The sequence below is a fragment of the Protopterus annectens genome, chromosome 1.part1, assembly GCF_019279795.1.
Source record: "Protopterus annectens isolate FY-2018-M chromosome 1.part1, PAN1.0, whole genome shotgun sequence".
Classification (NCBI taxonomy): Eukaryota; Metazoa; Chordata; order Ceratodontiformes; family Protopteridae; genus Protopterus; species Protopterus annectens.
In genome coordinates, this window is record NC_056726.1 from 153610395 (window position 1) to 153682483 (window position 72089).

Sequence of the window (72089 nt, forward strand, 5' to 3'; positions counted from 1 at the left end):
ATGTGTCTCCTTTGTAGAAGACGCTTTACTTACAGCAGATGAACATTCTTTTCCATTCCCAATAAGGCAAGTCGAACGACGAACTTGGTCACCAATGAACAACGTGAAGAAAAGGAAGAACTTAGAAGACACACACGAATTCCAGAGGAAAGTTCTACGTCCAATACAGAAGGATTAACCATAAACATTTCCAGGTACGCTTTGACTGATTATGAGAAAGCGTTATTAGACAAAGGTTTATCTTTTATACCTTCAAGACATGCTGATGTTACTGACATTATAATTGATATTAAGATGTTTGTAAGAAATTTGGGTTTGAAGTTAATGTTTGAGAATGATGAAAGAACTGTAGAGAATGTTTTTAGAAAACCTTCTGTTTTTGTACCACAAGCAAATTCAATACTAGAAGCTTTTGAAAAAGCATGTGAAAGGGATCTTTTAGAGTATTATATGAAAGTGAATGAAAAACCTGAGTTCTATAATTTAAGTCATAGTGAGAATGAAGCCTTAAAAAAGTTACAAGTTAATAAGGAAATAGTCATAAGACAAGCAGACAAGGGAGGCTCTGTTGTAGTATTAGATAGATGTATGTATACAGATGAAATGAATAATTTGTTAGGGGAAATTGATACATATCAAGTTTTAAATAACGTGTCATTAGATAAGATAATTAAAAGTATACACGAGATGTTATATGATTTATTTCTTTGTAATGTTATAGATAATGAACTGTAACCCCCCTTTTAGACCTATAGTTTCTGGAAAGGGTTGGGCCACAGAACCATTATCCATTTATTTAGAGAAAAAGTTTAGACCAGTAGTAAATGAAATTAGTTCCATAATAAAAGATACAGAAGATTTTTTATATAGTTATGCTGACTATATCCATTCCAAAAACAATAAGGAAGATGACATTCTAGTAACCTTGGATGTAGCCTCACTTTTCACGTGCATACCTAACCAGGTGGGCATGGAATATGTTAGGCTCTTACTGATAGAAAAAAATGTCCCCAGAGATCTCACAATGAGATATATGATGTTACTGGAGATAATTTTGGAGAATAATGTTTTTGTATATGAAAACAAATATTTTCTACAAAAGAAAGGTGTAGCAATGGGGACACCATGTGCAAACTCCTATGCGAATTTAGTTATGGCATACTGGGAGGGCACATATGTATTAAGAGACGCTCCGTTCAAGGAAAATATAAAATTGTACAAACGTTTTGTGGATGACGTTTTCTTTATTTGGAATGGTACTGTGGAACAACTAAATGACTTCATTTTATATATAAATGGCACGACAGATTTTTTAAGGTTTGAATATACCTTTTCATCTTATCAAATAGAGTTTTTAGATGTATACATTAAAAAGGAGGGTAAAGAAATAAGTACAGATCTATATAGGAAGTCTTGTTGGAGGAATAATTTATTTCACTACAATAGTATGCATCCAAGACATATTTACCCCAACATAGTGAAAAGTCAATCCCTGAGGATATCCAAGTTAGTGACTGATGATAATAGGCATGATGAACAACAAAATATGTTGAGAAACAGCTTTATGGAGAGAGGTCATGACAGACAAGATGTAAATACCATTATCTCAGAGAACATCGGATATAGAAAGGATAAAGGGAAACCCTTTTTGTTTAGAAGTAATAGAAGTGAACGAATGGTTAGTAAGAAAGAATCTAAAAACACAACAAGTAGGTTAATTATACCATACACAAACAAAAATAGTAGAATAAAAGAGATTATAAATAATAATTGGAGAATGCTAATGGTAGATGATAAAATAAGAGAATTAGCAGGAGATAGACCAAATGTTACATATAAGAATATGAAGTCTCTGAAAAGATTACTTTGCTATGAAGACAATAGAAAAGAGTTGGTATATTCACAAAGGAAGTGTACTTTTGCATGTCGACATTGTAACCAAAGCAGCTACATGCTTAATGGGAATGAGTTTGTACACCCTGACAATGGAAGAAAGTTCACATTTGACAGATATGCTGATTGTAGATCTAGAGACTTGATCTACCTAGCTCAATGTCAACAGTGTGCATCATTTTATGTGGGAAAGACAAACAGGACTCTAAGAGAAAGGGTTAGAGAACATGTATATGCCATAAATAAAGAAAATGAAAACAATGCTCTGGCTAAACACGTTATTACAGTAGGGTCTAGACATAGTTTTAAGTTTATGGCATTGGAAGTGATTTTGAAAACAGAAAGGTTGGGTAACATTAGAAATTACACAGAAGAAAGAGAAAATAAATGAATAATTAGGTTACAAGCCAGTAGAGGACATGGCTTAAATGAGAAAAGTTCACTAAAGCCCTTTTTAATAGCAAAACCATATAAACATTGAATTATTCTTAGGTGTTATTTATGGAATACAACTTGATTATTTATGTTGTGCAGATATGTGCATATACATATATGTCTTTTTACAATTTTCATTATTTTTCATTATTTTCATATTATGTTGCACTATATAATGTATAATGTTTTCTTAAATGTTTTTATTTTTATATGTATTTTTAAGAAATGTTTTTTGCATATATATACATATACATCTGAGGAGCCCAATTTCAATACATGCATTTTTACATGTATATATATTCTTTTCTTTGTATACACAAATGTAAATAAGAGGATGAGTATATATGTTTTGGAATGTAGTTTTATAATACATTTTTATATTATATTTATAGATAGGGATTTTGTGAGTATAGTTTTTTTTATATATAGAATTCATAGAATGTACATTTCATGCAGTTCTTATATGTAATTTCACATATGCGCTTATATTTATTTATACTAATGGAATTAATTAATTATTTATTTCATAGTTTTATCATTAGTTATTTATAAATATGAAATTCATATGACATACATATTTTTCACATTATTAATTTTAAAATACATGTATTTTTAGTATGAAACATAATATATTTTCAATGTAATGTTATAAAAGAATATATATTGAAATAGTATTGGAACACTTTTAGATGTTTAGAATATTTACTTATGTAAAAGAAGTTTTTTGCTATATAAGGCTGCAAGAGCTTCCATTAGACACATGCCCATATAATAGTTAAAGACATAATTGATTTGCAATTAATTCAATTGATTGCTTAATAGTTTGCTTGTGGAGATTGGCTGATGAGTACAAAGAATAGTATTTAAATGTAGCGAGGATATGTGTGGTATAAAGTCTGAAGAAACGTTCATTGCAACGTGAAAGCGCTTACTGTTTTAATTTGTTTTTCTACAATTAAGAGTTGCCGCTAAGCTGTGGAGTACTTCTCTTGTTTTTCAATGCAACCCATAGTATACTCCAACATTGGTACTACAGGGATATGCATCTCATGCACATGCCACACGCGTAGTAGGGCATCAATCAAGCATACGTTGCCTGTACATATCCCAGATGGATACCAGCCATCTGCAGATCTGTACAGAGACTGACAGTCATCAGCTTGGCAGGTAGCTATGCAGTAGCATGAGTGCATTGATAAACCAGTAAGGGGTATATTACCGTGACACAGCTCACATACCAGGGATACAATAGGGAGGCCACGGTGTCCAGCCATGCTTGCAGGTGTGCCTGTTGTCAGTACTACATTAAGCAATCTGCTCTTGCCTAGGTTAGCACTGTCAACTATAGTACCGCCATGATACACGACATGCCAGTGTGACAGCATGTACCTTGGGCTGCTACACCTGTATATAACACATTCACATGGATAACAGAGCTGTATAGGCCTCATATATGTCTGTGTCCCACACATGAAACTAACACCCCTTGCTACTGTAATGACAGCACATAGGTGCATGTATTGTACATGGCATAACATACACTTATTGCAGGTTATCAGACTGGGTTGTGTGTCCTGGTTTCCAGGGCTAAGCTATGCTTAGCACGTATCAACATTGCTGCAATATAACAGCTAAGCTTATTTGCACACTGGTAAGCACTGCCTAGACTGTGCAAATGCCTGTACATTTACCCATAGCTCATCACCACTTAGCTTTGCGCAAACTCACACAAACCAGCTTAAAACTGCTCAAAACTGCCTTAACCAATCTGTATCCAACAGCCATTGTTCTGCCCAGCAACAAAATAAACAACCCTTGCAGAACTTGAACTCAGGACCCTTTACACTGAAGTCACAGCACTTAACCACTATGCCATGACCACTGTGAAGAGTGCTGTTGTTTTACCGATATAACTGTCAATACACATATTGAGTAGTACTGAATATTTGCCTGTAGCTCCTAAATTGTGTAGTCCTTGTTATTAATATGACTGTTGTATCACATAAGTTGTTTCTTCATAATATGCACATAGCAGATACATACGGTGAGATACATGTGGAAGGGTATACACAACCTTGATGTTTACTCATGACAGGAATATGGTCGTATACATATAATAGGTCTATATATGTCTACATGTACATACATATGTATACTCATACATATATCTGTATACACATCTGTATAGTGCTACATATACATGGCCATATGTACATCTCTTTGTATGTATGTATGTATATATATATATATATATATATATATGTGTGTGTGTGTGTGTGTGTGTATATATATATATATATATATATATATATATATATATATATATATACAATGCTAGAAGTCTAAACCTCAAAATGCACTCACTCGAGGCACTCCTTAAAATGGAGAACATCGACATCTGTTCAGTGACAGTAACCTGGTTCAAAGCTCTGGAGAGCACCCCTGCATTACTAGGCTATAATTCATACCACACCTTTCGGCCACCTAACCTGGAACGAAGCACGAAAAGTGGAGGTGTGCCCATATTCATTAAGGATATCCACATCTCCAGGCTAGTTGCACAGCATAATGCATCTGAGATTTGCCAAGTGCAACTAACTGTGAGCAAGACCGGAATCCAAATTGTAGCTTGCTACAGACCCCACACCATGCCTCTGGATTCCCACTCCTCATTTCTTGATACACTGGAAAGTATTAGGGTACAACCTAACACCCTAATAATGGGCAATTTCAACTACCCCACCATTAACTGGGAAAACTACTGATGTACCAACTCTTTTGCTCAATGTTTTCTGGAATTCATAAATTCCAACGCCTTGGATCAACTTATTCACACCCCCACCAGGGGCAGCAATATCCTAGACCTGGTCATTACCAACATGGTCAACCAGTGTTCCACACCAGAGGTCAATTCCTCGTTGGTCAGATCCAACCACAAGCTAATCACCCTAGACATCCACATCCCGCCCCCACCCTCAATTAGGGAAACCACCGTACAAAACTTCTCCAAAGCCAACTTCACACTTCTTAAGACAGAAGTGGCAAACATCATGACACCCATGCAGACGGACAATAGAGGTACGACTGCTGAATCCTACACAAATGCACTTTATAACCACTTGCACGAGTGCATGGATCATGCTATCCCTAATAGAACCAAGATGCTATCCTCCAAAAAAAGGAAGCCAATCTGGTGGTTCTCTGCCATAAACAAACTACAACAGAAGAAAGAAACTGTTGCAAGAAAGAGTAAAATCCCATCACTGGAGGAACTCCCTGGTCAACCTCATTAAGAAGCTGAAATCCCTCATAAAATCCTCCAAAGCTAGTAACAAAAACAAAATTGTCACTGACTCTAAAGACAACCACAAAGCATTCTATAGCTATGTCAAGAATCTCAATGGCAACACTAAGATCTGCTCTGAGTTACGGCACAATGGCACTAAATATACAGAACCAACTGATATTGCCAGCATCCTGGCAGAAAGGTTCAGTGCTAACTTTACCCTCCTCTCCCCTCTTATAGGGCCTATCTCTATACCGGAAGAATGCAAAGTTCCTGTAATCACGGTTGCACAGGTAAAAAAACACTCTCCAAAGCCAAGAACACAGCCTCCATTGGACCTGACAATATCCCAGGCTGCGTTCTACATAAACTACATAATGAACTGGCACTCTACCTAAGTACCATGTTCAATCATAGCCTCACCTCAGGCTTTGTGCCCACTGAATGGTGCACCACGACAGTTATCCCACTCCACAAAGGTGGAGCCATGACAGACCCCGTGAACTACCCGATTAGCCTGATGAGCCTGGTCTGCAAGGCCATGGAATGTATCATCATGGAACTCATAAACAAAGACATTGGTAATCTCCAGACTCTGGACCTTACCCATTTCGGATTTGTAAAAGGCAGATCATGTCTCCTAAACCTTATTGACTTCTTTGAAGCAGTCACTAAAGCCATAGATGAGGGTAAGGTGGTTCACACAGCTTATCTAGATCTCGCCAAGGCTTTTGACACCATCCCCCACTCTGGAATTATAGATAAGCTCACTAAACTAGGTATAAATCCCTATGTCACAAGATGGGTTGCCAACTGGCTCATGGACAAAACCCACACTGTGAAAGTAGCAGACTCCAAATCTGACTTCAGACCAGTGACATGTGTAGTACCACAGGGTTCAGTCCTGGGTCCTCTCCTGTTTGGTATCTACTTCTCTGAAGTACAGGCTAACACAGAAGGTCTTTCGCTAACAAAGTTTGCAGATGACTGTAAACTAGGAGCCATAATCGAAACTCCTAACGATGTGGACATACTACAAAAGGGCCTCACTGAGACAGATGCCTGGTGTCAAAGCCATGGCCTGAAGCTCAATGCCAAAAAGTGTATTGTCATCCCCTTTGGTAAAAACTCTGTACCCATGAACTACCACATAGCTGGTAGTCCACTTAATGCCAAAATGTGATAAGAGACCTTGGGACACAGGTGGACAGTAGTCTCTCTTTTGATAATCACATCGCCACAGTGGTCAGGAAATCCTTCTATGTGGCTCACCTCATCACAAAAGGTTTCTCATCCAGAAAAAAGGAGGTCATTGTTCCCCTCTACTCATCACTCATTAGACCCATTATAGAGTACAATGCCTCTTTTGGTATGTACCTCACAAGACATCTACAATAACTGGAAAGACCACAGAAATACCTCAGAAAGAGGATTACTGGCCTCAAACAGATGCCCTATGCAGACCATCTCAAAAAACTCCAGCTTTACTCTGTTGCATATCGCCTACTCAGAGGCAATCTCTGCCTAACATACAAAGCTATGTCAAACCCAGAGCTGTTGGACATGCTCCACTTAAAGAAATCCCAATCCCTCTGAGCTACACGCTCTAGGGACCTAAACCTTGTCACCACAATAAACAGAACATGCTGGAGGGATAGATTCCTGTCCCAGAGACTTCCCATACTCTGGAACAGACTACCTATATATGTCAAACAGAGCTCTTCATTAGCAATCTTCAAGAAAAATCTTGATGTGTGGATGGGAAATAGGAAATACACCCCAGGAATCACTTCTGTTTCTCTGCTCGACAGTGGCACAGGAAATTAACTTTCTTGGGTGGCATACGCCAGGGAACCTTGTTGGCTAGGCTTACATAGGCCCTTGGGCCGATAGCCTAGTACCTACCTATGAACCTATGAACTACTTTACAGGTTCATCAGGCTTAGAAAACCATAATGACTCTCCCTGTCTCCGGAGTTATGTGGAAAAATGAGTGCTTGTGCAGTGCTCTTTTAAAAGGAAATGAATTACTGGAAGCACATGCCCCATTACTGCCACCTTCAAGTTTATGTTAGTTAAAGTACACTCCCTGGAAAATTGACTGTTTTGTGTATTAATAGGTTCATAGGTTCATACTAGGCTATCTGCCCTAGGGCATTTATAAGCCTAGCCAGAATGTGGTTGGCTTTCGCCACCCATTTTAAATTTATTTTGCTATGCCATTTTTCGAGGTTAGTATACTGTGCCTCTGTCTAACAGTGACACAGAAGTGATACCCGGGGTAAACCTACGATCTCCCATCCACTCATCAAGATTCCTCTTAAAGAGAGTCAATGAGGGACTCTGCCTAACCTGGACTGGGATTTTATTTGAGTGAAGGGAGCCTCTGGGTTATGAATCTGTCCCTCCAGCATGTCCTATTTATTTCAGTGCTGAGGTTCAAGTCTCTCAAGCGCGTGGCTCGATGGGATTTGGATTTTCTGAGGTGCAGCATGTCCATTAATTCCGGGTTGGACATGGCTTTATACGTCAGGCACAGATCGCCTCTGAACAGGCGGTATGCCACTGAGTAGAGCTGGAGTTTCTTTAACCGGGTAGCATATGGTATCTGTTTGAGCCCTTTGATCCTCTTGGTAAGGTACTTTTTGGGTCTTTCCAGTTGCTGCAGGTGTCTGGTAAGGTACATCCCAAAAGGGGCATTGTACTCAATTATGGGCCTGATGAGGGATGAGTAAAGAGGCACGATGACCTCCCCTGATCTAGATGTGAATCCCTTCATGAATAGGTGGGCTATATAAAAATGTTTTTCTAACCACTTTGGCCACGTGGTTGTCAAATGAGAGATTGCTATCAACTTGGGTCCCCAGGTCCCTAATTACTTCTTCTGTACTTAATGGATTACCACCTATGTGGTAATTTGTGGGCACTTTGTTTTTGCCAAAGGGGATGACTATACACTTTTTGGCATTTAGCTTGAGGCCATGGCTCTGGCACCAGTTGTCTGTTTCTATGAGGCCCTTTTGGAGGATGCTTGTGTCGGCTGGAGAGTCGATTATGGCGCCCAGTTTGCAGTCATCTGCGAGCTTGGTCAGCCACAGTCCTTCCGTGTTGGCCTGTACCTCCGAGAAATATATACCGAACAAGAGAGGTCCCAGAACTGAGCCTTGTGGGACACCACTTGTAACTGGTTTGGAGTCTGACATGACTCCAGCAATTCTAACCATGTGGGTTCTGTCCTTGAGCCAGTTTGCAATCCATCTAGTGACATAGGGGTTTATATTTAAGCTGGTGAGCTTATCTATAATGCCCGAGTGGGGTATTGTATTGAAGGCTTTTGCGAGGTCCAGGTAGGCTGTGTGGACCACCTTCCCCTCGTCAATGGCCTTGGTGACTGTTTCAAAGAAATCAACCAGGTTTAAGAGGAAGGATCTGCCCTTAACAAAGCCGAACTGGGTAGTTATGACAGTTATGTAGCAGAGCAGTTACAGTCTTTGCAGTATAAAAGAAATGTGTATGCCTTTTGTGGTTGCCGGTATGGTGTTGCAAGCAGAGCAGTTACTGTTTGCTTCATGTGTGGGTGCTGGGTGTGATGTGTTTTTTAAAGTTTTTTTTGTATTATTATGTTGGTTTATCTTTTTTTATGCTTAAATGCACTTTGGAGTTCGGGAGTTTCATTTATTAAAGTGTGTCGGTAAAGTTGTTTGGATTTCTTCCTTACAAGTTGTCACTGCTTGATACGTTAGCCACTGGACTTCTTTATGTAGTTATGTTGGATTTAAAATGTGCATGCTGGTTGTATTAGCCAATCAGCATGTACGTTTCTCGGCTTTTGCCAAGGTTCCATTGTATAATTGGTTTTACAAGGTGTGTATAGCATGCCACACCCAGTAATTACTATCTTTTTCATCTATATCAGAACTGTATTTTCCTTCCATCTTTCTCAGTAATTATACTTTTAGTTTCCACCCATATGTGGTCTAGAACATCAGTTTACATAAAGGTTTACCATCCCATCCTAACCATCCCAGAATATTTTACTTCAGTCATATACCCTTACATTCCTTCCCTTTGACCCCACCTTCAGTTTTTGTCAAAATCAAATATTTTTTTCTTGCAAATGAAAATATACAAGCTCCCTTTACTTGTATCTCCCCTTCACTTTTCCCCATAATGCTTGCCCTCCTCCCTTCCCATATTTAAATTATCCCCACTGGCATATTCAGTACAGAATATTCATTATAACAGCAATAGATGTGCTTCATCTTTATGCAGGACATATTTCTTTTCACCAGCTTTCATACCTTATTGGAAAAAAAAACAGACTGGTATCTTTAATGCCCTTTATGCTCAAGTCCTTAGATTATTCCATCTGTTATTGCTTGTTGTCAAATACAGGGAGGTAACACACACATGCGCACACGCACACACGCACACACGCACACACACACACACACACACACACACACACACACACACACACACACGCACACGCACTCACACGCACACACGTGCACACACAAACACACGCACACACACACACACACACACACACACACACACACACGCACACACGCACACACGTGCACACACAAACACACACACACACGCACGCGCACACACAAACACACGCACGCACACACACACACACACACACACACACACACACACACACACACACACACACACACACACACAGCCTTCAGTTATATTACACAAGAGCTTTTGACAATTGTCATAAGTTAATACAGCAATGGTAACCTGAAAGTGTAGTGCAGAGGAAAATAGTGTTGACTATGGCCAGATTAACTGAGTCTGAAAAGCTTGGACATTGGAAAGTAGAGGCAGACAGTAGGGGTAAGTGACTAGTGCCAGCCACCCTGTCCAAGGGGAATAAAATGATGGTCCAGTTGTCTGGTTCATCACATGCTAGCATTGGCTTCCAGACAAAGAAGTTGCAACCATTATCTATGGATTCCAGCTTGACCTACTAAGTCAGTGATGGTAGCCATGATTAGCACATGGGTGGGAGTACTCACATGCATGGGGAGGATATAGTAGACCCCTGTGTTAATACAGGTGTTCGTGTCTACTCCTAGAGGTAGGGGTAGAGTTAGGTCTACTTAGAAATGCCATCATTGTTTAGAGTACCATATGCAAACAAGGGTACACATACTTCAATCACTGGCTGGATGATGGCTCCCTCTGGTCTGTTCCTGCCTCTATTTTGGAGCTACCACAATTGGAGGGGGAAGGAATGGGCTCATGAATGGTATATGCAAGCTGATGGTTGGCATATAAGAAGTCAAAAAACATCACCAAAAATACAGTAATATTGGCATTCATTGCATATAAGTCTAAAAAAAGATAAATAGTCTGCTACAAGTGCAATTTATAAAAATCTTTCCCATGCCTAAGCTGCACACGTTCCTTAATTCCTTCAGTACTTTAATGTCTTGTACTTGCTTATTAGCTTCTCAGATTGTTAAATCCCTTTTATTTTCTGAATCTGCAGTAACAGTCCTCTCTTCAAGGCTTTCAGAGTGACCCTATGCTTTTCTCTGTTAACTCTTACAGGGTAGAGACTCTAGAGCTCTTCTACCATGTCTCTCCTTCACCTTTTCCAAATGCTATTCCATGCTTCTCTTCCATCCTTAGCTCATTTCAATGTTCATGTTTGTTACACTTCCCCATTTTTGCCCACCCCCCAGCCAGCAGTATAGCAATTCTAGTATCTATTATTCACTGAGCCTTCAAACTGCTACAGACACTAGGAATATTCCCCTTATACTGCGATTTTCAAATCATTTGATTCATGTATTTCCATATACTTTTATAAAAATACCCCATGTCTGTGAATTCTTGAAAAGGAACAGTTCACTGTAACATTTTCTTCCTATTGTTTATTATAACCATGCATTGCTAATATCTCTTTTCTGGCTTCTCTATTCATCTTTACTTTTATATAATGCAAATGTTTTACTCTATTATCCTGTGAAGTTTCTTTTGCTTAGAGAAGACAGTATTTAAAATTTCTTTTAAGCAGTGAATTACTTCTATTATGTATTGTACTATAAATCTAAAGCCTTTTTAATCCATCTTTTCCCAGTCCAGCACTCCCATTGCACTTGTGATTACTTAGAATTATCATAAATACTAATTTCTGCTTCAAATTTAGCACTACAGAACCCAAATTGCTCACTGTATTTTAATCTCACTGATAGTAAAGTTCCTTTGCAAGATGAAGCCATATCACCTTTATGCTTGTACTGCACAGTGCCCTTTATTCATTAAATTCACTCATCATATGCAATCATTTCACCTGGTTTCCACACACATACATTATTGTGTTCCATTTTAGCCTTATAATACATTAGTTGTTCACTTCATTTTAATGTCACAGACTGCAGAATCTGATATTGCCATTTTAAACTACAAAAAATGGACCCTTTGTCTTTAATCACAAAACATATAATCTCATTAAGTTTGCAACTAAGGCTTTTGTTAACATTATTAATTAAAAAATAAAATGTTTAACTTGTGCTGTCTGGACCTTTAATTATTCCACATCTAAATACACCTATACAAAGGCAACCTAATGTAATGTGTTTTTGTTTGAAAACATTGCAGGGTTAATAGCATTTAATAGACTGCCCCAACCCTTCTTTTAAGCACTGCAGCAGCTGTACCTCATTACTTTCTATTCACATTGTGACACAGGGAAAAATAAGCATCTTTATAATACATAGTACCATGATGATACCCCAGACCACAATGGACGCTTTCATAAAGTATGATGTAGTTTGCAAAGTTACACTTTCATACCAGAGTTGTGACCATATTTAATCACTTTTTCTGATTCTAAGCTTTTGCACATTGGTTTCACTAGTGAATACCTTTGCACTTAACTTTGCTCACAAGTCTTATTTATGAATATTGTGCTACAAGCACCATGTGCATTATTTTCTTTCTTAATGTTTTTCCTGTCTATAATCATAATTAAGAAGTTGCTAATGTCAACCAAGTTTTGACAGTGGTCTTTATTACTCCTCCAGCTAGGCTGACTTCAATTCTCTCTCTCATCAATGGAAAAATGATATATTTCAGTGCTAGGAGCTCCAAAATTCTTCTTGACATCACTTACCTATCTCTTGGTTTGCTTATTGCACAAAGAATCATTGCTTTATCTTTTTATCACTTTGCTGCTCTTCCTTTTCCCTCCATATGTCATGCCCACCCCACAGTTTGGTGCTGCTGAAATGAAGACTATTATTTATTGATCGCAGACCATGGTTCCTGTACTCCACTGTCAGTTTCCCACCAATTTGCCAGAACCACTCTGTCCTCCAAGTCTATGTTCCATTTGTTGCTATTTGGAAAAGCAGCAGGAAAGTATAGCTGATCATCAAGAGGCTATCTCTGCATAAACTATGCCATGTAGGTTTTACTGCTGGTAGGCCCCCTTTTGGTTCCATTTGTCTTTTGGATCAGATGATGCTTGCCAGAAACTGTCACATCTTATGTTTAAAGAAAAGTAAATGACTACCTTGTCCCTGCCATAGCATGGCGAAACAGAAAATTGCAGGGAGCAACATCCAGGATTGGGCCCTCATCTTCTGAAACAGCATCTATAGTACCAGTACATGAAAGCCATCATTGATGCCTGTCCAAAGAAAGTTGAATGCAATCTTTATTTCCTGTCTTCACACCTATACTCTTCTTTTTCTCCTTCTTCTTCTTCTTCTTCTAGCATTTTAAGGACTCACACTTTTGTTTTATGCTCCTGGAGCTTACATATTATCTCATGGGTTGGTGTCTTCTTCTTTCAGCAACCCTCACCCAACTCTATGCTTTCTATTCAGTTTGAGTTATTTCCCCTTGCACCACAATGCAGATTTGTTTTTCTGTAAACCACTTGTTTTTTAAATGTTACTTTGTAAAAGTTTCTCATTTCCTGTAAGTTGAATAATTTCTCTCCATGGTCTGTTTGCATGTCATCTATTTCTACATCTGTCCTTTTATTTCATCTTGTCTCCACTCTGTCTCACATGTTTCTAAATTCCTGCTGCATCTGCAATCATCTGAATATATCTTATGTTTCCTTCCATAATAAGTACTTGTATTTTTTTAATTAGCCTCTGTGGGCCTTTGGTTTATTTTCTTTCTTACTCATTTTTAATGTTCTGGTTTCACTTTTTATCACCAGGCATGAGAAAATAGACTATCCTACCATCCTTTTCAGGATCAAAAGGCCAATTCACAGCCCTATTAGCTTTTGTTTTTATTCTGTTTCCAGTGTATTAAAGTAGTGCTGTTACACAGCAAAATATAAAGTACATGAGAACTTACAAATATGGGTAATATTTTCACATTTGAAGTTCAACATTTAATATAGTGAGCTGCACATTATTAAGGGAGCATCAAGTGAAAAGGCAATGCAAGATAAAGTAAATAACACAGCCATTTTATATGTTTCTTATCCTGTAAATATTTTGACAGTTGCTTAACAATGCTTAATGAAATGTACATTTTCATTTTTTGTATATAGCCATAACCAAGCATGCTTCAAATTATTATGGAGCATTCTGCGAAATCTTACAGTGGAAAAGGATAGCAATGTTGGAAGCCAAGATGTAAAATTGATCCTGCAGTTAGCTCCCTAAATCTTCTCTATAAATAAGAAATCCCTGTACTGGAGAAAATCCAAGAAATATTAAATCCATCAGCAGTAGCTGTCAGAAGTGAGAGTGGTAGAAAGAGAGAGAGAGAGAGAGCAGACCCCTAAGACACTACAAAAATATGATAATCACTGTGTTCGCAGTTGCAGAGGAGATTCAGCATCTCCAGGTTTGGTTAACCTATCAAAAACAAGATTTAACCGAACTAAGACTTGGGCAAGAGGTGCAATAGACCAAAATAAATAAATAATGATGAAGAAAAGTAAGTAAACCTGCATGAAGAACAATAACTAATTACTGGTAAATTAAAGCTACACAAAGAGGAAAAATTATAGACAGTTCCAAATATCAGGCATTTATTAAGGCATACAGAGTGAGAATCTAACAAAAAAAAAAAAATGGGAGGGAAAATAGTGCCGACCTGCTAAGCTCCCAGCAGCTTAAAATGGGTAATTGGTAAATGGTATATAGTGAGCTGGAATGCTGAAAGATGAAGCAAAAGAAAGACAAGACACATAGTGTGTTTGTTCCACTCCTAAAGTGTGAAGGAATTGTTATTGTCAAAAGTGAATGTTATGAACTACTTTAGGATTTCTCTGAAGTGCTACACCTGTGTTTATGTGGAGGTGTGTTCTAGGCTCAGAATAATGAGGTGGACCTACTTTTTTTTATGAAAGAAGTCCCAAAGCATAACCGATGCTGAAGATTTTGTATGGATGGCTACTAGCAGAGCTTACCTCTTCAAATGATGCTCCTCATTGCACTTTGAGAAGGCAGGTGTAGTGGTATAAATAATTACTATTGTCATTGCCCAGGTATATATTTAAGGAATAATAAACCTTGAACAATCCTACAAAAGCAAGCGTGGAAGGAGTACCAGATGCAAGTTTTAACTAAGCGCTTTTGTTCTTATTTTCAGTAAAACCTCATCAAATTTAAAACCAAAAATACAAACTCAGTTTAAAAGGAGCACCAAACAGGTCACATGGCCATTCCTAACCAATAAAATATTGTTCATAAACTATTATATCCATCTTAAAGTTACAATATATATAAAAATAAGTGCAAATACTGTAATCCTTCACTAACTACTCTGAGGTGTTACTTTCTTATAAAAAGGTCTGATGTTGCGGCCATAACTCAAAATATATGGGGGGATTCAGTAAAGCCTACACAATAATTTTTTACCATGTGAGCAACATTTGCGCAAAGCACATAGAGGTGCAAAGAGCTTTAGATTCAGTAAACTCCGGGTAGTGGTGTGTAATCACGAGTAAACATGGAAACTTCCATGGCATGCAAATTACAGCATAAGTAGCTGAATTGTATGCTAATGAAGCAAATCAACACCATGGAGCAATTCAACAAGTTGTCAAGCAATAATCTATCCGTGCTTGTGTTGGCCAAGTTTGCGAATACAGCCACGCCAAGGAAGCTACACAGAAAAAAGAGCAAGTAAATGTTTGCACATTTGTACAGAACAGATCCTAACACACACATTAAGACATTGTCAGACATGTTGGATGCATGAAAATTATATTACCAATAGCAACGATTCCTTTTTAAGTGCCATGACATAAACACAGCTTTGCACCTCCAACCTCAAAATGAACAATGTACTTGCAACTAATGTAGACAGCTAAAAGTATAAACTCCATGAAACATAGAATCCAAAACCTGCATTCTTCTGTGCAGGTATATACCTCAGTAATGCCCTCCCTTAACTGTACAACATTAGGCTCCCCTTCAGTCTCCCTGCCTACAAGGTTACCAATCATGTAGATTCAGCGGTGTCAGCATGGTGAAGATGCAAATGAGGTCAAAACTCATTAGAATTGCTGAATCTCAAAACCTTGTAACTGTGTAGGGATGTTCACTTCATGTAGGCACTTTCACAGTGTTCATATTGAATGCATGGCAACAGTGAATGATGACAACAGGGGTGTATGTCAGGTTACACTTACCACCGCGGTGTACATGTAGGTCTGTGAAGTGTAAAAGTACATGTAAGCAATGTGTCATCCTCTTTGTTATTTGATAAAATGTATCGTATCTGTCCCCATTAAGTTAAATTTTATTTTTTAATATCCGTCCTTGTTTGCACAATGCAGTGCTTACCACAACCACAGGTAATGGAATAATGAATGGCAGATTTCTCATTACCTGTCACATAACTATTCCTGTGGCCACATGTGTATGTGTAGGGATAAAGTATAGAAGGTCCTGGGTTCTACGACAGGATCTGCAACTTTTCCTCCACTTTTTGAGCTGCATGTTTGCATGATATCACAGGCACGGACAAAAGTAATACAATCCGCTATGTTCACCATATCTCAGCAGTGGTGCATGCAGCATCAGTGTACATAATGCACTAATGGGCACCAGTTGAGTTGATATATTCAGTAAGGTAGCAGATGTTTTTCATAGGTACTAATTATACCACAAGCAGGTGATTTTCACTATGGTAGAGCTATTCAGCAAGCTATAAAACATCCATGTAGCCTACATTCTGTTTTTTCCTGCATACTTCAATGCCACGCAAGTAGAGACAAGGACGTTCTAGGCCTGAAATAAAATTGTCTCAACTGTGGCATTTGCAAGGTAGCTCCTGAACCTAGAATGTATTCTTTAATAAGTAATCTTATAAGTAAGCAATAATAAACTAAAGCACTACACCCTCTTATACTCCCTTTAAGTACTTGGCTCCCTATTGTTCTTTTTGATCAGTCAAAAAGTAGTTCCTTATACTATTCTGGCATGTCCAAAAGTCAGTTTTGGGTTTACTCTCCAGTCCAGCTGGTGAATCTGGGAATCTTGAGGCAATATTACAACTGCCTTATGTACACAGACCACCCTCTCCTCCTCCCAACAAGCTCAAATATATGTGAGAGATGCAACTATATAGCCAAACTGGAGGCTGAGCTCTCTCAACCCAATACTGGTGAAGTCAGTCAGGAGGAGAAGGTAACCACACACACCACAAATCCAGTCTCACATAGACCTATTGCAATAGAAAACCAAACACATAAACACACAAAACATACTCGGAGGCTCTAAATAAAAATCAGCCCAAGCAGCAGAGACCTCCAAAGCAGACATACAAGCAACCGCTACCCCACAACAATACCCTCGTATCACATAGTTCACAAAGTCAGTGTGCCACACAGTCACAGCCCTTAAGGCTAAACAACACACCTAATACACTTGTAATAGGTGACTCTATTGTCAGACACACTGACGTCCCACTCACCAGGCTGAACAAGGAAAAGGTCACTGTAAGCTGCCTGTTGGGTGCCAGGATCCACCACATAACACAAGCACTCAGGTCACTCCAAAGCAAGTACAAATATGACTCCGTCATTGTCCATGCTGGTGTGAATGACCTGAGACGTACCTCCCTGGACTACAAGAAAAAAGACATAGAGGAGCTCTCTGATCATGTAGCCTAGGCCGGTATGACCCTGACCTTGAGTAGCATCTTACCCTCACCAAGAATGATGCCACAGTATAAAGACAAAATGATCAATTTTAACAATTGGCTAAAGTATTGGTGTCATTCAAAGGGGATCCAGTGTCTGTCAGCCTGGGATGACATGCTCGACAAGCCACGTTGCTTCGCTAGGGATGGCTTGCACCTGTCACCCCTGGGCTTTCGAATACTGGCTAAGGCTCTTGCCACCCCTATAGTACCTTTTTTAGGCAAGGCTCAAAAGACAAACCCACCTCCATAGACAACAAAAAGAAAAAGAAACTAAGGGTAATGCTGCTCAACGCCAGAAGTCTAAACCTCAAGATGCACACACTCAAGGCTCTCCTCAGTATGGAGAATATCGATATCTGTGCAGTAACAGAAACCTGGTTCAAGGCTCCAGAGAGCACCCCAGCACTACCAGGTTATACCTCATACCATGCTTTTCGGCCCCGAAACTCGGACCGAACCACAAAAGGAGGGGGAGTATCCATATTCATCAAAGATACCCACACCTCCAGGTTAGTGGCACTGCATGAAGCATCGGAGACCATCCATGTGCAACTAACAGTGGGCAAAACTGCCTTTCAGTTTGTAGCCTGCTACAGACCACCCTCCCAAACTCAGGAGCCCCACTCGGCTTTCCTGAGAACACTGGAGAATATGAAGGTCTCTCCAATCACCATTATATTGGGTGACTTCAGCTACCCAAACATAGACTGGGAGCACTACTCAAACCCCAACACCCTCGCCCAATGGTTCCTAGAATTTATAAACTCAAATGCTATGGAACAACTGGTCACCACTCCCACAAGAGGGGAAAACATATTATACCTGATCATCACCAACATGGGGACTCTGTGTTCCATACCAGAGGTATTCCCCTCATTGGTAAGATCTGACCATAAATTAATTTCACTGGACATCCATATCCCATCCCCACCCCCAGCCAAGGAAACCATGGTGAAGAACTTCTCAAAAGCAAACTTCACACTTCTCAAAACCGAGGTGGAATCCTTCAAAGCCCCTGGGCCAGTGGAAAATACGGCCCACACTGCAGAATCCTTTACAAACGTTTTCTATGGACACCTACAGGAATTCATGGATTGTGCTATCCCAAATAAAACCAAGACTCATTCCTCCAAAGGCAGGAGACCTGTCTGGTGGACCCCAGCCATAAATAAGCTATACAACAGAAGGAGGAAGCTACTACATGATAGAGCAAAATCCCAAAAAGGGAAGGCATCTCTGATCAGTACTAGCAAGAAACTATGATCCCTCATAAAATCATCTAAGGCCAGCTTCGAAAGAAAAATTGCACAAGATGCTAAAGATAATCACAAGGCCTTCTTTAGTTATGTCAGGAACCTGGGTGGCAACTCCCAGATATGCTCTGAGTTAGTTCAAAATGACAAAAAATACACTGAACCCACAGGCATTGCCAACATCCTGGCAGACAGGTTCAGTGCAAACCTCTCCCCCCCCCTTCCCCCTCAAAAGAGCAAATGTCTATCCCAACAGAGTATAGCCTCCCTGACATCACAGATGCACAGGTGAGAGCTGCCCTCTCCAAAGCAAAAAACACAGCATCAATGGGACCGGACGGTGTCCCGGGCTGCTTCTTACACGAACTCCAAGAATAACTGAACCCTCACATAAAGTCACTGTTCAATCTCAGCCTTACTACAGTATATGTATGTACCCAAGGAATGGCATACAGCAACAGTGTTCCCACTCCACAAAGGTGGTGCCACAATGGACCCAGGAAACTATCACCCTATAAGCCTGACTAGCCTGGTCTGCAAAGCTATGGAGCGTATCATCATGAAACTTATAAACAAAGATACTGGGAACCTCCAAACACTGGATCCTACCCAATTCGGCTTTCTTAAGGGCAGATCTTGCCTCTTGAACCTGGTCGACTTCTTTGAAACAGTCACCAAGGCCATAGATGAAGGGAAGGTAGTCCACACAGCCTACCTGGACCTCGCAAAAGCCTTCGACACAATACCCCACTCAGGCATCATAAATAAGCTCACCAGCTTAAATATCAACCCCTATGTCACAAGATGGGTTGCAAACTGGCTCAGGGATAGAACCCACATGGTCAGAATTGCAGGTGCCATGTCAGACTCTAAACCAGTTACAAGTGGCATCCCACAAGGCTCAGTCCTGGGACCTCTCTTGTTCGGTATATATTTCTCTGAGGTTCAGGCTAACATGGGAGGACTATGGCTGACCAAGTTCACAGATGACTGCAAACTGGGTGCCATAATCGACTCGCTGACTGACACAAGCATCCTCCAAAAGGGTCTCACAGAGATGGATAACTGATGCCAGAGCCATGGCCTAAATCTAAATGCCAAAAAGTGCATAGTCATCCCCTTTGGGAAAAACAAAGTGCCCACAAATTACTGCATATGTGGTAATCCATTAAGTACGGAAGAAGTAATTAGGGATTTGGGGACCCAAGTAGATAGCAATCTCTCCTTTGACAATCACGTTGCCAAAGTGGTTAGAAAGACCTTCTATATAGCACACCTTATCACGAAAGGGTTCACATCTAGATCAAGAGAGGTCATTGTGCCCCTCTACTCATCACTCATCAGGCCCATAATTGAATACAATGCCCCACTTGGGATGTACCTTACCTGACACCTGCAGCAACTGGAAAGACCCCAAAAGTACCTCACCAAGAAGATCAAGGGACTCAAACAGATGCCCTATGCAGTTAGGCTAAAGAAACTCCAGCTCTACTCAGTTGCTTACCGCCTACTCAGAGGCGATCTGCGCCTGACATATAAAGCCATGTCCAACCCTGAATTAATGGACATGCTCCACCTCAGAAAATCCAAATCCCTTAGAGCAACACGCTCCAGGGACTTAAACCTCAGCACAAAAATAAATAGGACATGCTGGAGGGACAGATTCATATCCCAGAGGTTCCCCTCAGTCTGGAACAAAATCCCAATCCATGTTAGGCAGAGTTCCTCAATGACCCTCTTCAAGAGAAATCTTGACGAGTGGATGGGAGATCGTAGGTTTACCCCTGGGATCTCTTCTGTGTCCCTACTAGACAGAGGCACAGTAAACTAACCTCAAAAGGGCTATCTTCTGTGACCTACTATACAGAGGCACAGTCAACTAATCTAAAAGGGTGGCGAAAGCCAAGCACACTCTGGCTAGGCTTATAAATGCACTAGGGCAGATAGCCTAGTATCAACCTATGAACCTATGAATAATATTATGGCATATCCTTGTATATGCAGAAAAATATAGGAAACACCAGACCACAGCAGAAAAGACTACCTATTTCAGACTTACAGCTGATTGTTATACCACTAGTATTGTGTACCTAGCTTTCTGTACTACATGTTTTTCATTCTATGTGGGCATGACCACAAGAAGGTTTTGTGATAGGATTAGGGAGCACATATATGACATAAACAGAGGGGCAGGAACTAATGCCCTGGCTAGACATGTTCTAGTATCAGGGTCAATACATAACTTTCAATTCATGGTAATTGAGAAAGTTCAGCTGGGATGTAGAGGTGGTGCAATTAGGAATTTGGTAGAGACTAAAGAGCTTGAATGGATTATTAGGATGTGTGCCAACATGGGCAAAGGCCTAAATGATAAAATTTGTATTAAACCGGTTTTGGTTAATAAGCCACTACGCAGATAAAGTCTCTATCTATGCACTTTTATGTATTTCTATTCATTTTAATGATTTATTAGTTGATATTATGTCTCTATCTAGTGCTTTTCCTTTAACTCAGTGGTTATCAGGCTAATTTTTATTGGGAACTGACACTGATAGGCTGTTGCTGTTTTTAAAAATCCTTGTGGAGTTTATTGAGTTGTCTGATGAAGTAGCTCTGGCTACGAAAGCGTTCACCATTTTTGTGCTGTGGATTAAACTTTGGTGTTTTATTTGATACTATCTGCTGTAGTCTGGTGTTTCCTATATTTTTCTGCATATACTATTTGTTTGGGAACCCAGTCTGCTCATACCACCTTGTATTTTTTATTTGTTATATCCCTGTATATCTTAACGTGGTGCAGTAATGAAGTAAATAGTGGTGGATTTGGACAAAATGTACATTAACATGTGACAGCAGACACTTATTTTACTTATATGTGTCCATTACTAAGGTTTTCTTTCTTATTCCACTGTTTGTTCATTGCACTTTTTGTGTGATGCGCGGTATAGCGCAAACAGTGTTAGTAGGTAATGGCTGTGTTTATCTGGTTTGTACAAAGCCCAGCAGACCACCTGTGAAGGAGATGGCCAAAAATACTAACCAGATACATTCAATTAATACCCTTGGCCATCATGAAAACCAAGCCTTGAGTACATATGGTACTGGGTTCTAGTACAGAGTGTGCAACCTTTGTTTACTGCTGTGCCAATGCAGTTTATAGCAAAGTATATTAATGAAGTACAACACAGACAACTGTTTCCTCAATATTCTTGTGGCAACAAGTGTAAATGTGAGACTTCCATACAAATGGTCCCAGGTTTGAATACACTATATGCCATATAATATTAATTTTACTGATATTAGCAATCTGACTCAGGTTTGCACAACCTTTACCTATGCACAAACAGGTGTAACTGGTATGCATGTACCCTTTGTTAACCATCACACAAATCCACTGCTCACTGCAGTAAGGAACAGTATATATGATGCTTTCTTATTGGTTCTTAGTCTCCATTTCTTTTGTATGACATAAAACTACAAGTAGAAACATTGCAAATTCAGGGCACATTCTAAGTATATATCATATATGCACAATACATACATGTGTTGCCTACCACCCACCAAGCAATGCAACCCTGGGGGCTCAGTATTTGTTACACACATAAATCAAACACACAACAAACTGTAATATATAATGATGTGTGCTCCCTCAATGACAGTGCCAGTGGTTGGTGCTGACAACCTTGCTCTGCTAACTTCAAACATCCAAATATGCTCAATAATGGTATTTGTGTTTTTACACAGCTAGGCTTCTACACCCCTAGGACACACTCTACAGTTAGGTTACTGGTCTCATACAAACCTATGAATCTATGTGCCTATGCAGGCCTTCCAACCTATTGTCCCCCACATGGCCTGTTGATGTCATCTACCATAAGTTCCCCTGCAGCCTTGTAAGAGTCAGACTTGTGCCATGGCACTTGTGAAAAGTACTGATTTCTGTAGCCTGTGTACTTAGGTAGGAGTTCTGTTCTCACTACAATCAACTGTGTATGTGTGTGTGCATGTGTGTTTGTGTGTGTGAGTGCTCTCGCGCGAGCGTGTGTGTGTGTGTGTGTGTGTGTGTGTGTGTGTGTGTGTGTGTGTGTGTGTGTGTGTGTGTGTGTGTGTGTGTGTGTGTGTGTGTATTGACCTCAGCATAGTAGGCGTGCTATATTACAGTTACCTCTCCAATGGTATGGCTTGCCAGTATTTTAATACCTGCATCTTTCTACACATCCATTTTAGGCAGGCCTCTCACCTTCTTCTCTCCAACATGCCCTGCTGACCAGCAGCAATGTAAAAATCAGACTTGTGCCATGGTGCTTGCATAAAAGTATTGTGTTCTATAGTGTGTATACTTAGATACATAAGGGTTCTGTTTTCATTGCAGTCAAGTGCGTGTGTGTGTGTGTGTGTGTGTGCGTGTGTGTGTGTGTGTGTGTGTGTGTGTGTGTGTGTGTGTGTGTGTGTGTGTGTGTGTGTGTGTGTGTGTGTGTGTGTGAGACTGTACTCAGCAGACTAGATATGTTATGCTACAGTTACTTCTCCAATGCCATGACTTTCCAGTATTTTGATACCTGCACCTACCTACACATCCATTTCAGGCAAGCCTCCCATCTTCTTCTCTCCAACATGCGCTGCCGATGTCATCCACTATAGGTTGACCTGCAGCAATGTGAAAGTCAGACTCATGCAGTGGCACTTGCATAGAGTACTATATTCTATAGTCTGTGCATTGGATAGGTAGGAGTTTTGTTCTCACTGCAGTCATCTGGGTGTGTATGTATCTCTAGATGTGATATCCTACAGTTACTTCTTCAACTGCATGGCTTGCTAATCTTTTGATACTTTCTCAAGCCTATACATCCATTTCATGCAGCCCTCCCAACTTCTTGTCTCCCATATGGCCTGCTGATGTCATCCACTACCATTTCACCTGCAGACATGTAAAAGTTAGACTTGTGCCATAGCATTTGTGTATATTACTGTGCTCTGTAGCCTGTGTATTTAGATAGGTAAGTGTTCTATTCCTGGTGCAGTCAATTGGGTGTGTCTGTGTGTATGTGTGTGAGCTATTACTTGACATTACAGGGACCCTTTTACACCACCATGTGGGCACGTGGGACACTATTATCACCATATGATCAACAGACAATACTGATGTAATCAGTTATATCAAATTATTGCATATGCAGCCATCCCACCAGGGCAGGATCAAAACTGGCCTTGAGCCCAGGCAGATGTCACCTTAGATTCATAAGTGGTCACTAGGCAACTGGCATGAGGGTCTTTATAAGCCTAGCCATGTTATACCATTGTTCCCTTATTAACCAAGTTGTATGGTCTATATTTGCAGTGCAAGTGTATGATCAGTACCAACTACCCTTATCCAAGAGGGACATGGGTGACACACCTGAGGTAAATTTGAAGTCTCCCATCCAGTTTTCTAAGTTACACTTAAATAAGATCACTGAGAAGCTATGTTTTATGTGAATTGGGAGTTTGTTCCAGAGGAGTGGCAATCACTGGGAGACCTATCTGTCTCTCCAGCATGTCCTGTTAATATCACAGGCTAAGTTAAGTTCCCTACAGTGAGTGAATCTTGTCCCATGTGACATATGGATGTACAACATTTCCATTAGGGCAGGGTCTGTGACTGCTATGTAGGCCAGGCACAAGTTGCCTGTCAGCAGCCTATAAGATACAGAGTACTATGACAGGGCCTTCAGTCTTTCCATGGAGGTCATGTGTTGCAAGCACTGAAATTTCTTGGTGAGAAACCTCTGAGGTCTCTCCAGCTGCTGCATGTATCTGGTTAGGTACACACAGAAGGAAGTTTTGTACTCTGTAAGGGGTATGATGAGGGATGAGTACAGGGGAGGTATGATATCCTTAGCTCTAGAAGTACTGCCCTTACATATCAGATGTCCAACATAGAAGGTCTTCCTTACCACTGTGGACTCATGGTGATCGAAGTTAAGGTTGCTATGAACTTGTGCTCCCAAATCTATTGTCATAGAGTTTCAGTTAGGGGAAGTACTGTTAATATTGTAATGTGCAGGCACTTCCCATTTGCCAAAAGAGATAACACATTATTTTAAGTTTATCTTGACTCTGTGGCTTTGGAACCAATCATTTGTCTGTGTAAGCCCTTTTTGTAGTTTGTCACCATTGTTGGGGGACTCAGTGATTGCACCCAGTTTGTAGTGATTGGCAAACATAGTAAGCCACAGGCCATCTATTTTCCTGCGGACTTCTGAGAAGTACATTCCAAACAGTAGAAGGACTAGCACAGATCCTCGTGGTATACTAGTGGTAACTGGTCTGCTGCTAGAGGTGGAAACCTCAACTTTGATTGTATGTGTTCTGTCGGTGATCCAGTTGGCTATCCATCTAGTGACATATAGGTTAATTCCCATCTATGTGAGTTTCTCAATGCAGCCCAAGTGGGAGGTTGTGTCAAAAGTCTTGGCTAAGTCAAGATAGGCTATATGTAGTGTTTTGCCTTCATCCAGCGCTTTGGTGGCATTCTTGAAGAAGTCCACCAAAGTATGATCTACACTTAATGAAGCCAAATTGTGTTGGGTCAAGAGTTTGAAGGTCACCTATGTCTTTGTTGATAAAGTCCATGATTATTCTCTCCATGGCCTTGCAGATAAGGCTGGTTAAGCTTATGGGTCTATAGTTCCCAGGGTCGGCTGACAAACCCCTTTTGTGCAAGAGAATTACTGTAGTTGTTTTACACGCTGCTGAGACAAAGCCTGCACTTCCACTGTGGTCAAAGATAGTGCCAACTGGTTCTGCTAGGTCCTGTTTCAGATCATTTAGTAGGTAGCTTGTGATGTTATCCAGTCCCATAGAGGCTGTGCTTTTGGCCATGGAGAGTGCGGTTATGAACAGCTCTTTGGAGATACAGTACTAGGTAAAAGCCTGGAGTCAAGTATGCTTTGGACTATATCTGGTGGGGATGGGGGTGATGTTTGCCCCAAATCTGTCTGCTAGAAGATGGTGATGTCCTCAGAGTCAGTATGAATGGTACCAGCCACTATTAGAGCTGTACAAAACTGGCTCTTCCCTTTTAGAATTCTGATGTAGGTAAAGAATGCCTCCTGATTCGGCTTCATCAAGGGCAGATCCTACCTGTTAAACCTGGTGGACATCTTCAAAAATGTGACCAGGGCTACTGAGAAGGTCAAATCAGTGCACACAACATACCTCAACTTTGCGAAGGCCTTTGACACAATCCCACACTCAGGTATTACCAATACACATAGCAAACTGAAAGTAAACCCCTTTGTTGTAAGATGGGTTGCCAACTGGCTCACAAACTGGTCATATACTATAAAAGTTATTAACTCCACCTCAACCAGCAGACCTGTCGTCGCCAGTGGGGTGCTACAAGGGTCTGTGCTGGGCCGCCTACTGTTTGGTATATACTTCGCAGAAGTTCAGGCCAAAACTAAGGGTCTGTGGCTGATCAAGTTTGAGGACAACTGCAATCTGGGTACAATTATTATATCCCCAAATGATGTCAGTATACCTCAGGAGGGTCTTACACAGACCAATGGTTGGTGTTTTAGTCACGGCCTCAAACTGAATGCAAAACAATGCATCATCATTATTTTTAGTAAAAACAATATCCCTTCACACTATCAAATCAACAATACCCTATGAACCTACAATGTGGCAAGAGATCTGGGATCAAAAGTAGACTGTGACCTTAACTTTGGCCACCATGTGTCTACTGTAGTAAGGAAGGCTTTCTATGTAGCACACTTGATTAGCAAAGGCATTGCCTCTAGAGCAAAGGAGGTTATAACCCCTCTATACTCATCATTAATCACGTCCATAATTGAGTATAATGCCACTTTTGGCATGTATCATACAAACCACCTGCAGCAACTGAAGAGACGTCAGAGGTTTCTAACTAAGAAGATCAAGGGACTCCAACACGTGCCCTACACTGTCACTGCACTCAGTATCATATAGACTTCTTGGAGGAGACTTATGCCTGGCATACAGAGCAATCTCCGATCCAAACCTAATGAATTTTCTGTGGAGGTTGTCCTTCCCCTGCTTAGTCAGTTTCCTCTTGTTCATAGACATTACTTTCTACCACTTGTTGTATAACCTATTTATTCTTGATGCCCATCAGGGTGGCATGTTTTTTTTTTTTTTTTTTGTGAGGACCTTGTTTTGATCCATTCAGGTTCAGCTGATGCTATACATTTGTACAGATGTTTATACAGGCCATTTGTGTATATAGCATTCATTGTTGACAGTGGTAGCAGGGGGTTTGCAACCATTTATGTTCCATAGCATCACTTAGGAGGCTATAGTTTGCTTTAGAGAAAATTTTCATCCTTTTTGCTCTTGAGGGAATGGTAGGTATGATCAGTAATTCAAACAAGACTGAATTCTGATCCAACTTGACCAGAGTGAGCAACACACAGGGGTTACTAAGTCTAGGACATTTGTGGGGGTGCAGACTATCTGTTACAGAGCATTTATATTAACAAAGTCCAGGAACCTTATTGTGAGCATGTTTGTGCTCATATATGACTCCTAATTGATGGAAGGATAGTTGACATCACACATGACCAAGGTGTTTGCTTGTATAGTGAGTGACTTAAGTAGGTACAAGTAGGCTGAGTGATTCTCATGGTTCATAGTGGGGGATCTACAGCTAACAATGATATTGAAGTGGGATTTTTCCTACAGTTAGTTGGACTTGGAGTAGCGCTACTGACTCATACAGTTTGACTAGTCTTGAGGTGTATTTGTATTTAATAAAGATGTATACACCTCTGCCTTTGGTTCTTTCACACCCATTTACATGTCTGAATGTGTGGAAAGCATTGTAGCCTTGCATGGCTAGGGTGCTGTCTGCAGCCTCCAACCATGTCTCTGTGACTGCACAGACATGGGCATCTTGCAAGGCAAGGAGTGCTTTCAGTGAGTGCATTTTCTGATTTATATTCGCATTAAGAAGCATAACCTTCAGTTTGTCTCTAGTGGATGTTTTTATGTTGGGAATTTTGTTGTTCTGACATTGCCTAAAAAGGCCTCTATGGGAGAGGCAAGTACTTTTGCCAGAAACCAAAATCCAGGATGCAACAGGTGAAGACCATTTCAGGCAAACCAGTGTGGTCTCTCGACCATATCTTCCCAGAGTGACAGATACTGGCTCACCCTGGATTGACACAGAAGCTAAGCCAATTTTTGAAGTCAATCATGTTTTGTTTATATTGAGGCATCATCCTGGGTGAAGGTGGAATGCTGCTTAGAGCTAGGGACATAGCTTCCTGGGTCAGACAATCTGAGAGCTCAGTCATGTCTCTCTTCATATGATACAGAGAAGTATGTCTCCAGTCATTCACTGCAACATGGACTATGACAGAGTCAAAACATTACTTGTTGAGAGACTTGAGTGCATGCATGATCTAATGGGTCATGGCATCTGACAGACAGCTGACTGTGACCTTCTCCTTGTCCAGCCTGGTGAGGGGGACATCTGTGTGTCTCACTATGAAGTTGCTTATAACCAAGATTTGGTTTTGAGGTGTTTTGCCTTAAGGGCTTAGTGGCTGAGACAGTGTTGTGTGTATTATTATGTGTAGTAGATTCTGTTTTATCTTCAGTGTGTGCAGTAGGTTTGCACTTGGGAGGTTTCTGATCTTTAGGCAGGTTTCTAACAAGTACCACCACGTATGTGGGTTTATGCGTTGTGAACTTGTTATGTGCAAGACGTGAAGTGTGTGCGCTGACAACATGTTTAATATCTGGTTTGTTGTTATGTGGTGAATTTATACTAAATTCATAGAATAGATACAGCTCTCAAATGCTCTATTACTTTGTTTTAGCTGTAACTGTTTGTCAGTATGCATGAGGCAATTGCTACATTGCCTCAGGATGCCCATGTCAATCAAGCTGCCTAGAGAAATGATGGGAAACTGTCCGTCTATTATGGAAAGTATATACTGCAGTAACTAGTGGGGAGTGAGCTAGATGAACCAGGTTTTGCTGTAAGACTAACAAAAAGTGTCTATTCTATGGAGGGCAAGGGGTAGAAAACTGTGTCAGTGTTTCACAATGCACAACTGAGTTGCTCGCAAGGCAGCAATGCAAGCCCTGAGCAGCTCCAGTAAACTAAGTGCAAACCTGGCCAAACATGATGTTGAAATACAAGCAAAGTTAAACAATTTTGAAAAAGTAAACAAAGGGAAAGGCCAAGACTGAGCCTTATTCCAGCAATCCCCACTTCAGATGGGTCCTTGACTGCAGACTTCTGCCACAAGGGTGTGTGTGTGTGGGGGGGATTTTAAATGTAAGAAGGCTGGTTTAATTGCTCAGGTAATACCAAACAATCTAGATTCAGCACTTGAATCTAGCCTATGCTGTAAAATGCAGAAGTACTAGGACTTCAAAGTGCAGAAAATCACAATCACAACAGAAAAAGAAAAGACAGTTTAAATAAAGCAGCATTTCATTACATGGACAACACACCTTCCTAGTGAGAAATAAGTGGTCTGAAACCCAAGTGGTTATACCAGACTAAGACACTTTCAGAATAACAGACACAATAAGCCTTCAACAAGAAATTCCCAGCTTAGATGGGTGTAGGCTATCCTCTCCTACCAGAAGAGTCCACAAACCTTCCTAATGTAAAATAACTGCTTTGGAGGCCAAGTGCTTAACCATAACAAAGACACTTAGAAGAACAGGAACAATAAACATTTAACCAGCAATTCCCAGCTCAGAGGAGCAGAGGCTGCCATCTCCTCCCACAGGAGTGTAGACTGCAAAACTTAATGTAAGACAACTGACCTAAATCCCAAGTGCTTAAACCAAAAGAAAGAGGCTTAGAATACCAGTTACAATTTAATGCGATGCCAGATGACAGTGACATGCCTTTTAATCTTCCCACATACAGCATGTCTTGGTTAGTAGACCATGTGCTATCTTGATGAGAAAGCCTTGTGATCTGTTTAGCTGCTGCATGTGTCTGGTGAGGTTCATGCAAAAGAGAGCATTATACCCTATTACTGTTCCAATGAGTTTGACTATGGTACTGTCATACAATCCTCAGACCTGCATGTGATGGTGATGTGCACCATATGTATGTACTGGAAAACATTGAAGAGAAATGCTATAAAGTATTGAGACACATTGCAGTTCCTAACTTCACAACCCTTACAAGATAATGCACTAAAGAGTACTGACATAACGATGCAATCCGCTGCATAACTTTGCAAGGCAAATATAAGTGACAGGTACAATTATCAGTTCAACAACAAAAATGCAGAAATACTAGGCACTAATGTAGCTATGCACCCTGTGCAACAGACACAACGCTTTTGTATCCCTGAATCCAAAACAGAGAAAATGGGGATATGGCACAGTTATCACCACTTACTCAGGGTGTTGTGGGGGTCCTAGACTGACACAAAAGGTTGGTGAGTGTGTGTGAGGGAGACAGGGAAACAGGCAGGCTCTGTGTGTGTGTATATATATGTGTGTGTGTGTGTGTGTGTGTGTGTGTGTGTGTGTGTGTGTGTGTGTGTGTGTGTGTGTGTGTGTGTCTATAGGGGTCCTCCATGTAAAAGTGGTGTGTGAGGGTCTGCATGAACACAGCCAAACTCAGTGCTTGCCCTACATCTTAGTATGTCAGACAGGTGTGATCCATGCATGATAGAGGTGGGAGTTCATCTTTGTCACCCCCAGTTATGAGCACTGGCTCTGCCAGGAGTTGCACTGGCACCTCCATGCCCAAGGTCAGATGCAGTGCTACTAACTGAGCATGACTGATGTCTGCTGGACATGCTCCCTTCACAGGAATACCCAGGACCATGATCCCATGGCCTGCTATGTCTGGATGTGGACAGCACTCACCGATGGAGCAGCAGAAGTACTGCCACTACTGGAGTGTGATCAGGCACAGTATGTTGGCTATCAGCAGATGTTGTGGCTGACCTATGCTCACAAGGACGCCATTCCCCTCCCAGCAGACATTCCATCACAGACACTGCTTGTCCCATGACAAACACTCCTTAATCTATCACAAGCACCACTCATTCCAATGTGAATTGGTGACATGGTGGAGACAATCATGCATGACAGACAGTGCCACATGCACAACACTGAACATTTGTCTGGAGCACCTTTCTGAACATGCTGGTGCCTCCATGATGGCCCTAAACATACTTTGAGTGACACAGGAAGAGATACCTGCACCAGGAGGAGAAGGGACGACAGGTCCCCTCCGAGCACCCCTCTCAACCCTCCTGTATGGTACCTCACCATCATTTTGGCTTTGGCTATACTCAACAGACACTGAAGGTGCAGTAGCCACACTTCCCTACTCAATGTCCTCACCATCCACCTGTCCTATATCTGTGGGCTCAGTGAACTGGATAGGCATAGGCCTGCTGGCTGTGTCTGGGGAGAAAGAAAGGGGTGGCTGGATGTCAACCTCTGTGTTAAATTCAACCACTGCACCCCCTGACTGTGCCTCAGTTTCACCACCATCATCATCAGTGTCTGATGAGACACTGACATTAGGTGTCTCAGGGCTCACACTCACACTGTCATAATCACCTGTGATTAAAATGGAGAAACACAGGCATATATTATTACTTGCACTACTACAGTGCAACATATGCTAAACAACTAACAGTGCTGTTACTATTACAGACAGTACAGCAATACACACAACAGGCCTAAAATGACACATTATGATATTTATATAAATTGATCTGCAGAACTGAAATAAATTTATTTGGCTTACCATCTGCAGGAAGCATACATTGCTGGATTCCTGATGGTCCTGAAATAAGTTAAGCAAAGAGGTAAGGGCAACATCATCACAATTAACAATAAGACAGGGGGTAATTCATGTACTCCTCTATATCTGCATGAAATGTACGCTCAACAAGAATGTGGCTGACAACTCCAAACTGAGCTTATCACTGTACCAAATTCAATCCCCACCCCCCCCAAAAAAAAACACATGCGACACAGAACTAACTTTTATTTCAGTTGTTTTACTATACAACAGTTATTCAACTGGTCATATAACAAAGCCTACCTGGAAGCATTCCTGGGACTGAAAAGCAGTCACACCCACATGAATGACAGGTTGTAGTCCACTCTGCTGTAAGTTGTCCTGTTGTAGAAGAGTTGCCAAGAATTCCTCATTGTAGGTGAGAGATTGTTCTGCAGCAGGCCCATTGCTGGTTACCCTCTGGTCTCTGGCAACAGCAGATGCATGCCTCCTTACAGAGGTGATCATGTCAATGGCCCTGCGGTGTGCCTGCTCATAGGTTCGCTGTGGTCGCCCACAAAATTTATATTGGCAACAATATGCTACCATAGTCTCAACTTCTCTGGCATATTGGGATGACCCCTTCCCAAAAGAAAAGCCCCATGATGATGGAGCATGTCAATAATTATAGCATTCTCACCCTCACTGAAGGAGGGCCTCAATGACATTTTATGTCCTAAAAGCAGCAGGATGATAACACACATAAGTATCACATAACTACAAAATAAATGTTACCAGTAAAACAGTTAAGGTAGACAGTTAGTAGTACCCACTGGAAAATCATAAAACACTCTACAGATGTGAAATACTAAAAAAATGCAGGATGCAAAACAAGGTGTGTAGCAAGAGCAATATATCCTTGCATGTGCCATAACAGTAAATTAGCTGTGCTCCCTCCCAAAATAACAGTCCATTCTAGATTGTGTCATAACAGTAGCTTTTATTTACTCCCCCCACCCACAAAAGAACTGGCACATGAGCCATTTTGCTTATAAAATACATTTGAAATGCTAAACAGGCTTTCAAAGGACCTGTACCTGAAACATCTGTACATATGTATCACACAGTTTTCTATTTTCATGTATTGTCAATCATCTGTACCTCTGAAATGGCTTGGCAAACATGGCTTTTGCCATTGGTACACTTTTAAGAAATGCATACATATAGTGTAAAAGCCTTTGCTTCACATTATTCATTAATATATTCCAGCATACACATTGTGTAGGTAATAAAATGGCAGCATACCTGCAAGAATTCAATACTCCTCTAGAGATACCTTTGGAACTATTTTGTTTTTCTGAACAGTATCCTCACCATCAGTTTTGTTAGCTACACATTTGTCTTTTTATAATGGAGTAGATTATTAATGGATTGCATCTGTCTTAGGCCATGTTTCAGAGATGCTAATTACAATATAAGCAGCTGAATTGCACATCAACCAATCTGGTGGATCTATTAAACAAGTTATAAAGCAACTGTGTAGACCACTTGCTGGTTTTTCCTGTGGATTTCAAAAGTAGTGGAGTACCGACACAGAAAGTCTACACAGACAGAATGTTAGGCGCTGCTTCTGCTTAACTCCACTTGTATGTGGCACAGGCTACAGGCAATGCTGCTGCCAATAGGCCTAGGCCAAGATGGAGAAGAGTTTTCAGTCCACATTTAACTTTATCACAAAATGCAAGACATGGACATTGTAGAGTCCTACAGGGTGGACAGAAACACAATACAGGAACCCTGTGACCTCTGCTGGCCTCAACTCAGGGCCACAGCCTCTACCTCCCCACGTATTGGCTGTGTATTGCTTGCATCACAGTCAGCCCTGAACTAACACTGTGGCAACAGCTGCATTTACAAGTTAAGTCCTGAACATGTACTGTATTGTGTAATAATATTATGACATGTCCTTGTATTTCATCACTTGGTACAATAAGCAACTACAAGGTGGGAGATTTGTACATAAATTAATATTTATCATGTGACAGCAGAGAGTTATTTGACTTGTGTGTCCATTAGCAAGCAGTAGACCTCAGGCCTCAAATATTCAGACACTGATACCTCCCCAAAGTACTGATGATCAGTGCATGCCCTCAATTTAGCACCATACATTTTTAATGGGAAATCATAACATAGAGAAGTTAGAAAGTGATGAGACACATAGCAGTTTCCTGCTTCACCACCCTCACAAGATCAAACAGGCAGGATGCAAACCAAGGAGAGTAACAAAAGCAGCACATCCTTGTTTGTGCCATAACAGTAGCTCAACCTGGGTCCACCTCCTTGAAGAAAAATGGTATACCCTTGCATGTGCCATGACAGGAACCCACCTTTGCTCCCCCCCACCAGAACAGCAGTCTATGCTTGTTTGTGCCATCCAACCTGCCCTTCATTTGATGGCAACTACATATCATAATTTTCCCAGTTAATATCCTCACACATTTTAAGATATATGATATAGACTGATTTACATACTGCATGTCTCTGAGTACTGCTCAGATAACTGATGAATGACCAAGAAACACAGAAAGATATGGCACAGCAGTAGATTTGCAAGGAATAATCATAGCAGGTTGTGTGATCACTAAGTGCATAACAAACAAATATATTAAATATAATACATTTACAAATAACAGGTCATGCCTTGATATCAGTGCACATTCAGCTGCACTTGGTTATGTGAAGAATTACATAATGTATTTGCTGCCAAGCTGTTTGTGTGGTAAAGATAGATAACTCCACCCCTTCTGTTTTCTAATGATGCATTGCAGTGTGAGTTGGGATCCAAACTTATGTAGTCATATCTCATGTGTACTAACATTTTCTACTATGTATGTCACAGACTGATTTTTCTCATTTCAACTAATTCTCCATTTTTTATATTTTTTGAAGGGGCACTGTTTGCATGATGCTCTGCTTAGCACAAATTGCTTTGTCTATGCGAATCTTGTTTGCGCTTGGATTGGCAGTGCACAAATTGGACGAATGGGCCACCCAGGCAGCAGACAAGACCCAGACAGCCACAAACATACCTCGGATGCATTCAATTAATACTTTTGTCAATCACACAAATACATTTCCCAGCAGTTCACACTCTCGTGCAATGTGTTTGCATGATGGTAACCAATGCGCAACACTTTAAAATGTTGCAAAAGCAGAACGTGCATCATTCTACATTGGTCTTGATCTGTGGTAGGCATGGCAGGTGTTCCTGGAGATGGTTTTGAGATTCTGTGCTCAAAGATACGGTGCCCAGGAGTCCAAAGTGTTTGTTGGACTCCTAGTGAATGAACATGGCCCAAGGCATTTTCAGAGGGACTATCATGCCTCTGATTACATGGCAGAGGCATGGAATAGTCTGAGAAATGTAGGACTGGGGGCACCCCACAGAGGTGTGTAAGTATCACTTGCTGAGACTACATGTAAGAGTTAAAAACTGTATATAGTCCAGATTGGTATGCTTAATGGTATTCTGTTCTGCTCTGTTTTTCCTCAGCTATCACAGACCAAGAACTGAATGTGTGAACCCATGCCTCTAGACTGATACTGATGTGAGATGCATGTGGTATGTATGCATCTGAACAGTAGGGTTATTTTAGCATTAAAAGTAAAGACCCACTTATTGGTTTATTATACAGTAGTATCAATTTAAGCATACATTTTTCAATTGTAATAGGAAAGTATACAAAACAACAGTTCACTATTAGAAAGTAGTCATAGGTTGTGCCTTCAAAATCCACCCCTCCCAAATATACAATACTGTTAGGTTTTCATCAATATTACAATGTAACGTCAGAGCTCTAAAGCACCACTGGCAAGCTGTAAACTGTAATCGGTATAATTGGAACATGCATATGTGCAATATATGCACACATCAAGGATTACTTGTTGCAAATATTGTGCATTGTTATGAGCTGGGTAGTCTTATCAGTAAACAAGGTATTTGTTAGGAGTTGGTAGTCTTAAAAGCAAAGGTAACAGAATAGTAAAATTGTATCAGTGCTTTGTATGTCACATATGAAGTTACTAATGTTCTCCATTTTTCTCTCACCCCAACCCTTTCCTCCTTTTTTTTCTTTCTTGTTTTATTTTTTTTTTGTTTTTGTTTTTTTCCTCACAGCACAGTAGAGTAGGCCTGTCCCATGGGATCCTCCTGCCCCCACTCCATTGGCTAAACCACCACTGCTTCACACATCTGCTGTGTGACCTGGTAGCACCCCCTCTGGTGCTCCTGCACTACCTGGCCCCTCAGGTAGTTCTGCCCCACGGGATAGGGCAGTGGTTCCCTCTGGGAGCAGTGACAGAGGTGGTCAGTTTATCACTCTCAATGAACTGCCAGGGTTAGTGCATAGGACTGTGCATCACACAGTTGGTGCATGCCTATGCCAGGTAGAGACACTGATCTCTATCATTGTATTTAATAACACAAGGAGATGCAGATTTCAGACACACTGCAGCCACTGGTGTAGTTAGGTGACAGTGAAGACAGTCCAGTGGGTGATGATTTGATTCTCACTGTCATTCAATTTGATGTTCATGGGTTCGTTATGTCCGCACCCTCACCACAGCGATGGCGTTCACCCACCTCTAGTGTCCTTCACCATCCCTGTCTCTTGTCTTGTTTGTCTTGTCTGTCTGCTATTGCTTCTTCACATGCCCAACCTACTTTACCCAGACATTCCTACATGAACAAGACAAAAGACAGGGATGGTGAAGGACACAAGTGGTGGGTGTGACACCATGGTTGGGGAGAGGGTGAGAAATCCAGGTCCCATGCATGTTGAGGCAGTTGACAGTGAGAATCTAGTCCTCACCCAGTGGACTGTCATCACTGTCACCTCTCTGTGCCACTGGCTGCAGTGCACAGTGTCTGCATCTTCTACGTGTACTCTGAACAAGGATGGAGAACAGGTGCTTCATCCGGCATTGGCATGCACCCACAGTGCAGTGTACAACCCTATTCACTATCCCTGGCAGTTCCTGTTGGGTGATAAACTCACTACCTCTGCCACTGCTCCCAGAGGGAGCCACAGGCCTATTCTCCAATGCAGAACTACCTGAGGGGCCAGGTAGGTGATAGCAGGTTGTGCACCAGATGTGCTGGTCAGCGATGCTGTAGCTGATAGAGTGGGAGCAGGTAGATCCCATGGGATAGGCCTACCCTGCTGTGCTGTAGAAAAAAACAAAAAATAAAACATTAAAAAAATTAAAAAGAGATGGGTTAGACAAAAAACAGGGAGAACATTAGTAACATCATATGTGACATACAAAGCAATGATACAATTTTTTGACTCTGTTCTGTTACCTTTACTTTTAACACTACAAACTCATAACAAATTTAATTTCTTCTAAGACTACCCATTTCATAGCAGAGGCATGCTATAGTACAGATTACAACCACCAATCCTTGATGTTTGCATATATTGCACATATGCATTTTCCAACAATTATACTGATTTAGTTTGCAGAAGGCTATTTGTGCCACTGGAATTGATGTATGAAGTTACATTGCAATAATGATGAACATTTAACAGTATTGTTTATTTAGGAAGTGTGGTTTCTGAACCCACAACTAATGACTCCTCTTTAATACTGTACTATTATTTTGTCCTACAGTCTACTGCATGCATAGTTTCCTTTTATATTTTAGAGATGCATGCTCACTGTTATTTAGGAATATGGCACCATTGCTTTGTGCTACAGACTAAGGCATGTATAGTTTCTTTTGCAGTTGAGTAATGCATGCTCAATTTGATACAACTGTATTAAATACCACTTAACTGGCCCTTAACTTTTAATGCTACTAAATTACTATACAAATTATTATTATTATTATTATTATTATTATTATTATTATTATTATTATTATTATTATTATTATTATTAAAATACTATTTAGATAGTACTGTTCTGATGCCTACATAACACATTCTTCTTGCATCCTTAAGAAACATGCGGCATGGGGCCTGACATTTGAAGCTCACTCTGTAGTAGCTTTAGAAAAAAAAAACAGAACAGAACACCATTATGAATACCAGTTTGATTGTATTCAGCTTTTAAATCTTACTATTACTCAGTGAAACTGATATTTACACATCTGTACTAAATTCCCTGTTCCAGTGGTCAAGGGTATACTGCTTCATCCAGAGGTCATCAAAGTGGTGTCTACATTGCTCACCAGTGTGGGGGGATACCTGTAGCACTGGTCAAAGCCCTGGCAATACTATTCCAGGATTCAGATTTGTAATAGTCTCACTGCAGTAACTGGGGCTGATGCTCCTTAACTGGGAGTCCAACAAACACTTTGGACTCCTGGACACCCCACCTCTGGGCCCAAAAGCACACACCCTCACCAGCATCTCCTGACATGCTTGCCATAGCTCAAGCTCAATGTAGCATGAGCATTTCCTACAAACTGCATTTTATATGCATATATTTTCCCACCTTTTACATGTCTTGCACTTATTGACAGTGTGCACATTTTGGTTTTGCAACACTTGAAAACATTGCAGGTTGCTTAGTATCACTCAAACACAGTAGTCGAGGATGCACACTTACAGGCACCTTGTTTGCACAATGTTAAGTGATGTGCAGCACAGTGGCAAGCACTGTAATTTCGAGATTATTTGATATACAGGCACTTGTGTAAATGTACTAGTCAAATTAACCATGTCTACAGTTCTTCTACACTTACAGCTATTGCCACAAGAAGGTTGAGGAAAACAGTTGTGTATCTTGCACTTCACTGCTATAATCTGCAATCTCACAACAGTAAAATAAAATCTGCACACCCTGTACTAGAAACCTGGACCATATGCACTCCACACCTACATTTAACACCTACTGCTAAGGGATTAGTGATATGATTTGCACTAAGTAGTTATTGTAAAAGTTAAGACTGTTAAACGTGTTTGCACAATAGTCGATATTAATTGAATGCATCTAGATTATGTTTGTGGCTAACTGGGTCCTGTCTACAACCTGGGTAGTCCATTCCTCCAATATGCATGTTGCTGTGCTTCTCAAAAATCAGGTGAGCACAGCTAAACACGCTGGTGCTAAGCAGTACATTACACAAACACTGGCCTCAAAAAAATAAATAAATAAATAAAATAAATAAATAACAATTAAAACACAAAAGGGAGACTGTCCAGAGTTTTGCAGAATGTCCAGATGTTTGCAGCATATTTTTGGGTTGTTCCTTGTAAAATGTATGGTTTACTGGGAAATCACCAAGACTGAAGCCAATACATAATGACATACATTTCTGTTTCGTACTTCATATCCTTCAGAAAATGCATGCTATCACAAAGTAAATCTGCCCCTATTTTTGGCCCTTTGTTCCTCCATTAGTTTAGTGTCTGACCAGATTTCTTGCACTAGAAGTTTGGATGCTACAATCCACATTCAATGTACAGGTTTTCTGGCCAGCAACACTGTTGCAAGCTGCAGAACTTTCCTTAAGCATGCCATGCATCATTAATATTCATGGTGCAATGCCATGCAATGCAGCGCAATGAGCAGTATCATGTACCAGGAAACAATCTTGGTAGGCTCTGTGTGGAACCTACACAGAGTTTATTGAATCCAGAAGTATATTTTGAGTTGTGGCAGCAACATCAGACCTTTTTATAAAAAAGCAACACCTCAGCGTGGTAAGTGAATGGTTACACTATGTGTACTTGTTTTATGTACACTGTAACTTTAAGATGGATAGATTAAACTGTGAACAATAGTTTATTGGTAAGGGATGGTCATGTGATCTATTTGGTACTCCTTTTAAACTGAGTTTGTATTTTTGGTTTTAACTCTGATGAAGGTCTATTGAAAATAGAAAGAACAAATGTGCTTAGTTAAAACTTATATCTGGGACTCCTTGCATGGTTGCTTTTGTGGGTTTACTGTTTTTTCTTAATTTCTATGCTGTGTTTTATTGTTCTACTGTTTTCATTTGAGGTAAGCTAGCATGTTTGGAAGTTTGTCCCCACAAGATGGAAATTTGGATCTTTCCATTCATCATTTTTCTGAAGATTTGGTGTTGCTGACTCAGAAACTAATGGTGACAGTGTCAGATGTATGCAAATTACTACAGGGGCTCAAATCAAGGAGTCACAACATTGCTTTACCTGGGATAGCAACCTATCAGGTTTTTCAACAGGAGCATTAAACAAGCAACTTCTTGGCACCTCCACATATCAACGATGATGCACCTACAGTGATTTCTCAAGGTACTATGGTTTGCTCATTGATTTATTTAAAACTGTAGACGACCCATTTAAAAACACTGTACAAGGTGCAATCTCTGACTCTGAGACAATTTATAGAAACATCACTTCAAATACAAAGAGTATCTTGTGCTAAAATTTAAACCATGGCAATATGAAATCTTGTATTTAGAGGAATGCATCTGTGCTGCAAGTACTGTTTGGTTTAAGAGTATGCGAGTTTCCAAATGGGATGAAACCAGCAGACAGTTTATTTTGTGAACTGGTTAAGCTATTAATCAGCACCAGAATCTCTATGAAGAGATTACTGGTGGAAGACTACAAAATCAAACTTTGTCACCTGGAAGAGGAGATTTGATGTTTGTATGGAGACATTAAAAAAAAACATTTTTTTTTTTCAACTTAGTAGCTTATACAGTGGTAGATTAACTGCTATGATTATTAACAGGAAATGTCGCAAAACTCTGCGGGACTTGGAGGCTTATATTTCTGGGTCAGCTTACTATCCAAATGAAAAAAGGAATTTAATTTATAAGCCAGCATCTACTCAGTCAACTAATGCAGGAGAACCTGAATCAAGTTTCAATTTAAGAAACGAAGACTGTCCGAATCAACAGAATCAGACCACTAATAATTCAAGCAATCATAACCAACCTCCCATTCTTTCACCAGCTCCTTTTTTCTTGAATTCCCCCAACAATATAAAGACTCCACAATGGAAGAACGAGGGGAAAAACAGAACAAGGGGAGGGGAACCCCCCCCAAAAAGAATGAATATACAGAGGTTCTTAACCTCAGCAATACGACACTGAGTAACTATCATTTATAAGTACTTACAAAAGATTTTTCCTTTGTTCCTACTCAACCAGCAAACATTGCAAGGGTTATGATTGACTTTAAATTGTATGTTTGGAAGTTGAAGCTACAATTTATGTTACACAATATCCCCATTTCAGCCTAAAACAAGACAAGATTACTTGTAGAAGTACCCACAGTCCACTTCATAACATTATTCAAGTCTTCCATGATATTTATGAAGAAGATCTAAGAAGAAAGTTAGGCAGCAAACCAAAAACATATAATTTATCTTTGGAAGAAAAACTTGCCTTAAAGGAACTTTCTACCAACAAAGAAATATGGGTTATGAGAGCTGATAAAGGGGGCATGACAGTTATTATGACTAATGTCGATTACGGCACAGCCATTAGAAATCTCCTAGCAGATCAAGATTCTTGTTTATGAGGAAATCACTGTAGAAAAAATAAATATGAGTTTTTCAGGTATCAACACCATTTTATTTGACCTGTTGTGCCACAGTAATTTTGAGCACTAAGTATTCACATTTTTGAGAACTGATCATCCCAAAATGGCTAGATTCTTTGGTATACCTGAAATACACAAAGATAGATTCAACCCCCCCAGTCAGACCAGTAGTTGCGGCTGATCACTACAAAATGGAGACAATATCAGCCTTTTTGACCACCTTTTAAATCTGGTTGTTCAAAAGTCTGAATTTTATCTCAAAGATTTGTGGCACTTCCTGGAGTTATTAAGTGGCATTGGCAACATCAAAGATGATTGTGTCTTTGTGTCATTTGACGTAGTCTGTTTCTACACTTGTATCAAGCAAGATACAGGCATTGATTTTGTGAGAAGCTATCTCACCAAGTTTTCTAAATTTTACAGCAACATGACCAACAGTATTTGTGTTTTTTGGAAGTTGTTTTAGGAAACAACTTCATTATTTACAAGGGAAATATTACAAACAAAAAACTAGAGTTGCTATCGGGGTGAGGGTGGTCCCCATATATGCAAACCTGGTCATGGCCTGGTGGGAGCAAGCATACCTCAAACTTCACCCTTTGCTTAATAAGGTCGTTTTTTTTTTTAATAGAAGATTTATAGATGACCTTATTTTTCTGTGGAAAGAAAATTATCAGAATTACATCAACTCTTTGATTTCATCAATTCCAGTACCTCGTTTCCACGCCTCACTATGAGTGGTTATGGAAAGGTCATTCATTTTTTTGGATATAATAGTTTCCTTTGAGGAAGGTGGTTCACAGTTTGCAAGTATAATATTTAGAAAAGAGTCCTTTGTAAACCAATATCTGCACAGGAAATGTCAACACTACTTTCGCATGAAGAAAGGGGTGATAAAAGTACAATTTATCAGACTCAGCAGACTGCTCAGCAATCAGAGTATTTTTGAGGAAGAAGCAGAATTTTTAAAATCACTTTTCCTCCAAAAAGTGTAGGACATTGACTGGCTCACAAATACTATTAAGGAAGTATTATTGCTAAGATCTAATAAAGCTATACCAATTTAATGAGAAAACAGTCAAATTAGGGGTGTGGCTTGGATGGAAGGCTGACAGCAGCACAAATTTTCTGCTCTGCAGTATTTCAACATTTCTGACAGGATTATTTGAAAAATACACTGGTATCTACTTGAAAGCAATACATCCAAAAACTGGAAGATCTAAGCTTTATATCAGTGTAACTTTCATTTTATAATTCTCATATTTTCCTGTCAAATTTTAAAGGGGAAAAAGTGAAGAAACTACAAATGAAGGAATATGAATCACTCTAAGACCACTCAACCGGGCAAGTCTGAAAAAAAGATGCAGTCCATCGTTACAAACAGTCAAGATTTAATGCTGAAAATAGATAAACTTGATTTTAAAATGGACACAATTAAAGAAGACACTGCCAAGCAGATTGAATTATTGAATGATGTCCTGAAGCAACAAAAGGCTCAAATTACAGCACTAGAAGAATCAGTGTCTGACACTGACTGCAGACTAAGAGGTAAGGAAAAAAGTATTGAGTTCCCTCTACAGCAAAATAACAAACTTATTAACAAGATTGATGATCTGGAGAATAGGTCTAGATGGAACAGCATAAGAATCTATGGCATACTGGAGAGAATGGAAGGAGACAATATGGTGAGTTGTTTAACTACTTGGCTCCCAAAACTTTAAATTTACTGGAAGCTTTATCTTTCAGAATTGAGAGAGCCCATAGATCTTTATCTTCAAATACCTCGAATAGCAAAAATATGCATCCCAAATCCATCATTGTTAAATTTATGTCAAGTCAAGATAAGGACCTTATTTTAAAGTCTGCATGGGCCCTCTCTCTCTCTAATAGGAGATCAAATTGTTAGATTTGACAATGACTGCACTTCTCTTGTTATTTCAAAAAGAAAGGCTTGCATTCCCCTTATTAAATCATTGAAAAAGGCTGGTATTAAATCTCACCTACTCTTCCCTGCCAGAATAAGACTTTATGCACAGGAAGGAACAAAAACATTTGAAACACTTGAAGATGCAAACAACTTTGTTCAACAAAGAAACTTAATAAATTCAGTAGAACTTATGGGCACCAGTAGTACATTAAAAAGATAAACAACAACAAAAAATGAATTGTCTGTGACAAAAAAGAAAAAAATCCAGAGACAAATAAATAATTCATAAGCTTACTTGTAATGTATAGTTGGTTTTAAGTCATTTTGAAATCGCGCAAACAAGGTAATACAGTATATTTTGTTTTACTTGTTTCCTTTTCCTTCCTCCTTCCCTTTCAAAACTTAAAAAAAAATATTTATAATATATGTGACACTACATGATTTACTAATGACTTTAGACCAGGAATAATATATATTTTTAAATGTTCTGTGAATTTTTAATCTCTAGGATGAGAATATACAAAGGTGTCATAGTCCTGTATTGGTGCTTTGCCAAAGTGACTTTTACAATTATCTGTTACTGCATTACTGCTTTGAGGGGGGGGGTCATGCTGGGTCTAATAATATGTGTTTAAAATGATAACAGTTATAGGTAAAATAAGTTTACTGTACACTCTCACTTAACTAAAAATGCCTTAGTTTAAAGTTTAAGATGTTACTGTATATCTAATTTACTCATTAATTGTAGAAAAATTGTTGATTTCTTTTTTAACTATATGTTTGCCCCTCAAAAATAAGCATTTAGAGCAAAAATGAATGTTTTGCATTGCTCATTGCTTTTTAATATATCCATGAGCATTTCTAGTCTCAAAGCTTCACTCAACAAGAAAAAAATCCCACCAATTTACTTTAGTTGCTGTTTAGAAGATTTCTGAAGCAGACGTGAGCTCCTAAAGGGCTATAAAGTCTCCATTTTCATGCAGAGACATCCAAGATGACATACAGGAAGCAATAAACTGCCTTTGACCTTTTACCTCAAGTTGAAACCAATGGACCAATCTGATTACAAAACAGATGTTGCCTTGCTTCCTTTTGAATAATTTAAATGCTTTTACCTGTAAATGTAATATAGGTAATGACTTTAATAAACTTAATATATAAATTAAATTAATTGTATTAAGTTTTAACAGCTTGCTGGCCATTTTTAAATAAAAATGGGCATGACTTGAATGATTGACAAGTCAAACAGCTGTGATGTAACAGTCCTGAAATGTTCTACAATGCTCAGATGTTGGTAACCTTTTAATAAGTAAATGAAACTTCTGAAAACATCACGTTTCTGGTAAGAAACAGAAAACCTACAACAGAAAAGTATTATACAGACAAAGCTAAATATAAATGAATGTAATATTAATATTGTTTTACTTACTAAATATAAGTTAGCATGTTTTGCATTTAAAAAAAGAAGTTTCTATACAGAAGATGTTTATAAATGTTTTTATATGTATAACAAATATGCAATATCATAAAATGGGGGAATAAGAGAGTAAAAAGCAGGAAGAATGGTGGGGAATACTGATCATTGATGACTGCTTATACTTTGTTTACTTGTTATCATCTGTCTGCTTTTTAAAATGTTGTGTCTTTTGAGGTATAGAAAGATAGACTGTATCAGTATGTATCCAAAAGGTTGACATGGTAGAGTTAAAAGGTTATATAATTTAATTTAATAATATATTACTTATAAAAAGTATAATCTCAGTGGCGGATCCAGGAATTTTCAAAAGGGGGGGACGCAGTCTGGTTAGTTGACTACTGGGTGAAAGTGTGAAAATGAGACACTGCGTTTGGTGGTTGTGAAAAGATTACCTTAAGAAGCTCTGACATCAGGTGTGGAAAGACACATGAATTGTTTTTAATCCTTTTTGAGATATCCCAGCTACAAGTTTTCCCTTAGCAGCACTTATGTTATCATCTAGTAGTACTACTCATAGATCTTCCTCCCTTTACCCTCTTAGCTCTTCCAGTTTCTGACAAATATGGATGGACAATTTCCTATATTTTCTCCAGCCAACCTGGTCGATATGGGCATCATGAGACAGTGTGCCAACTGCCTCATGTACATGGACAACCGTCTACTACTAGCACATAGGAACACAGATTGTGAGCGATGCAATTACATCAATCACCTAGTGCCATTGCTCTCTCCCCCACAAACGAGTATATTTGGCACTGAGAATGTTGGCAACATGAACACCACACCTCAAACACCACCCACACCTACACAACACACTCCCACATATGCGTAGGCCCTCAACAAAAGCATGACCAAACAAAAGAGACCTCCGAGGCATAAACGCATGCAAACTACACTGCCCACCACACCACACATAGTCCTCACACATGTGTCGCACAGCCACTAAAGCCTAAACATAAACCCAACATATTAGTCATAGGAGACTCACCAGGCTGGATAAAACAGTTACATAACTGAGAAACTGTTACATAAAACAGGCAAAGTTTTACAACAAATGGAACATATAATTGTTGCTGTGTATATCATTTAAATACACTGGAGTTATTAAATTGAGAAAAAGCAGTACAGTAACAATGATAAGGAGAGCATGAAGTAGCAGCAGAAGAAGAGAGAGAAAGAATCAGGAAAGAGAGAAGAAGAAGAATAGAAAAAAAATGAAAATATATTTTATACCCAGTGTCATCTATTCCCTTTATTATCCTTTTATCATTTTTGTACCTTCTTGACCAGTTGGACAACACAAATAAATATTGTACTCCCGTTGTGATTGTAGTAGAGATATACACAATTTACTTGATTAATTAGTTAATTTAAACAAGGAAAAGAACACTTTCAAGACCAAAACTATAAAAGGTCTGACAAACGAGTATTTATAGTGGTCATACTGTGACTACTTTAACACAGTTAAATGCCACATCAGTGTCTGGATTTAATACCATATGAAATGAGTAACTGAGGAATAGGAGGGTACCAGTGAAACCAATGGCAAACTACTAAATCTTGGTACTTTAAAGGACATCCCCGCAGAAACACACACACCATATCTCTTGACTGTCCAGATTTTTGCCTCATATTTTTGGTCTGTTCCTCATGAAATGTGTGATTCTCTGGCAAATCATTGACTACTGAAGCTACTAAATAATGACACACATTTCAGATTCACACTGTATATCCTTCAGAAAATGCATCATAATATACAAACATCTTGCTCTAATTTTGAAAATAGTTTTATGAAATGTACTGTTCTATATGTACAATTTTTTTATGTTTGTTTTATTGTAACCTTAAAATTTCTTGTAAGTATGTATCTGTCGTGGAGCTTTTCTCCCCGGGCCTCTACTGAAAATGAACATATATCCAGTTGGACTAGCCCGGTCAACAAATGTAAAATAAAAATAAATAAATAAATAAATAAATAAACTGTTATTCTAGCAACTTTCAAAGCTTATATGAGCAATATTTAAACTATGTGCCTATTTTTGGACCTTTGTCCTCCCATTATGTTAGGCATTGTCCAGATTTTCTATGCTAACCGGTTGTGAGGTATCACACACACACACACACACCTATGCATATATTTTATCCTTAATGACATTACAGTCTACATACACTGGAATAAAAATATATTGACCAATCAGCAAATTACATGCATGTGTTTGCAGTCTACTGGTATCATCGTAACAGGCAAGTAAATGAAAGACTACCATTTTGTCAGTCCATGAGGCTAACCTGTAAAAGGAAAAAAGGAAGGATGCCCAAATATGTCTGTTTTTTTTTTTTTTTTTTTTTTACAATAAATGATGTTATTAGTTAACTGTATCTATGCTGTACTGGGTTAGAAATAGCAAAGGAATGTACCACTTATCTGTATACTGAATGATAGGATGTATGTTTACAAATTGCAGAGGATGAATTACTTATATTCCGTTTGAAATTGTTTATATCGCAGGAGTGTGTAAACTTGATATATATTATACAAATTGAATAAAAGGATATGTGGTTTACATTACTCCTAATAAACAGTGAAAATATTACTCTTTTCCATATGGGTGTGCAGTTCATTATGTTACTGTGTAGGAGAACATGTGTCTTAGAAGTCACTAGCTTGACACTGTGGGCACAAATTTCCTCCTGTGATTTTATGTCCACTTGCAGTAGACAAACACAAATGTAAATAACGATATTCCATTTATTTTGTGTTTTTTTTTTGTCTATTTTTCTCCAAAATGTGAATGAAATGCAGAGCACAGTCACTGGCAAAATGCATTTATTCATCGTCAGTTAGACATAAAATAATAATTACAAACACATTCATAGACAATGGCTTAGTTTAACTAGCATATAAGTCACAACTCTGAAGTGTCCCAAATTTTGTGTCATATTTCAGCCCTTTTGTGATAAATCACCGAAGATTACAGTCAGTCGGTGAAGCCAGATAATAGAATCTTAGACTGTACTCTTAGACTGAGCCTAAAATTGGTCCATTGGGATCAGTGCAATACATTGGTAAACAAATTCTAAATAAATAGAAATAGTTGGGGGGGGTGTCCAGAATTCTGGAACAAAGACTTTGAGAAGTATTATATATTTTAATAAGATCTGAAACTGTTCTCAAACTAAATCTGAGCATTGTTTGCATGAAAATAATTATCTTTCTCATCTAGCTTCAATAAGGCGTGTTTGATTTTATTTATTTATTTATTTAGGCTTAGATGACTGGGTTAGTCCCACCCATAGTGGTATTCATGTGTGCATATGCATTTGTGTGTATACCCATGCACACAGCAATAGAGATGGGATTAATTTGACTAGAAACTTAACATCTCAAGTCTGTTTTGTATTTTTTATAATCGCTGAAAAATCTACCAAATATAGTTATATTAATTTTCAGTGTACTCATTTCAATAACTTTGAAAATATTATCTTTATTACTTGCTGTGATGACTGTGCCCTGGCCCAGCAATCAAGGAGCCTCAGTCCTCACCAGTAACACCAGGGAGGTCGTCTCCTAGAAGAGGAAAGGATAACTAATACACACAGTTAAGTACAATTTCCCTTAAGTGCACACAGAGATCACAGTCAGTCTGGGTCTGGCTGCTCCCTTGCTCACCAGGTCCCCAATAATACTCCCCACTGGAACAGCTATAGGGTCCAGGTCTCAGCCTAACTGGGCAAGCTAAAACCTCCAGTACCCTCTCTGTCCAACCAGTGCTTCGTGTCCCTGCCAAGTAGCTGACACAACACACACACACTTTGAGATAAGTATTTATACAACTTCACAGACACTCCTGGGAAAGGCTGACACATATTCTCCAATTGTGCCCCTTTACCCAGACTATATGGTAGTAATTCTGCCACCACCCAGTTAATAATATCAGCTACTAACAGGCCCTTAAAATGGTGTCCAATTATTACTGTGCAATATTAATATCTAATGGTAGTATGACTAACAGTCAAGGCTTACTTTAGAGTGGCCTGTTACAATAACCTCTATAAATATGCAATGTATTCTAGAGCTTATCTCTACACAAATCAGCCACAGGTAGAAGGTTTTAAAAATATTTAATAATAAATAATTAAACACAAGACAAAACTACTACACCACAGAGATGTCTAAGAGTTCAGAGATTACACAGAAACTTAAAATAACAAAGTAGGACAGGTCTGATTTCAAAGAAAAATACCTAATTAATCTTTACTAGCTTTAACTAATCCTACAAGAAATCACAGTGCTAGAAACTTACATGTGAGCATAAGCAGAGTGCTGGTAAGTTGGATATCAAGATCAAAATGCTTTATATCTCTCTCTGAGACACAGTTTATAAAACATCACTAGCAAACATGCCTCTGGGTCCTTCCCAAATTACATAATTTTTGACACTTAGGTTTTCCCAGTATTCATATTGCATCATCTTGACACCTGCTCTGAGTTCCCAGGCTAATAGAAACTCCATTTACATTATTTAGCAAGCTAACACCTGCACAGGAGAATACAACACTAAAAGGCATTTCACATATACACTCTAGCAGAAACTAAAGCAATAAAGCACCTTCTACATGTACACTCTTACAATTATTCCTTAAGTTAAGACAATAGGAAGAATGTGTTCAGCTAGCCACTCTGGCACCATTTTTTAGATAATTGTACTTTCAAAGACATTTGAAATGTTTGGCTTGGTTTTCCTTACAGCAGATGGCAATGTTGCCACCATCTTGAAGTTCACATTTTACAGTGTTTTTCTTTCATTTAAAAACACAAGCCTGTATTTTACATTTATTTATACAATTGATATAATTATATATCAAATCCTATTTGACTGGGCTTGCAGCCTTCGCCCATCTCTCCCCAATCATCACATGTCTTCCCCCCCAGGGAACTCAATTAAGTTTTTCCAAGTGCTCCTTGAGAAACATCGCTTGAGAGTGTCAGGTCTATCTGGGTGTACCTCACCCCATTCCCTGTCTTGAAAGCCCCTCTGCATTGGCATTGCTACTCCCACTGTGGTGCTGCACTGACATATCATATGCTTGCAACCCCTGACTCCATCTTAGCAACTTGGCATTTTGCTGACTAGCTCTGTTTTACCATACTAGAGGGTTGTGATCTGTCATCACAGTGAATTCTCTTCCATACAGATAAGGCTGAAGTTTTTGTAGTGCCCGCACTATGGCTAGACATTCCTTTTCTACCGCTACATAGCATTCCTCCCTGGGTTGGAGACTACAACTGAGGTAAACCACTGGGTGCTCTTCTCCCTCTGAAGATCTCTGGCTAAGTACAGCCCCCACCCCATAGTTTGAAGCATCCACCTGCACGACAAAGTCTTTGCTGTAGTCTGGACTGGCTAACACAGGGTGTCCTCCCAAAGCTTCCTTAAGCTTCTGAAATGCCTGCTCACATGCTGGGGTCCACACTATCTTATCTGGCCTGTTCTTCCTTGTCAGGTCTGTGAGGGAAGCAGCTATGGTACTATAATTGGGAATGAACATTCTGTAGTACCCTGCTGTCCCCAAGAATGCCCTCACCTGCTTTCTGGTAACAGGTGCAGGCCATGCCTGAATAGCTTCCACTTTGGCAGGTTCTTGGCCTTATCTTACCACTCCCCACTCTATGTCCTAGGTAGGAGACCTCTGCCATACCCACCTGACATTTGCTTGGTTTAATGGTCAACCCTGCCCTCTGTAGTCTGCCCAGCACCTCCCTGACCTGCTGAAGGTGCTCTTGCCAGGAATGGTTGTAGATAGCAATATCATCCATATAAGCAAGGGCAAACCCTCCTGCTCCTGCTAAGATATGATCTACCAGCCTCTGGAAAGTTGCTGGGGCATTCTTCATCCCAACGGGTATATTTGTGAACTCATACAAGCCAAAAGGAGTCACAAAGGCGGACTTCTCTAGCACTGGGAGTCAAGGGCACCTGCCAGTAACCCTTCATAAGATCAATGGTTGTAAGATACTTAGCCCCACCCAGCTGCTCTAGAGCCTCATCTGTCCTAGGCATGGGGTAAGCATCCGACTCTGTGTGACTATTTAATTTCCTGTAACACACAGAACTTGATGCTGCCATCCATCTTTGGCACCAACACCACTGGAAAGGCCCATGGACTGTTGGACTCTTGAATCACCCCTAGTTCCAACATCTCCTGTACCTCTTCCCTCAGAGTCTGTTTGACTCTCTCAGGCACCCTATAAGGGGCCTGCCAGATAGACCTTTGGGGTCTTTTATCCATCTGGTGCTGCACCTGGTGGGTGCTCCCTGATTTCCTGGTGGACATGCCCCCAAACACCTGAAACACTGCTTGGATTTCTTGAACCTGGGTAGGAGATAGCTGCTGGGACATTGCTACACCTGCCACCGAGGTGTTAGCCCGAGCCTCACTGAGGAGATTAGTCACAAGATCTCTCTCAGACTCCTCCTGCAATCCACTGCAAATGCTCAGCACAAGGGACTCCCTATCATGATAAGGTTTCATCATGTTAACATGGTACAATTTGTGCCCCTGCCATCTGCCTGGCACTTCCACCATGTAGTTAACATCACTTACCTTTCTTACCACCTTGTAGGGTCCCTCCCAAGCTGCTTGCAGCTTGTTGTGTCTGACAGGAATGAGAACCATTACCTGCTGCCCTACAGCATTCTCTCTAGCTCGAGCATTCCTGTCATACCACACCATTTTCTGTTGTTGGGCTTCTGCTAGGTTCTCCTGGGCCAGTCCCATGAGTTCCCTGAGCCTTGTCCTGAGGTTCCAGACATATGCCACAACAGACTCCTTGTGAGACTCACACTCACCTTCCCACTCATCTCGAATTAAATCTAGTGGTCCCCTCACCTTATGCCCATACAGCAACTCAAAGGGTGAAAAACATGTGGATTCCTGGGGAACCTCTCTGTAAGCAAACAACAGATGGGACAAATATTTGTCCCACTCCCTCTTAAATTGATCTGCAAATGCCCGTAGCATGGACTTGATTGTAGAGTTTAACCTCTCAACAAGATCATTAGTCTGGGGATGGTAGGGGGTGATCTTCATGTGCTTCACCCCACAGGACTTCCACAGACAAGCCAGCAGGTCTCACATAAAATTGGCACCTCTGTCAGTCAGTATTTCTTTTGGGAAACCTACCCTGCTGAAAATCTCTAGCAAAGCATTTGCTAACGTCTCGACCTCAATGGAGGACAAAGCCACTGCCTCAGGGTATTGTGTAGCATAATCTGCAATCACTAGGATATACTTTTTCCCTGTGGAACTTGGGGTACTCAGAGGACCCACAATATCCATAGCTACCCTCTGAAATGGCTCCTCAATCACAGGCAAAGGCATCAAAGGAGCTCTCACCTTGTCTCCTGCCTTGCCTACCTTTTGGCACTGCTCACAGGTCCTGCAGTACCCTGTTACATCTCTGGAAATTCCAGGCCAATAGAAGTTTTGCATAATATGCCTCTTTGTATGTGTTATGCCCATATGACCTGCAAAGGGAATATCATGGGCTATGGCTAGAAGCACCAGACAGTAAGCTCTAGGCACTACCAACTGCTGTACTCTCTCACCTTCTTTCCCTCCTTCAGGGGTCCACTCTCTGTACAGTAACCCTTTGTTCCAGTATACAGATTCTCCCTTCCATTGAGAATCAGGTGCCTCCCTAGCTACCTGCCTCAGGCCTTGCAATGTAGGGTCTGAGAGCTGAGCCTGTCTCACGTACCTCCTTGTAACCCTTCCCAGCTCCCCTTCCACAGGAAGTCTGGCATCCTCTGATAGTGGTGCCTCACTGTCAGCCTGGGTACTACTACTCACCTCTACCTTTGCAGTTACCCTGTCCAAGGGAATATCAGTACCCACAAGCAGTTGTGGCTCACATTCAGTCTCACTGCTGCAGCATAGCTCACTCCCTGAAGTAACCACCTCAGCAGTCCTGGCTGCAAGTATGCAGTCTGTCTGGGTCTCCCCCAGGCTACCAGACCCACATGCTTGTCTCTTAGCCTCACTGTGTGTAACTGCATAAGTACATAGTACTGCCTCATCCAAATCCTTCCATCTCAGGACATCTGCAGGATGGTAGTTCCATACCCCTGTTGTCTCACGACAAGCTACTATTGGCATTTTGTCTTTACCACTTACTGGCTCCCTCACCTTTGGTTCCTCACCTTGCCTCTGTGGACACCTGTATGCCACATGGCCCCACTGGTTGCATTCAAAACATATCACCCTAGGTCCTGGACATGTACTTGGACTAGTGGCTTCTCCTGCTACTTGCGGAATCTGTTGGGGCAGTCTGTGCTGCCCACCATGCATTCCTTTAGTCCCATGAGCAGTACTGGGGGTCCTTTTCCTGTGCAGGGCTGCCCTGCTGGCCAGGTAAAGGTCTCCCTTCTCCCCCAACACCTCTGAAGTAGCACACTGTTTATCAGCTAACCAGATCCTCATGTCCTCAGGCAAAGAGCTGAGGGCTTGTTCCCTTACCAAAAGGTCTGCCAGCCCTTCAAAAGTGGTGACCTGACATCCATTCACCCAGCTATGAAAATAAGTGCTCAGTTCAACAACATATTCACATGCATTTTCATCTGCCTTGTGTCTGTGCTCACAAAACTTTTTCCTATACATTTCTGGTGTTAGCTTAAAACATTCTAACAAATGTCTTTTTACAGCAGTATAATCAAAACAGTCAGTGTCATGCATTTTTGCTAAAGAAGTTACAGCTTTACCATGGATTAAGGGGGTCAGGAACCATACCCAGAGCCTTTGGTCAACTTCATACTGTTTGCATACGCGGCCAAACATATGAATGAAGCTATCAAAATTATCCCCATTTTTAAACTGTGGAAGAAAGTTACTAACGTTTTGTGCTTCTGGGGTCCAGTTACTCCCTTCCCCATTACATCCATGACTCTGGTGAAGAGTCAGCATTTCCCTCTCATGCTTTCTCTGCTTTTCAATTTCCTCAGCTTGTAGACTCCTCATTTTCTCAGCTGCTTCCAGTTCCATATGCCTGGCCTCCAACTCAAGTCTCTTTAGCTCCAGCTGGATTTTTAAGTCCACTGCAGAAAGGTTGAGCTGTCCTTTCTCCTAGAATATTGTATCTTCACTGTCAGTCTGATTGTCCTCCAGGCTGCTGTTTTCTGATGCAGCTGTAACCAAGGCTGCAATCAGGTCTGCTTTAGTCAGGTTTCCATGCACCAGTCCCCTAGCCTGGCACATCTCTGCTAGCTGGCTCCTTGTCAGCTTTGCATACTCCTCTACTGACATGCTGCCTGCTCACCCTGACTAACACTAAGCTAACAAAAGAAATAAAACAATTGTGATCTGACTTTGAGTATACACTGCGTGGCTGTTTTAGAGTACAAGACACTTTTAGAGATCACTGTACATCAGTTACAGGAATTCACTCTACCACACCACTACAAGCCAATTAGTATGTGAGGTAGATCCCACCACTGCCAAACACTTGTGTCAACCGTGCCCTGGCCCAGCAATCAAGGAGCCTCAATCCTCACCACTAACACCAGGGAGGTCATCTCCTAGAAGAGGAAAGGATAACTAATACACACAGTAAAGTACAATTTCCCTTAAGTGCACTCAGAGATCACAGTCAGTCTGGGGCTGGCTGCTCCCTTGCTCACCAGGTCCCCAATAAGACTCACCACTGGCACAGCTATAGGGTCCATGTCTAAGCCTAACTGGGCAAGCTAAAACTTCCAGTACCCTCTCTGTCCAACCAGTGGTTTGTGTCCCTGCCAAGTAGCTGACACAACACACACACACTTTGAAATAAGTATTTATACAACTTCACAGACACTCCTGGAAAAGGCTGACACAGATTCTCCAGCTGTGCCCCTTTACCCAGACTATACGGTAGTAATTACTGCCACCACCCAGTTAATCATATCAGCTACTAACAGGCCCTTAAAATGGTGTCCAATTATTACTGTGCAATATTAATATCCAATGGTAGTATGACTAACAGTCAAGGCTTACTTTAGAGTGGCCTATTTCAATAACCTCTATAAATATGCAATGTATTCTAGAGCTTATCTCTACACAAAGCAGCCACAGGTAGAATGTTTTAAAAATATCTAATAATAAATAATTAAAACACAAGCCAAAACTACTACACCACAGAAATATCTAAGAGTTTAGTGATCACACAGAAACTTAATACAGTAGGACAGGTCTGATTTCAAAGAAAAATACTTAATTAATCTTTACTAGCTTTAACTAATCCTACAAGAAATCACAGTGCTAGAAACTTATATGTGAGCATAAGCAGAGTGCTGGTAAGTTGGATATCAAGACCAAAAAGCTTTATATCTCTCTCTGAGACACAGTTTATAAAACATCACTAACACACGTCTCTGGGTCCTCCCCAGATTACATAATTTTTGACACTTAGGGTTTCCCAGTATTCATATTGCATCAACTTGACACCTGCTCTGAGTTCCTAGGCTAATAGAAACTTCATTTACATTATTTATCAAGCTAACACCTGCACAGGAGAATATAACACTAAAAGCATTTCACATATACACTCTAGCAGAAACCAAAACAATAAAGCACCTTCCACATGTACATTCTAACAATTATTCCTTAAGTTAAGACAATAGGAAGAATGTGTTCAGCTAGCCACTCTGGCACCATTTTTTAGATAATTGCACTTTCAAAGACATTCAAAATGCTCAGCTTGCTTTTCCTTACAGCAGATGGCAATGTTGCAACCATCTTGAAGTTCACATTTTACAGTGATTTTCTTTCATTTAAAAACACAAGCCTGTATTTTATATTTATTTATACAGTTGATAGAATTATATATCAAATTCTATTTGACTAGGCTGGCAGCCTTCGCCCATCTCTCCCCAATCATCACACTTGCCTTTGTAGGAAGTTGTATACAGCTCTCCAATTTGTATTTGTTTTCAACTTCAAATCCTTCTAGCATTGCCGACAAAAAACTAGTGAGACTTATTTTATTTTATTATTTATTTTATTTTATTTTACATTTGTTGACCGGGCTAGTCCAACTGGATTTATGTCCATTTTCAGTGGAGGCCCGGGGAGAAAAGCTCCAGAGGTACAAAAAATTTTTACAAATACAAATAAAACATAGTACAAGTGTGTTATGCAATGGGAAGAATGAAATGTAATCACATATATTATAGATCTTAAAGAACTAAATAAGCTAACTTAGAAAAAAGGCCTGTGGAGAAAAGCTCCAGGGCTAAAACAATTTTACAATTACAAATATTGCATAGAACTAATGTGATTATATAATCACTTATATTATAGTTCGTGACTAACTAGAAAAGGCTAAATTAGAAAGAGATTAAGTTAGAGGTTAACTCTTAGCAATACAAAAGGAAGGTCAGAAATGTTAAAATGAATAATGTAATATTTACAAAGATAAGGGAAATTTTGTTAGTTGGAGAGTTGAGGTAGATGCAAGGGTCAAAGTGGTTAAGGAAGGTTTATGATAGAGTAAGGTGCAAACAGAATGTGAGACTTAACCTCAAACTCAGTGTTTCCATCTGACTGAGTCTGTGATAGGGTATTGGTGTAAACAGAGAAGTTTGTGAAAACAAAATTTGATCCAATACTTACATAAAAATGAGGAGAAAGGTAATAAAGTAATAAACATTAACTTAACAGTCAGGCTATACCAAGTGGGGCTTGTAATTTATCATTTGTGCAGCATTAACACACAATCTCACTGGCAGCCATGTCACTTGTGAGTTCTGTCCTTATCCCTATCATACTGTGTATAGTTTTGACGGTTACATATTAGAAACACAAAAAGGCTAAATGTCAAATGTATGTACATTGACACATAAAGGTTGATGTACATACAGAGTGAAACACGTAAACAGCGAAATCCAAAAGCTGAACGTGTTTTTTTAGCCAGCAGCGTGATGGTGGGGATAAGGAAATATGTCCTTATCCCCACTGTAGTGCGGTCTCGGAGTTGGTATATTTACATAGGGGGTGGGGCTTGCCCCCCTGCAAAAGTGTATTAAATTAATGTTTATTTTTTATTTTGCTTACCTGTTTGACGCGTTTTGATTACGAAACACGTTCGGCATTTTGATTTTTGCCATTTACATGTTTCGCTTTGTATGTACATCGACCTTTATGTGTCGATGTACATACATTCGGGATTTAGCCTTCTCGGGTTTCTAATAAAGACCCAGTTTTGACTCACATTTTCAGTCTGGTCCGAATAGAATTTGTGGTTTTCTAGCAAGTCAGTGAGGATTGAAGTCTCTTAATAAGGACATACATTTGAGTTTCAGGCTTCATGCCCTTCAGAAAATGCATGCTAATGCAGATTGTTATTCTAGCAACTTTCTAAGCCTGTAAGAGTGCTATCTAAAATATGTTCATATTTTGGGTCTTTGCCCCCCCACCCCCATTATTTTAGGCCTTGCCTAGATTTCTTGCATTAAGAGGCTGAGGGGTATCCCTGTGTTTGAAGAATGAAGATTATTTCCAAATTATAAAGTCACACATATCATATAAATACACTGAGCCATGTTTCTTCTAAAATGGAACACACACACACACACACAAACACGCACGCACACACACACACACACACACACACACACACACACACACACACACACACACACACACACACACACACACACACACACACACACACACACATATACACACGAACACATCTTCCCATCAAATGATTCTCGTCTTTGCCCCCACACGACTAAAGACTTGTGCCTGTCTGTCGGTTGCTTTTTGTACCTGGGTGTATCTGTATGTGTGTCAAGTGAGCGGATAAGGAATAAAAACATTATTACAGAGGGCATGAAAAATTCCCACCTCACGACTGAATGGTATCTTACGCTATAGAATAAATGCCCACCGCTAATATATTCTTTTCGAAAAATTGTAACTGCTGTTGATTGCAGTTTAGTTATAGTTAAACATATTATATGTATCATTAAATAAAGTTTAGAACAACACATTTCCGAGGAAAATTAGTTTGTGTTTCTTTGATAAAACTAAGTAGGGCTGTCCGCAAAAAAAAAAAAAAAAAGTACAGTTAATAACCCTAAAGCAATTACTTGCCCCCGATTGCACTTTAGTGTCCTAGAGCAGCTTCCCTTGACAAAGAACTCCTTTGACATAATCTGAACACATTGGTCACATTAATTTGAAAATACTTCCAATTCCTGCAATAAGAAGTTTTAAAGAAAGGTTGCATCTCTTTGTTGTCTGTATGCCCAGAGAAGAAACACAGGATGCATCTAGCTCTACTTCTTTGCATTTTCCTAATCTTGATTGCTTTTCCAAACAATTTCCAAGAGCTTGCAGCTCTGCTGATAGTTTGATAAGAAAGGAATGTTGTCCAGTCTGGGCTGAGGATGGATCCCCTTGTGGGGAGCTCAGTGGAATAGGTTCCTGTCAAGATGTAATTCTTACTAATGCCATCAATGGCCCCCATTTCCTGTTTGCTGGCATAGACGATAGAGAAGAATGGACAACAGTATTTTATAACAGGACCTGCAAATGCACTGCAAACTTCATGGGACCTGACTGTGGAGAATGTTTCTTTGACTTCACAGGGTCTACCTGCAGTGAAAGGAGATTACTAGTTAGAAAGAACATACTACAGCTTACTACAGCTGAAAAGGACAAGTTCCTTACCTACCTCAGACTTGCAAAGCACACTCCTAGCAAAGACTATGTTATTGCAGTGGGCACTTATGCAGACAACAACAATGGCACCACACCAATGTTCAGGGACAGAAACTTTTATGATATCTTTGTTTGGATGCATTACTATTCTTCCCGGGATGCATTCATAAACAAATAGAGTATCTTGAGAATTATACACTTTGCGCACAAAGTGCCAGGTTTCCTTCCATGGCACAGAGCTTACCTGCTTCTTTGGGAACACAAGATCCAGAAAGTGACTGGAGATGAAAACTTCACCATTCCTTACTGGGAGAGATGCTGAGGGCTGTGATGTTTGCACTGATGAGTTTATGGGAGGACGGAATCCCAGTAACCAGAGCCTTATCAGCCCAGCCTCATTTTTTGCTTCTTGACAGGTAGGAATTTAGATATCAGTGCTAATGTATGGGCTTTCCCACTATCTACAAAGAGTAGCATAAAGTATTTGGTAAACTTTTACGTAAAACAGTTGGAAAAAATACCACCCAGGCATTGCAGCAGAGCTTATTTCAAAGAATATCGGCTTTGTCTGTAAGACTTTGACAGACACCAAAACATGGTAGTGTACATGACGGGATGAGGGTGCTTTGGAGACTCACGATGACTAAGTCTTCCCTGGGCATTATACTGTACACTACTTTCAATCAACCTCTTAGAGTAAGAACTCAGGATAAAACAAAAAAAATGTGTAAGGAAGGACAAAGACCCAAATCAGGAACAGATTTTAAATGTTGTGATTATAAATTTTACAAGTTGATAGACTAACAGGTTTTGCATTAGCACTCATTTTCTGAAATGTATGAGCTCAGAAACTCAAAAGTTGTCACTGTTTACTGACTTAAATTCTCAATAATTTGCCAGAAAACCACACATTTTATGAAGAACATACAAAAATCCCGCACAAAATAAGGACATCCTGTGAAATTCTAACTAAAAACAGCTGTATGGATGTTATTGTCACTTGTGTACTTTAGTATTATATTGGTACCTTAGGGACTCTACTTTTACGTAATGGTTGTCCGGGTCTTCAGCAAAAAGTGTTGAATGATACCCACCGACCTGCAGAGTTCACTTAGTTTCCTCTTGACACTTAGGAATCCTGGACCTTACGAATGCTGCAGTTACATGCATGGAGTGGCCAGATCATTGCAGAATTGCACACATGACTTTTTTTTTCCTGTGTTATCTAAATGTCTGCCAGGTATTGTGCTGCGGATGTCTGCAGCATCTGAAAACAGTGGGTCATCTGTGGCACAGACCATTATTTTATATTTCAAGTCTTGCCACGGAGGCCAGAAACATCATCAACAAATGCTTAATAAAATTCTGGGAGTTATATATTAATTTATACTGTAGGCGCGCCAAATCCAGCACTCTCTCAACTACCGTTTCTTTGGCACCTTGAAAATAACTGGTACTTCAATCAAAATTAGCAAATTACGTCAAAGCAGATCACTTCCTCACACTGGATGAGCAGTTTCAAAGGCTTTTGTCTGGTTTTAAACTGTCTTGAACAGTCTGATGCAAGGTAAATAACCTTTTACTCATAATCACAGCTGTCACCAACATGACTAAATTACAATGGAGATGCAGTTGGTGGATCATTTTAAAGAAAAGTCATCTGACTGCAACCTCCTCCAATCACATCTCCGATGTACAGTATTAGGCGCGTTGTTTACAGGATTATCTGTAAGACATGCATTTAAAAAAAAAAGTCTAAAAAGGGGCCGGCGCGTGCCCCTGCGCCCTTGCTTAAATTCACCACTGAATCTGAAGTAAATGATTCTACCACACATTTACATTCTGCCTTTGGTTCTCCAATTTATATGTTAGCCTGCAGTAGTGGAAAGCCACCACTAGATGTCATGGTTTGGCAATGTAGTGACTTGTCTGGCACACATATTAAGCCAGGAATACTGTATTAAATACAGAAGGTTTTTAATGTTTATATAGTTAATATTTCCAATTTATTTGTTTATAATTTGTCCATAACAAATGTTATTTTTAACTGCTATAAAAATACAGGGAATTAATACATATATCTTAATACTGCAATACCTATTAAACTATGTCAGCATATAATGTTCTCTCTTTAAATGTAAATGGGCTAAATAATCCCATGAAGGGAGATAATGCAAACAAATATCTTTCTTTGCATAACGCAGATATTGTCTTTTCTTCAAGAAACACATCTAGTATCATATGATTTGAACAGATTTTTGTTAAAAGACTAATATTGCTTAGTTCACCATATAAAGAAGAAAAAAGAGGAGTTTCAATTCTATGGAAGAAAGGCCTATGATTACTAGACATTATAGAATTTTATACAAATAATAATGGTATGTTAGCTTTAGTAGCAATTAAGGTTGGGAAAAAGCCTTACTCCCTTATTAACTCATATCGGTTACCAGGAACACGCACAAATATGGTAAAACAGCATCTTGACACCATGACTTTATATTCTTGGGGAGAGATAATTTTAGCAGATTTTAATTGTATTTTATCTTCAACAGACACAACAGATATTAAACCTTTCAAATATATATCCTTTAGCTAAACATTTAAATAACTATGTAAATTCAAGGAATTTAAAAGACATTATAATATAAAATCACCTTCCTCCCTAAAATGTTCCCATTACTGGTATAGGTTTGTCACACAAACTAACATTGATAAAGTATTAGTAACCATCTCGTTCTTATCTAAAAGAGAAGATGCATTACTGGTATAGGTTTGGCACACAAACCAACACTGATAAAGTGTTAGTAACCAGCTTGTTGTTATCTAAAATAAAAGATGTCATGATTGTGTCTTGCCCTTTATCAGATCACAATGCATCACCTTTAAATTAATGTTTCATACCGATTTTTGAATCTCTTGTCAGAGAATCCCTGCCTACATTAAAAAAAATAAAAGGCTTTAAAGACTGGTTTCTAACTAAAATAAAATGATTTATTGAAGTAAACAATAATAGAGAGGTGTCAGAAATGATTCTGTGGGATACCTTAAAGGTGGTTCTTTATGGGAAAGTTGAAGGCTGGTACTTATCTAAAAGAAAAGAGTGGATAAGAGTCTAATAGATATACAGAATGAACTAGATAAGTTGAAAGGTAACTTAACACTTAATGATAAAATAGTGTTAGGCAGCATAAATACACTAAATAAAGAATCACAACATCTCCATTAATTTAGAAAAAATCAAGTTATACTCCTACTCATTCAACTGTAAAAGCCTAAGTAAAATTGCAGTCAGATCAAAATATCTAAATGAGAAAAGACATGTAAAGGAAATTATATATAAAGCAGATAAGAAAAGAATAAAAGCATCAGATATGAAGAATATACTAGAAGGCTTCAAAAAACATGACCATATAAATAACTCAAATACAATGATAAGTGATAATAGTATCCTAAATCACTTCTTAAAGAAAAACATTCAAAGGAAATTATCCCATAATAATACTACCATAATTTATAAAGCCTTTACCATGAAAGAACTTAACAATCAAATAAATAATCTAAAACTCAATAAGGCACCAGGATTAGATGGATTAATCCTTGAATTATATAAAATTCTACTTGATAATATATTAAAAATTCTGTTAAATACATTTTAAGAAGTTAAAAGCATGTCAAATGCCCCACCTTTGTGGAAATACTCATTAGTCTCACCAATTTTAAAACCATATAAGAAACCTACTTCTTGTTCATCTTATATGCCTATTTCTATATTAAACATAGATTATAAGATTTCTATGGCTATCTTAGTAAATAGGCTGAACACTATCCTTTCTGACTTAATAGACAATGACCAAACTGGGTTCATAAAAAATAGGAAAGTTCAAGACAATATAGTAAAGCTATTCTCTCTTATAGATATAGCAAGCAAAAAGAACAATGAATTGTCAATATTAAGCTTTGATATAGACAAAGCGTTTGACTCTCTTAGTTGGACTTACTTATTTAAAGTATTGTAAAAGTATAACTTTTCTTTAGAATTTATAAAGTTAATTAAAAAGCTCTATGAAGCTTATATTTCATTTGTTAAAATTGGCTCTTTCATATGTATTCCTTTCAGAATATTGAGAGGTACAAAACAAAGGTTGCCCTTTGTCTCCTTTAATTTTTGCCTTTGCCATAGAGCTATTTGCAAATTATATATGAAACAATAAGAGCATTATAAGTTATAAACTTGCAAGTGATATCTCTCAAGATCCAACTTTTTGCCTATGTTTTACCAACATGTGGAGACACTGAAACCTCACTAGACTGTTTAGTTAGTGTCCTGGATTTATTTGAAAGTATACCTGGATTAAAATTTAATCATAAAAAACCTAAGTGCTCTTAATAAAGAAGGAAGTCACTTCCAAATTAAAAAAAACCTTACAAGCATTTCAATTGGGACAACTCGCATAGTAAGTACCTAGGCATTTTTATTGAATCTAACATTAAACAGACAGTTCAGCTAATTATCAACTTCTAGTTAATTCAATTATAAACCTAACAGACAACTGGAACAAAATGTTTTTTTTTTCATTTGAGGATAGACTAACTTTAATCAAAATGATAATTATATCTAAAATTCTATTTGTCAGTCATTAATCATTCCCCCACTCAAATAAACTGTTAAATGTATAAGCAATATCCTGCTTAAGCTTCTCTGGTTTCCTAAAAAATCTAGAATATCTCTACAATGGCACACTCCAAGCTGGGACAAGGGAGCTATTGCATTTCCCAACGTAGAATTATATATAAATGCAGCTAATATTAACAATGTACTTTTATGGATCAGTAATTCATATACATCTTATTGGAAGTCAATACATGAAATTATATTACTAGACAACAATAAAACACTATTTGAACCTTTAATTTGTATAGCTAGGAATGTTTTTCTTTGGTTAATTAAACTATATTTGCAAAATAATAAACAAAAACTAACAACATTATTTTCATTAACCAAATATTATTGAATTTTAAAAGATTCATGTATTTCAATCACCTAATCAAGAATTTAATCATATCCATTTTTCCAATTGCCTTTACTAGTGAATGTATAATTTATTTTGATACTAAGAAAATGTTAGATTTCAAAAAGGGTAATTTGTTATATTGGCATGAGTTCTTGTCAACAAATAAAATTCACACAGCTGATTATTTAATAGCTAGATATAGTCTACAAAATTGTAGCTGGCTTGATATTCAGACCTGTAAAGAGTTATTTCAACACAGAACTATAATTTCATTAGAAACACTTGACAAGAACATACCTAAAATTCTAGACATAATTTCTACTATTAATAACGGTTCCCTAAAAGGTACTTTATTTATATCCATTATATATAAATCTATCAGAACAGATTTTACTTTTATGGCTGTCTGTTACTGGAACTATTCAACAAAAATAAACAATGGAGAATTTACATTAAGTAATAAAAAAGTTTTCTTTGAAATCAGCAGGAAAAGCCAAGCTTCTGTTGGAAAATCTATACTTTAAAGTTCCTGTAGAGGGGCTTTTTAACTCCCAATAAAATTGCCAAAATATATAAAAACGAAGACATGAAATGTTGGAGATGTAATTAATTTGATTCTCACTTGTTGCATATGATTGTAAATTGCAGAATGGTATCTGTGTTTTGGAATTATTTTAGATACTTCTGTCAAGTTATGTGGAATGACAATTGTACAATTTCTGATTATCTTATATTGTTTAATGTGCCTGTCCTAGAAATTATACCCATAAATCAAATGCATATATTATGGTCAATACTAGTGATAGCTAAGAAAGTGGTTATAAAAAATTAGAAATCGGAACACACTATCACATTTAGCAGTCAATTTGTTTATTTAGCCAAACTTCTTTGTGATGAAAAAAATTCCACTATAAAACTGAGAACAAAAAATCTGACACATAAGCAAATTGCTTGCGAGAAATTGAAATCTTTATTAGAGAAATATTGCATGATTTTCCTTTAGATGTATGCATTGTTATGGACATTGTATATAGTTTATTACATTTGTTTGTACATAGTTTTGTATGAGCTTTGACTTTTAAAAAATAAAAACATATCTGAGTAAAAAAAAAAAAACAGTCAGATTTAGTGGCAGATGGAGATAAGAATTGCCTTCCACAAATACTTAACTGGCTAAATACAGCAGGGCTTTTCCACTTTCAATTTTCAGCGATATGAATCTGATTAGAGACAGTCTCAGAGGCAACTGGAAGATTATTTTAGGAAATGGGGAATTAACCAAGATTATTGGTGATAGCCTTTTATTTACTTACAAAAGGATTGACAACATGAAATCCATGATAGAGCATCAACAAACCACTCCATTGGAAACAAATACATTTGGAACATACAAATGTGGCAGGTATAAGCAGTGCTGTTTCATCACCAGTGCTTCCAACGTTTATATTAAGTCACTAAATTTAAACCTGTGAGCCAAAATCAGATACAACTTTGACTCACAAGGAGTGGTTTATTTGGCAACTTGTGACTCTTGCCCAGGGTTTTACATTGGGAAAAATTATAAGGAAACTGGCTAGAAGAATTTATGAATACTCGGCTATAAAGAAAAAAAGACACCAGTAATTCTTTAGATAAACACTCCTTATTGTGTTCTAATTTCAAAAAATTCCAGTTTTTCTTGTTAGATGAGGTCAGCATGAAAGAATTTGTTGGTAATTACAACTTCCTACTTGAATGCCGCAAATCCTGGTGGCAAATAAGACTGCTGGCAGATAAGTTTCCTGCACTTAATGAGTCAGTAAGTATTAAATGTTTTCTGATGGCACAAAGACTTTAAATATTCAACACTGTTGTTAAAAGCAGTCATCATTTCTCATTTCAAAATTATATGTTTTATTCTAGTAAGACTATATTTTGAGTTGTGGCAACAGCATCAGACCTGTTTGTAACACCTCAGAGTGCTTAGTGAATGCTTACACTATTTGTACTTTTTATATACATTGTAACTTTAAGATGAATAGCTTAAACTCTGATCAATATTTTATTGGCAGGTTAGGGATAGTCATGTAATCTGTTTGGTACTCCTTTTAAACTGAGTTTGTATTTTTGGTTTTAACTCTGATGAAGTTCTATTGAAAATATAAAGAATGAAAGTGCATACTTAAAACTTGTATCTGGGAATGCTTCCATGCTTGCTTTTGTAGGATTGTTCAAGGTTTGTTGTTTTTTTTTTTAATTTTTATGACATGTTTTATTGTTCTGATATTTAAGGACTAATTTTTCAGAATATGTTAGCTACTTGAATAGCTTTATTTTCTTTTACAATTTTTGTAAGCCTTGCATGTTTTTGAATGGTGTTAATTCATTATTTTTTCTGTATTAGTTTTCCTGTCCCAAGCCTTCTATCTTCTATAATCTCATGAAGGTCATTTGCTGAAATACCAGAATTTATTAAAGGTTCTGTTGTTTTGTGTGTGTGTGTTTGTGTGTGTGTGTGTGTGTGTGTGTGTGTGTGTGTGTGTGTGTGTGTGTGTGTGTGTGTGTGTGTGTGTATATAAAATTGATGCATTTATGTATGAGAAAGTGTAAATGCACTAAGAACAGAAGATGAGATAGAAAATGGACCCATTAAATCACACGACAAGGAGCAAATCTCAAAGAAGGACAAAAGGGTGCAAATGCTGTTTCATGATACCCTAGAGAGAAGGTTATGCCATGGAATTACAGATGAAGAAAAGGAATACCCCATGAGAAGACATGATAAGTTAGTCTTAGGAACAACGAGGCTAGAAAGGAGATGTAGAAGGCAGGAGAAGCTAGAATATAAGAACTGGTCTAATGATGTGGATATAATCAAAGGGAGAAAAAATACAGCATCAGCAGAAATGGATGCGGATTAGAGAAAAAATAGTTGAATTAGAAATTAATTGATGACTTTGCAAAGATATGGCATTTCAAGATAGGAGAGAAAATGTCCATATGTTGAAGGTTTTCAATGGAAAACTGGAAGATCTGGGATCATAGCCACAGCTGTATGAGTAGTTTTGAGATGATTGTGAAGGACCTATTGAGCTGTGTTACTGTAGAGAATGTAGGTAAAGGAAGCCATGTTGTTAAATCCGTAATTGCTCAGAATGCTCTGTGCGACTATTACAAATGGAGCAGTATATATTTCATAAGAATGTACACTTGTGCCAAACTGTCTAAGAAAGTGATTACAGGTAAAGATGAACTATTTTTCTAAAGTAAAGGCTGTACAGCATGCTTTGGGAGGCTGTGAAAATTGAAAAAAAATAAGGTATTTACTCTGCAAGGAGGCAGGGCTGGGGGAAGAAACTAAATTTTAACAAAATGAAAGCGAGCAATCTTTTATGTAAACAAGCACAAAAAAAAATGTTAATTTTATAAGCACTACATGGGTTGAGATGTAGCAAAAGAAAGAGCCAATGCAATGTAGTAATAGCAGATGCATGCAGAAAGAAACAGTGGGAACACATCAAGGGGAACAACTGCATCACACCGCAAAGATGAGCTATCGACGGTAAAAATTAAATGGAAAGAAGCGTAAGTGAGGAAATGTAGAAACCTGTCATAGGTTAGCATATGAAGGGCACACTAAGAGTGGGAGAGGCAAGTCATGGGAAAATAGAAGTAAATTGACAGGAATTTAGTTAATTAGCAGTCAATGGGTAGAAGGTTCTAAAGATCATTCTTTTTTGACGCCATTGTATCACAGAATGCACATACAGACTGACACAATACATGCACATCTACAAACTATTTAGGATATTGCTAATTAACCATCTGTGTGTGTGTGTGTGGGGGGGGGGGGGCAGAGCATCTACAGAAAACCCACACAGACACACGTTGAATATTTAGAATCTACATAAAAATGACATCAACCAAGGAATGAACTGGAAAACCAGTGCACTTGTGTGTGTGTGTGTGTGTGTGTGTGTGTGTGTGTGTGTGTGTGTGTGTGTGTGTGTGTGTGTGTGTGTCTATGTGTGTGTGTGTGTGTGTGTGTGTGTGTGTGTGTGTGTGTGTGTGTGTGTGTGTGTGTGTGTGTGTGTGTTTTGTGGCAGAATGGTGCAAAGTGGAATGTAAGGTGACTGGGTGAAAGAAATAATATCAAGTAGATGTACAAATGGATACAGAAGAAAAAGGCAGAAGCATTCAATGGGAAGGGACAATAAGATTAGTGAGTCAGATGACTGAATTCAGACTGTGCATTAATCTAAGGATCAGCTTACACATATAATCATGACTAAAGGGAGGGTAAATATTGAGGTATGAACATAGAGCATGTAAGACAAAAGAGCATTGTATTTGGAAGAGTGGAAGAAGGATATCAGAGGGTGAAAATTATGAAGTCCTGTAAAACGAAAGCATTTGCAAGACATGAGTGGTAAGAATCAGACACAAACATGAATATCATTAGTAGTGGTGAGAAGAGATAAAGAATTACAAACATTGGAAACAAATGGGCCAGATACTGTAAAGAATAAAGCCAATCAAAATTTAAAGAGACCAACAAATGTGACACGAGTAGAAAGGGCGCAGACTGTTAGTAAACAAGCCTGTAGACACTAGATGCCAGCACAAGTAAAGGGAGATGCATAAAACATCTATAGAAGAGAATCAAGGTCTGTGAGGAAACTGAAAAAGTCATTGGCAAAAAGGGCAGGCAATGGAGTAAAGAAAAATCAGCAGTAGGGGAGGCTCAGGAGGGTGATCAGAAAATGTCTTAATAATATAAGGAAATAGAATGAGATAGAGAAGAGTGCAGGCTTTGGTATGGAGGGCTGGCAGTCTCGGCTTGGAACTTTTAGATCTAAAGGCCACACCTGGATTTGCACTGTCACCTGGATGAGCAAACATAGAAGCATGAGTATTTCCAAGTGATGACCTACACCTTTCATACTCACAGCCCTTCCTGTCGCAAAATGTCCTTTTTAAGCTGATTCTAGGTAGTGGACAGCCTAACAGTCAAGATAAAATTGCAGCAGAATCCCTTTCTCATTACACCTGTACTGCTTTCCTCAGTGACATAAGTGTTATTGACAACTTGTCTTATCTTGAGGTTATTCTGCAACTTGAGCACATCATGGTTGTGTCTTACATGAGACACATTATGGCTCTGTCTTACATGAGACACATTATGCCTGTGTCTTACATGAGACACATTATGGCTGTGTCTTACATGAGACCTGTTTTCATTGCAAACATAACAGTCCCTCTTTACCTGGGTTTGGCACATACCATGCATTGAGACCTGAAGAAAACTGTTGGGGCATTTACATATTTATCTGAAGCCATGTCAGTTCTGGGCAGAATCCCTGAAACCCACACAATGAATTCATTGATTCAAGTTGCTCTTGATAAAGTAATTATCAGTTTATAGCCAGTTGAGGACACTTTCCATGACTCCAGACAACCATAAAAATGAACTACCCATAATGAAAGAATACTTTTTGATGGGTGACTTCAATTATCCATCAAAATCTGGTACACCTATACCTCAAAAGTTGGTTATACCCAATGGTTTATAGACTTAATAAATAATAATTCCCTTGAACAAATAGCAAACTACTCCACAAAGGGGTAGAACATTCTAGAACATTACTCTGAATTTAAAAACATGGCCACTATGCATAACAGAAATATGTTTAAATAGTACATTATTAGAGCTTTCTCACCTAATATCTGACAGGTGGGAACTGATGCATTCTTTCAAATTCCTATTACTTTTCCCTGTGTAGAACACAGTACATTTACTGCATGCCATTAAATAAACAATATTCTCATAAGTACATGAAGCAAAACATTTAACATATATTCCCTGTTTAAGCCGGTATGTAAAAATCAACTGCCAATCATTAGCGGACCGGAGTTCCGCTGTGGCGACCCCTAACCGGGAAAAGTCGAAAGACACAGGGCAGGATTCACGAAGCCTCCATGTAAGAGTTAGCAAGTCTTACACGGAGGCTACAGTTAAACAGTGTGATGTCACCATGCCATGCATATTCATGAGGGCATGCTGAATCACACCCTAGGCTAACACGGTCCGTGTAGCAAAGTAGGGGGCGTGTCCACACGGCAAGTCCTGCAAAAGGACACGCCCCCAGAAGAATCACAGTCCCGAAAGGAAACTCCCACGAGCGAGTCCGCGGAAATGTCAAGAAACACAACACCACACATGCCCCCACAGACTATAAACCCAACTGAAATGTAAAACGTAAAAATGAACAGTTTCATTTTTTTTTTACAATTTCAAAAATGCTTGCCCGTAATTGCGCTCGTTTGCGCGGGTGTGCCCTTCGCTCAGCCACAGTTAGCAGTCATTGAAAAAGCATATAAGATCTAAATATGCAAAATAAGCCAAGTAGCAATAGCGTAGCGGTAGAGACGTCGGCCAAAGAGGAGGTAGTCACGGTTTGAGCCCCAACAACATCATTTTTTATTTTTAGTGAAATAAGCATGAAACAATCCCCTGACATATATGTATATATATATATATATATATATATATATATATATATATATATATATATATATATATAGCTATAATTTAAGTAAAATGTAATGAAATGGGCCATGTTTTTATGAAGAAATCTGACACAATAAAAAAAAATATTTTATAAGTGCCCATAGCTGAGCAGCGCTCTAACAAGCTGAGTATGTTTGCCCATAGGTGACCAGTGGTTTAACAGGTGTAATATGAGTGCCCATAGCTGAGCAGCGCTCTAACAAGCTGAGTATGTTTGCCCATAGGTGACCAGTGGTTTAACAGGTGTAATATGAGTGCCCGGAGTTGAGCAGCGCTTTAACATGCTGAAACTGTGTGCCCGTAGTTGCGCAACATTTCTCACAGCGTAATATGCGTGCTCATAGCCAAATAATGCGTTAAACAGCCCAACCCATTTGCGCAGAGCTGCGCAGTGCGCCAACCAGCTTACCGGCGAGCAACGTTGAGCAACCTGTATCAAAGCCGCCTTTAAACAGACACACCTCCTAGCCTGTCTAGACAGTATTAAAATAAAAAAAAAAGCAATGCCCAGGCTCGAACCCAGGATACTGTGCATCATAGTCAAAGTACTGAACCACTAAGCCATGACAGGTATACTGAAAAATGCAGTATTAGCATATATATAGGAATGAATAGAAATAGAAGCATGACAAAGCAGGTTTTTTTAAGCTGATACAATTCCAAAATGGCCAATCACAGATAAGTGCGGGAAAAACAGCATATATAAGCCCCATAGGCGGGAATACACAACATAACTGATTGTGTAACCTATTTGCAGTCAGGATGGCAGGTGTAGGAGAGGGTAGTCACTTCCGAGCACAGAGGTGGGGTGTTGAGGAGTCCAAATACATGGTTTGGCTCCTAGCCCACGATCATGAGGCTCAACTCATGCAGGGCCAGGTTCTGTGGGGAGGGTACAAGGCAGAGGCATGGAACCGGTTGGCACATGGTCTCACCAGTGCCACAGGCATACCAAGGACTGGTGAACAGGTCCATCACCACCATGCAGACCTGAAGAGATGAAAGCAGGACCAACTGAACCGTTGGATCCAGGAGGCCCGGCAAATGCCCAACACCCCACTACTGAGTAAGTATCCATGTAATTATGCATGTAAGGAATTATCCTAGCTGAGATTATGGAGATGTATGTTCCAATATTACTTCATTTATATTACAGCTGCAGGTGTGCGTTCTGCGAATCGGCGAGCCTATGGTGATAGGCTGGAGCGGTTGCACCACCAGGCTGGTTAGTAATTATTTTTCTGTAATTGTTATACAATATAAGTGAGACAGCTTGTAAAAGAGTTCAGTGTAGTTACATATTAATAAAGTTCAAATAACACTAGAAGAAAGATTCTGCTAGTACTGTATGATTAGATAAGTGATGCAGCCTGTAATCCAGAAATAAAAATTAAACAAGTCTGAAATAGAGATTTCCCACCTGTATTGTAATATCAGATAACCTGCTGCAGCCTGAAAATTAGTGGTAAACAAGCTAAAGACAATAGACATGTGTCAAATACATCCCCTTTGAAAATCTGCCATATGAAACAAGTGAGTCTGTTGGAAAGAATTGTTGTAACCAAGTATGACGTTAATAACGCCTAGAATAAACTACCATCTTGAATTGTAAAAATAAAACAAGTGTGAGTGTGAGAAAGAGGTATGAATCGACCAAGAAAGCTGTTATAACTTCTGAATAAAGTATACTGCAGTCAGTACATAGTGAAATGAATGAGACAGCCACAACCAAAGAGTGAAATGTTTGAAATAAAGTAATGAAGCTAGAATGTGTCTGTCTCACAATTTGGATATGTTGCTGTACTCTTGCAATATGGAGATAGTATGGTTGTATGAAATAATGAACATCCACAGTTGTCTAGAGCCATATAAATCAAATGTAGCAGGATGCTGTACCTGAACAAAGCCAGATATGAACATGTATGAATAAAAATGCAATGTATATTAATGTAGCAGTAACAGTCCCATCACCAACATTCCTAAGGTTATATATAGGAAACTGTAGTAAGACCTGCAGGGTATATATATCTGCAGCTACTAGAGATGTACAGCATATGTATAGGTAGTTGAAGTTGTTAATGAAATATTTCTTCACCCTACCCTATA

The 72089-nt window shown here is 39.1% G+C and overlaps 1 pseudogene; it reads left to right on the top strand.

The window, feature by feature from the left end:
• The first annotated feature begins 42674 nt into the window (after nt 1-42674).
• Nucleotides 42675-58834, top strand: LOC122814270 (annotated as a pseudogene).
• Nucleotides 58835-72089: the final 13255 nt, after the last annotated feature.